The sequence below is a fragment of the Emydura macquarii genome, unplaced genomic scaffold (genome assembly GCF_026122565.2).
Source record: "Emydura macquarii macquarii isolate MOO-44397 ecotype Brisbane River unplaced genomic scaffold, CSIRO-AGI_Emac_v2 contig_1483, whole genome shotgun sequence".
In the NCBI taxonomy this organism is placed as follows: domain Eukaryota; kingdom Metazoa; phylum Chordata; order Testudines; family Chelidae; genus Emydura; species Emydura macquarii.
The window spans coordinates 2,455,015-2,518,671 of NW_027131620.1; the positions used below are offsets into that span (position 1 = coordinate 2,455,015).

Below are 63,657 nucleotides of genomic sequence, written 5' to 3' on the forward strand. Positions count from 1 at the left end.
CTCAAGCTAAAGCCACCTGTTCTCCCACCGTTATCAAATGGTTCGCTCCCTGCCTCCCTTGCCACGCATGGCTGTGGGCTCGCCGCTTTGAGTCCCTTCCATCCCGGCTAGCCCATCACTCCTGGGTCTGTCTTGAACATCTACTCACCCTGCTTCTGGCTCAGCTGCGGGAGCAGCAGGATGAGGGGCTGGGGCTGCATTAATGTGGATGTAAATATGATCTGCACGTTTTACAGCCTCATAATAGCTGCAGAGCAGCTGTTGGGGTAATGCAGGAGGCCAGCAAGCCCTTTGCTCCGCTCGCTGGCTCAGCTGAGGCATGTGCTAATCCGTGCATGCAAAATGTGTTGGGTAAGTGGGGGGGCATTTACCACAGCAAGCCTCTTGGGGGTTATCAGTCCGGGGCACTGGACACCGTCCCGCTGGTCTCTAGAAAGCAGCCAGCAGGCGTAAGGCTTAGCAGGCCGCTGAGCTGTGAATCGGAGCCGCTGCGAATCGTAGAAAGGCGTCGGGCGAAATGCAGCTGCTGCTTGGCTCTCAGCTGTCATAGAATCCGAGGCCAGAAAGGCCCATCTAGGCTGAGCTCCTGCATAACCCAGGCCATTCGGCTTCCCCCAGCCCAGCCCGACTCTGCCGGCTTGGCTAAAGCGGCTCCCAGGAAAGGCCGCCAGTCTGGATGGGGTTGTGAGAGATGGAGAAGCCACCACTTCCCGGGGGAGGTCGTTCCAACGGTGAATCACCTGCTCTGTGACCGGCCTGGGCTTGGTTTCTAACTGGGCTTCTGTTCTGCCTCTCTCTGCTAGGCAAGGGTTTCTCCCAGCGGAGACACTTACACACCGTAGTCCAGTCACCTCTCGGTCTCTCCGATCAGCTAAACGGAAGGAGCTCGGTCAGTCTCCAGCTCGCCCATCATTTCTGTGGTTCTTTTCTGTCCCCTCTCCCAGGGCGGCAGGACCAGGGACGGGAGGGGGGCGGTGGGGGCTGGCATCCCAGCAATGGAAACATGACAAGGGCTGATCTATGCTTCCACCCCTGCATCTTTGTTTCAGCCCCAGTTGCTGCTCCCCCAGGGCTGATGGTTTGGGAGCTGAGAGCCAAGCAGTTTCTGACCAGGCAGCCCCAGCAGTGGGAGGGGGCAGAGCACACCTCGGCCAATGTGGAGGCGGTCACTGAGCTCACATATTTGGGGGTGAAGGCCAGAGTGGGGCCCGGAACAGCTGCCATGGTGCCTCAGATCCGATCGGGGAGCAGATGCGCCTCGCCTGGGTGCCGTTTGGTCTAGGTGCAGCCCTGTGCATCAGGGCCTGGCTGGAGAGGTGCTGGGGTTTGCTTGGGGACTGGAGGAAGGACATCGGATGGGTAAGGCAAGGAGGCCCGAGTGCTTTTTGCAGAGGGTGATGGGAGGGGTTTTTGGCGCGTTGGCTCTGGCGGAGCTCTGTGCAGCCTCTGGCGGGAGCTGACTCCTGGATCCTGGAGCAGGAAGCGCTCTCAGTGTCCTGGGGTAGGTCGGTGAGGAAGGAGTTAATAAGAGAGGCAGGAGCTGTACACATCCTGTCTGGGCCTGAGCGGGGAAGGGAATGTGACTGCCCTGGCCTCACCTGCCCCACGTGATGTAACCCGGCGGACGAGGCCGTGCATGCCCCATGTGCGGTGCCAGCAGAAGAGCAGGGCGTCTAATTGGCTCCCGGTATTTATCCGGGAATCTCACACCTCCTGGCATTCCAGCCTGGCCTGTAAGCAGGTGGCAATTTCCTCCCAACCCCAGAGCATTCGCCGAGGGCCCTCTGCTGGCAAACCCGGCTCTGCTGCGCGAGCGTTTGTGATTCTGAATCTGAAATTCACATTGGGCGAATATTCGAGGGCAGCTGCTTCAAACCAGCTGGCCCCAGGAGTGTGCCAGCCGTTCGCGGAAACCCTAGTGAGACGCGGCCGCAGCAGGGGCTCGGAACCGGTGCAGCTAATTGGCTAGAACATTTGAAGCACGGTTCCTGTGACCCGGCCTGCAGCATCAGCAGCTTGGCTTATGGCCTGTAGGGAGAGCTGTAACCCTTACGTATTTTTAGAAGGTCCCCTGGCTTTTCCGGCCTTATTGAGACTTGATCATGAATGAAACCACACAGCGGTATTGATGCATAGACTGGGCTGGGAGGAGTCTGCACTGCGCTTTGTAGCTAGAGATGGCCTGAGAGCTGCATCCATTCAGCCAAATGCCCCGTTGTTTGAGCCGTAGTTTAGGGACATGGGCCAGAACCATCCCTGGGGCTTGGTGTGCGTGTGCGTGTGTGTTATTTTTTTTGCAAAACTGACATGCACCCAATGAGATTTTCAAAGCCCCAAACTAGCCACGATGTTGCCGGTTCCTGAACGTTGGGGTGATGACATGCCTCAGCGTCCCAAATCCTCACAAGCTGAGATTCAGCCCTGCCCTGGAGTCTCATGGAATTCAGAAGCCAAAGCGGGAGAAATCCCTTTCAGCCTTCACCCCGGGATGAGACCACTGCCCATCACGCAGTTCACAACAGCGTCAGTGTCACCTGGCGATCCCTTGTCTGTCTGGCTATCCACCCTGGTTGCCTCATGTCTCATACTTAGATGTAAACCCTTACGGGCAGAGACTGTCTTTTGGTGTCTGGGTGCGTACAGCACCAGGCACAATGGGACCCCGATTCCTGTGTGGAGCCCCTAGGTGCTACCACAATGCAAATAAATAATAATTGATACATTATCTGTAAACTCCGGTCGCTGAAACGTTCTGCTGGGCCTCGGGGGACCTCTAGTGGCAAGAGTTCAACCTTCACGTTTGTACCACACCAGTCTGAATGTGAGTCAGTGCGACACCGCTTTGATCCCGGGGGTCACTGGGTCGCTGTATCTGCTCAAAGGGGTACATCACACCTATGCTCTTTAGCACCAATGCTTCACGACCAGTGCAAAAGGGAGACACGTGCAATGCTTTTAACCAATTCACAATAATGTGGCGGGGCTGCCCCGCGCCTTGGAATTGAGGGGGATTTGAGGGGTAACATTCTGAAGGGGGGGGGTGGCAAATAGTTCACCTTGTGCAGAGCCCATGGTGAGCCGCACGTGTGACTGACAGCATAGCTTTCGTTAGCCACAGATCACAAGTAAATAACGGAGGGCTTTTCCGCAGTTGATGTGACGGGTAGATTCATTTTAAACAGGAATAGGATGGATTGCACTCCTGTGAATTTACTCCCTGGTTCTGGATGCTCTGAGATTCACAAGGGCTGTCCTAGGAGGGGAAAGTAAGCCACACGGTCCGACTCAGAGAGAGCAAACCAGAGCCGATGTTGCTAGATTTGGGAGTGAAAAGCTTGTATGTTTTATCAAATAGTTCTTCTGCACGTGCTGCTGCCAGCCGCTGCGCCAGGCATGGAAAGGGCCGGCTGCCCCTGCTGCTGTTCCAGACCAGGAGACGCTAGGATGGATTGGAAATGGTTTTGTCTGTCCTGGTTTAACCCATTCCTAGTCCCGAGCCAACAGTGCTTCAGATGGGCATCAAATCCAGGGAGCGAATTAAATGCCCTGGAGCCTCTCAGAGTCTGCAGCTGTCGAGCTGATGTGCGTGTGCATCCGTGTGAATATACGTGTGGACGGAGACGTACCCGTGCAGCACCGTGCACGACACGCACTTGCCTTGCTCTGGGCTGGTGGGGAGAACAGGGCGCTGGGAGAGGTGAGCTCTGTTTCAGATTCCACCACTGGCTGCCTGGGCGATCGTGCGCAAATCTGACCCTCTTGTCAAATGTGAGTAACAGAGCCACCTTTGTAAAGCCCTGGGAGCTCCTATTGGTGGTATTATGCTGCTTTTTTTGTAGGGTTCCCAATGTTTTGACTGGCATTAATCCATGAATCTACAGGTGGGTCGGTGCGTGTACAAACCCACGTGCGTGCGTGCGTGCGAGCAAGTGCTACAAATCTGCGGATATCCACTTTATTTGGATCCACTTCGTATGCACCGATACCGGCGGATGTGGATATCCGTGGACGATTTTTGCAGATCGTGGATCGGATGCAGATACACATTTTGTATCTGTGCTGGGCTCTTACACACACACAGAGCAAAAATGTTCTTACACCCCACAGCAACTCAGATTACTTTTTAATCTTTGACGGCAGTAAAACCAATTTGTGCCAGCAGAGGGCAACTTGGTCCATGCATTGCATGCAGCTGAAGCTCCACCACTGAGATCTGGGCTGGCAAAGGCAATCTGCCTCTGAGAACGAAGCCTGGGAAGCAGCTGGGTCTGCTGTGATGACTCCAGCCGTTGACAAGGCTCCTTCTGGGCGTTGCTGACATTAGATACAGGCTCCGCATGGACAGTGCGGGCTGTTCTCTTTGGCCCTGGGCCGTGGGATATTGTCACCCCCTCTTTGCATCCCTGCACTGGCTCCCTCTTCTCTGTTGTATCAAACATAAGCTTTTGCTCTTCCCTCTCCAGGCCCTTCACAGCCTCTCCCCATCTCCTCTCTCATTCAGTCCTGAAAGGTCGACTCCCGTTGCCGTGACGCCAGCCTCCATCGTCCGCTTGTTACATCTTCACCGTAGCCCCTTTGTGCTGTCTCCCAGGCTGCCCCCTGGCAGGTGCTCCCCACAAACCCCTGCAAAGCCCCACATCCACCTTCCAATCACCCTCTTAAAGCTCTCCTGCGCCACGATGCCCGCGCTGCGCTCACTGCCTGTCATGCCGACCAACCATGCCTCATTCGCTCCTTCTCCTCCCCCATCCACCTGTGTCCATCTGTTGGCTCTTGTTTTATACTTAGACTGGCAGCTTCCTGGGGCAGGGACTGTCTTGCTGTTCTGTATATGTACAGCACCGTGCACGGTGGGGTCCTGGTCTGTGCCGGGGGTTCCTAGGTGCAATGATCATACTAAACAATCAGAACATCCTGAGCTGAGCTCCTTTGTGTCCCTGTTTGAATTTCTGTGCCTGTGTCCTCAAGAAACCACTCCCGCGAACAAGCTAGCAAGAGTTCTTTCCTCGTGCACCCGAGAGTTTTCAGGACAGGAAGTCATCGGCAGTGGATTTAGCGAGCTCCTGTCCTGGCAAAACCAAGCGCGGACAATCCTTTGTCGCTCTCCCCCCTCTCCCGCCCCAGTGCACAAGGAAACATGCAGAGTAAGCGACCAGTCTGCTGAGCAATCACATTCACAGGAGCATGATGTGTGAAATGGGGCGAAAATGCCCCTGCACCAGGCTGGGCTGGCATTTCATAAGGTAAGTGGGGGTGGTTCATATTCTTTTCCAACAGGAGACTTGAAGACTTTTTTTCAGGTGCAACATTTCGCAAGGAACATTCTCAGGAAGGTCTGCAGGATACGTGTGAAGTGGACATTTAGAAGCTTCTTGCAGTTCCCCAGACTCTTGTGTCACGTGCTGTAGGACTGCACGGCATGTCAAACCAATGTTGTGGGGTGCTTTGAATCTGTGCTCTGATTCGCAGACGACCTTGTCCGAAGGTGCATCGAAAACATTCCTGCTGAACAAAGACTCGGGGTCATTTTCAGAGATGGTGGAAGATGATTCCTCAGGCTCAGATGTCTCAGCATGAAATCTTTTCCGTTTCATTCCTCTCTTCTCTGGCATTTGTGCCAGAATTCCCAGGCCTTCTGCTACGAGACATGCTTCCTGTAGAATTCGGGGCCACTGATCTCCAGGTTGTTTTATTTCGTCAGTAATCTCAGCAATGAGAGCGGCCTCGGATTCAAGAGAGATTCCCCTGGCTTGTAAAACCTTGTTTCTGTCCTCAATGCTTGAAAGAACTTTGTACCAGAAGCTAGCCATCGAAAGGCATAAAAATGAGCTAACGTGCCTTCTCAGAGCTTCTCCTTGTGACTGAGCTTCATGTGTCGCGTTTAATTCAAGAGCACATTCCAGTGCTTCCAGAATAGCTGGGAGATGCTTTGTGAATGGACGGACAGCATCAGCATCAGCACATGCACTCCAGCGTGTATCTGACTGAGCGGGGAGTGAGCAGTGTAGTGAATCTGTTAGCATCTTCCACCTCACGGGGCTAGCACCGAAAAACACAAAAAGTTGCTGAACACAACCAAAAACTGTTAATGTTTCAGTACAGGCTGCAGCGGCACTAACCCCTACCAGATTTAGTGAATGGGAACCACAAGGAGAATACACAGCAAGTTCATTTTTGGACATACTGCAGGACTGAACCCCTTTTATTTTCCCTGACATATTAGAGCCATTATCAAATCCTTGACCTCTCCAGTCATCCCGAGGAATGTTATGGTGCTTCAAGCTGCCAATGAGCATTTCAGCGATCTGTTCTCCTTTTTTAAAATCAACGCTGATAAACTCAAGAATCCTCTCTTTAATGTGAAATGTACCACTGTGTTTGTTGTGAACTCCAGATCGCAATATCAGCACACGTTGTTCATGGTGAGAGGCATCAGGAGTAGCATCACATACGATAGAATAATAAATGGCCTTTTCTCTCTCTGCAAGGACGGCCTTCTGCAGCCTCTTACCACATAATGCAATCAACTCATTCTGACTCTCCCATGAGAGATAATGAACCCGTCCTTCCATTGTTCTGCCCTCTGTTTGCTTCTGTTTGATGTTAGCCAAATGGTCACGAGTGGTGCTGTCATAAAGAGCTCTAATCTCAAAAGCTCCAGGAAAGTTACCATTGTGTGGGTCACCGATCAGATTATTATCTCCTTGGGATGCTAAACCTCATGAAGCAAGAAATAAGGTAACATCCAACAAACTTTCCAATATTTCTTTCCCTCTTGTAGCTTCTGTTAATATTTGTTTTTGAATCTCCCTGTCCACCTGACAGTGACGGCTGTAATTGCTTCCACTGGCAGTCGCAAGTTTTATGTTCTATGCCCTGTTCATGTTCAGGAGGGTTAGTATATAGTTTACCCCATTTTTTCACAATTGGTTTTTTTTGCCAGCATACTGCGTTGTTTAAGCCTCCCTTTCGGGAAACAGCCGACTTGGAAAACAATACAGTGCTTGGTTGGTAGCACTCCAGACAAGCCAGTCTCTTGGTATCTTTTCTGTCTTGTTGGAAGTCTTACGTTTGAGAAGAAATTCAGGAAAATGATGCCCATCGACATCTTTTGGCACTGACTTTGCTAGCTGCTGCATTTCTTCAGAAGTCAGGACACCAGCGAGAACAATGTTTTGACGGATAGAATCTGTGATGTTTTCAGGCCAAAAGCCTGGCTCTTCGAAAAGACAAGAATCAGATCGTGCAGCACTCCTCTCTCCTGCTTCTCGGAAACCTTCTGAATGTGCTGGTGCTAATGGTGATGCTACCTGACTATCTTTGAGCATTAGACTGGAGTCACAGTGGGCCCTGCTCACGGTTCGTAATAAAAACATGAGTCCTGTAGCACCTTAAAGACTAACAAATTCCTGCGGGCATAAGCTTTCGTGGGCTGCAACGCACTTTGTCAGATGCATGAAGTGTATACAGACTAACAGGGCTTCCCCTCTGGAACTGTTCACAGTGTTGCTTGAGACTGCGCTAACATTGCTTCTGATTGGCTCCAGCAAATCTCACAAGACCTGGACAATAGATACAGGGAAATAAGTTTCTATAAATATCCTCAGGTATGATCTACAATTTAGCCTCAATGTTTCCCTCATGGTAATGGGGGTTGCAGTGTACCCCTTTTCCCGCCCCCACACACACACAATGTGGGGGCTCTGAGTGTGGCTGTGTTACTACTGGAAGACCTGCAAGAGAGTCTCTCTCCCAGCATAAATACTGGCAGAATAAGGGGCCAGCAGTCACAAGAAATTTACTACCTGAAATTTACGACCAACTGAAAGAGGCCAGAGGGACCAAAGCCTGGAGTGCTCTGGGGTTAGACCCTGCGTGCATGGGAGACAGCTTCATCTTGGAACCCAGCCTCCAGAGTCACATGGGAGTGATTTTATGTTTCCTGGGAACTCCCTGTGCACTTCCCCCTGTGGACATCTGGCTGCTTTTCTTCTCTAACGAAAGGGATGGGGAACCCCCCTACACCCTGAAGCTGAGTTCAAATCAGGGTGGCTCTTTCGCTGGCATCTTCGTGCTGAGAATTTTTTTGAGCTGTGTCTTTGCATTGGGAAGGAAGCATTTGGCTGAGCAGAAACGGCATTGCACCTGTGAGGAGGGGGCCCGGCCCTCCTGCTTTTTGGTCCTGCTCGGTAGCAGGGTGGCTGGGGGAAGCTTCCCCCGTTTTCCAGGCTGTTCTGAGATCAAGCCGGCTGGGCCTCCAAAGTGAAAAGATCACTATCCAGAGCCTTCAGCCATCATGGGGGACTGGAAACAAGGGTCAATTGGGGCATATTATTTCTGTTAACACATCAAAAAGCACTAGCTGGCAAATAAAAACATTTGCAAGCAAAAGCAGCCAAAAGAGGCAGTGTGGGCTAGTGGTTAGTGCAGGCAGTTGGTGCCAGACCCGTGGGCAGCTCCCAGCTCTGCTATGGATTCACTCCGGGGTCGTGAAGTGAGTCCCTGGACCTGTCCAGTTTCTCCATCGGTGCAGCAGGGATGATGAAACCCCTCTCATTTTTCATGTGGTCTCTTTTTCAATCCCATTTCTTACTAAAGGATAGCACCTGTGCACAGAGCATATCTTAGCCATACACTGGGTATAGATCATCTGGGGACCTGAGCCTGCATGTGGGGTGTTTGTGGTTGAAAGGTGGGTTACTTGGTCCTTTTTGCTATTTCCAGCAGATTCTGCCTTGGTTTTTTGTCCTGGGAGTAATCCCAAACCATACAAGTCTTCTCCTGTGGCAGGGAGTATTGGGGAGTAGGGGTCTCTCCAAGGCTCTGCACCTTGAAAGCATTTTTGATATTAAGAGAAGAGGTTTGTTCAGACATGGAGAATAAAAAACTAAAAGGCTGATTATATAATGATCCATGTAGCCCATGGGACTGGGGTAGGCTGCAGTGAATTACAGACCAGTAAAGACACTGTATCTTGTTGTGACGTTGTGTGTTTGCTTATGCAACAACAAGGCCAGTGAGACACCGGGAAGGCAGATCCCGGTAGCGGATAGAAATGGGGCAGTATGCTTTTAGCTAGTCTGAGCGCCCAGCAGCAGCGCTCGCTGTGTTGCGTGTTTGCAAAGCCCCCAGAACCTAGCAGGATGCACCTAGCTAGCTCTGGATGTTTGTGTGGTGGGCTATTTGAATCCCATTGTGCTCACAGGGTAGCTTCATTTTATTATTGTTGGTGTGTAAAGAGCAGTCACCCCCTTGCAGGTTCAGTTTCAATATTATCCTCTTGGCAGGGGTGTAAGCAGGACAGCCCCTCAGTTCCCTATCAGAGGTGGGTCTGGTTCATGCAGGTGTCTGAGCATCTGGGGTGGAGTATCCCATCCTATGGCATTATTGACACTTGCCCTGTCCCCCTCACATCTGGTTGTCACACACACTTCCACGTAGTTTATCGCTTGTAAGCTGTTTGGAACCTGCTGCTTGTAGTCTGAGTGTACAGCACCTAGCACAACGGGGCTGAGGCCCAGGCCCAGCTGGGGTCTCTAGGCCCTACTGTAACACGAATGAAAACAATGAGCACATGGGGCTGACTGGTGCATGGAGCAATGCTGCGTCCGCTCTCACCTCCCTTTCCACTGAGGTCAGGCATGGATTTGCCGCCTTGCAAGAATCTGGTGTCGTTTCTGGTGACGGGAGGAAGGCTTTCCCTTCCTACTCTGAGCTCTGCAGTGGGACACGTCCCTCTGCTTCAACATTTCCCCTGGCCTACTGTTGCACACTCATTCTTCCCCAGGCTTCAAGTGCGCTTGTGTCTCTGCTGCAGTCCAGCTCTGGTTTACAGGCACCAACTCTGAGTGTGCAAGCTGTGCTGTAGTTTTACACAGCTAGTTGTGTATATATATATATATATGCAGCTCTCCCCGGTGAGCTCTGGGGTACGGTGTCTGCTAAGAGGATAACATTCTAGCTACAGACCCATAGCAATCTCCTTTACTATTGTTTCTGACCTCTCTTGGGGTGTGTGCGAGTAGGTGGTCCAGGGCTCTCTAAGAGAGGTGTGGCTAGAAGCTGCAGTTTTTTATAGTTAGGTGGCTAGGATGACCTTTGCCCCTAGGCCTGTGGCCTTCTGGGAGATGTAGTTTGGTAGGCAGGTGGCCATTTTGTTGCAGGCATTGTCCTAATTGGCTACAATTAACAAATGAGGTTTTCCTAAGGGAATTCTTGTATAAAAGATGGGGAAGTGACTGGATCTGTTTGCAGCATGAACCGGTTAAATGGACTTTTATTGTTAATTGAGAAGGAGATTTTAATTGGGGGGTGGGGGGCATTATGGGTAATTTCCTCCTCTTAAAAAGGCTGAACAGGAGGGTGGGTGGCTCCCTTGCAGCCCAGCTGAAGTTTTATTTGGGTGGGCCCCTTGTAACCCAGCTGAGGTTTTATTTGCAGTAGCATGGGTGCGTGGGGATGCTAGCAGCAGCCTCTACTCTAGAGGGTGGATTTTCCATGACCTTGTCATTTATACTAGTGCAAAGGGGGACATAAAATGCTTCCAAGGCAGAGCAGGGGCCTGGCACATTTTGTGCTCATGTTGCACTGGGGTAAACGGCTGCGAGGTGCAGGCTAATGAAGAGTTAGCCCTGAGGAGGAGATTCAGTGCTACTTGGGATGGGACATTAGACAAGAACCCTATAAAACCTTGTCTCTGGGTATTTAGTGTCATCGGCTTTGGTCACTCACTCGCCTTTTGCTTATTTAAGCAAGCAAAGCTGCTCTTAAACGCTCACTTGCATTGTGTGTATGATTGCCCCAGGGGCTGGCTGCTTGGGTAGCAGTTAACTAGGCTGGAATGAATGTGGCTCAAATCCATGCTGGCCGCTGTGTGGAAGTCTGAGTTCTAGGTGTAGCTCCTAGAGGGTGCAATGAAACCTTGCAGCCAGCTGTGTGGCTCTGTATGCTGTGTTCGGGGAGACTTTCAGGAACCGGATGGAGTGCTGAGCAAACCTGGGCCATATTTCAGGGACGGGGAAAGGATTTCAGGTTTTGGATGGAAACTTCATCCTGAAGCCAGTTTTTTTTGTCCTAAGGGGCAGCAGGATGGCTCTGCAATCAAGGCACACAGCTGGGAATCCGGTGTTCTGTTTCTGACTCTGCAACAGACTCACTGTGTGACCTTGAGCAGGTCACGCGATCCCTCTGTGCCTCAGTTTCCTTGTTTCTAAAACAGGGAACATACCCACCTCAGAGGGGTCTGTGAGCTGAAATTAAAGTGTGTGGTGCACGCTGGCATCCTCCACTGAAAGGCGCTTCAGTGCGGAGCTCTAATTCCTACTAAAGCAGACTAGCGAGATGCTCGTGGGACCGTGTTTCTGACCCAGCTTCCAAGGTGAAGTGAGGAATTCAAACAATAATGGGATACACTCAGCACATGGGTTTTTCTGGAACCGAGTGAAACTTGAACCTCAAAAAAAAGTGCATGCTCTTCTAAATCTAGAACCCGTGTGGTTTTTGAGGGGGCTTTCAATTTGGCAAGGCAAGTTCTCAAAAGGAGATTGTTTTTATCTGCAGAGCTGAAGGCGGGGAGGTGATATTTGACTGCGCCTCTAAATATGATGGACTAGCAGCCACTGGGTCAGCTGGCTTAGCATGTCTGAACTCTTTAGAGACTCTGCATGACTTTGGCATGGTTTCATGTCTCAAAATTTGGCCCTTTCTTACCAGACACCCTTAAATTCCCCGCCTCCCTTTGCCTCATCAGGCGGCCATGTCACTTGTGACTGTCCCACCTCAATCAGTTATCACCAGGGTGAGGAGGTCGGGTGTCCCGCTCCCACTGATTACTTCCCGTAGGTGGCAGGTGTTTGACTTCAAGGCTGAATCTAATGAGGGGGCAAGAGGAAGAAGGGTTAAAATGGGTCTCAGAATAACAGGACGGAGGGGTCAGAACATCCGCCTGCCAGTCTCCTGTCCATACCCTTTGACACTGACATGGAGAGAGCCCTGGGTGAGAATCTACCTGGGTGGGAGAAATCAAAGGGCGCTGTGCGAAGACCCAAGTAAGGAAATGTTTGCAGTGAGGGGCCGGAGAACAGAAATGCAAGGAGGGAAGAAATATTTGGAGGCAGAACGAGACCAAGACTCTCACATGCCGCTTTCTCCAAAGCCTTTGATTACACTCAGTTTATTTCTCTTTCTTGCTGCTGCAGGCCAGGGCTGAGGGTCTGTCCAAAGAGAAAGTCACTGAAGGAAACCTCCCTGGTTAATGTATCCATGATGAAGTGCTGCAAAACCCTGCGCTCTGGTCCCCTGGATTCTCCCCTCCCGAAGTTCAGACTCTGCATTGTACAATATTGTGTTTGGCTGGGCACCAGCCTGCCCTGAACATCCAGGCTCTGCCGCTCACTTCCCTGGAGCGCTTGGTCAGAACTAACAAAACAACCAGCTTCAGCATATTTTCAATGTTTGTCCCTCTCTGGCAGAACTTCTTTCTGCCTCCCCCCATCCCTGGCTCCCCCAGCGAAGTGCCTAGAGCCACAGTTTGAACAGTTTGTTATGCAAACTCCTCGTTAAATCCCCAAGTCTCCTCTGGGCTGTTGTAGGCAATGACGGGTGCAAGCTCCATCCAACACCAGTCAGAGATTCCCTTTCCCCCTCCCGCAACTCTCAGCCGCAGGGCTCTGGCTTGATGATTCTTTATGTCTCACTGGTTTAGGGGGTAAATGGAATCACTTGAGGGAGCCTCGGTCCTGGAGGGAAGGACGCCCTGGTCTCCCTGTCTCTGGCTTTGTTGCTCTGTTCGTCGGCCCCCTGTATAATGAGCCCACAAGGTTAATATCTCCCATGGGAGGGTCTGAGCAAGCATGGGGGAGGCTGGGGTACAGGGAGCACACTGCAAAGGCTTGGAAGATCAAACATGAAACCCAATGGAATGTCAAAGCCGAGGGTCCGCAGGCATTTTATGGGCCGAGGGCCTCTCTAGGGAAGACGAGACTTTGCAAAGCGCTGCAGATAACACGGTGATGTTGTTGTTGGGTGAAGTCTGCTCTGAACTGCCAGTGGGCAGAACCAGAACTGCTCTGACTCCCCCAGATGGACCAAAAGGGCAAGGGGAGATGTCAGAAATATTTCCATTGAAGGATCAGACTGTGCAGAGAACTGAGAGAGCTGCTTCATGTGACACCTACTGCTCCTGGTCTGCAAAGGGGAGAGGGGAGTACATCCAGATGTGGTTTTAGCTGCTGGAGCAGCAGAGACTTTAGTGGAACAATGGAATGAGCAGCCCTGGTGATGTGAATCTCCTCCATCAGGCCTGGATCAGTACAAGGACCGACGGGTCCAGAGCCTTAGCCTCCCAGAATAGGATGGGCTGCAGCAGCGTCTCCCCAAACACCCCAGCGTGACACTGGCTTAGTCTGGAGCAGCTGAACCTCTGTGGCCTCAAAGCCCCAACGTCTCTTGCTGAAAGTCTTTTGTCTTCCCGCCAGCCAAACCTGCCCTGGTGCTGCGGCGCTCGCTCACACAGGTGCCTCCTGGCTCTGCGGCCGTCTAGGTCACGCCCAGTTCTGAGGAAGAAGCATCCCTCTGCCGTGGCTGCATTTCAGCCGTAAGTGACCGCCCCCGTGCTGCTCCCGCTCCCCCAAGGGGGAGTCCCCTGCCAGGACGGGCAATCGGCGCTCGGGAAATACGGGCTGGAAAAGTTGTGTCCGTGTCCACAGCTCATCTCTGCTGCTGTGACACTGCCCGGCGCTGGACGGCTTGGAGTCTGGCTGGGGGGAGTGAAGACATCGGGGGGCTAGGAGCTCCCCAGGGCCGAATGGCCAGTGAGCCTAGTGCCGGCTGCCGAGTTTGTCCTCCCAGCTCTACCAGACTTCTCTCCCCAGAGAGCTGTGTGAGCCGAGGGGGCCAGACAGTGGCACGCAAGCGCAGAGGCCTGGGCAGAAAATGTGGCCCAAAGTGGAGATGCCTGGAGACCCTTCAAAAGACTGGAAGAAGTGGCCAAGCCAGCAAGGCCTCGCTGAGCTCTAAGCTTCCCACTAACCGCTGATAAACCTGCCCCCTCCGCCCTCTGGCTGTGGCGCTTGTGTGCGCCGGCTGGGCCGCCATCTCGTGATGCACACAAAGGGACTATGGAGGGTCCAGGGAGTGTGGGCTGGGCCCGTCTCCCTTCCCGTCTCTTCGTTATAGCCAAGCCTTCCCCTGGCTTCCGAATGCTGCGCTTGCCCTCCCCCATACGCTCAGCAGGTCCCAGGCTTTGAAGGAGTGCAGACAAAAGTAAAGCCAAGGGTCCTCTCCTCTCCCCGCCCTGCCCTGGGCTTGGGAGCGATGGCGCGGAGGCAGCAATAGGGTCGATCTGATTCCTTACAGCTGCTTGATTAGGCATGACGCTGCCTGAAAAGACGGACGCCAAAATAAAATAAACAGCCCTGATCATGTAATAGCTGTAACCTTTAAAACTCAATTAACCAAGGGGAGTGAGGGTGGGGTGGGGTGGAGGGGAAATGTCTTGATGGCTGAAATCAGCTTGAGGTGAAGGGGGAGGAGCAAACTTGCTGCCTTTATTCCGTGTTCAGCACTCCTGCTTGTGCTTGTTGGTTGCTGGTGCCAAGGTTTTTCTCCAGGAAGGACCCTGCTGCAGTGGCCCATTTCTCACCCTCTCTCACTCCCAGATTTCTTCTCTTCTGACAGGAGGAATAATCTGAAAAGTCAAGGGCCAAATTTTCCACTGCAATCGCTGGAGCTGGGGCTGCAGAAAACGTATCTGCAGCTGGTGTGAGCGCACGCTTCACGTTTGTTTGTGCAAATGGGAATTTGCTTAGGCAAATTGGGTAAATGTGTATAAGTCCCAATGTTTCCTGTGGCGTGACCCATGTTGCATGCCCAGTGGTGGGGTTGACAAGCACAGATAGGGGCAGGAGCATCTTTTGTGGGGGCGTCTTGGTCCCTGCGTTTGAACATCTCGGCCCAAGAGTGGGTTTTGCACACCTTTTGCGAGGGCAGTTTAAATGTCTGGCTTTGGAAAGTGTCTGGCTAACAGGTGGAAAAATGAAAGGACGTCCCCTAAAACAAACCCCGCAACTCCTCCGTAAAGCAGCCCAGTTCCCAGCCACTCTCCTCAAGACAGCGGAAGCAGGGGCGTCCCTCTGGGACTACGCTACCAATTTCCCATCTGCTTTAATGGGAATTAGCCATTCAGCTCTCTCAGGCTGGATGTTTTCCAAAGCTGCTCACAGGATGTGAGGCTTAGTCACCAGGTTAGCAAGAGACCTTCATGTGTTTCCAGGTTTTCCTTATTCCCACTTCACCCTTGGGACAGGCTCAGCCTTCCTTGGAGTAAGATGGGACCTACTCATTCAATACGAGGCGTCTTCGTATCGCTTCCCTGATCAGCCTGTAACTTTGTGCTTGGACCCGGATTCATCTGAGATGAGAGGCGGACTCCGTGCTCTTTTCCAGAGACCCGGTGGAGGAAATGGAACCTCACCTCCGCTCAGGAGGGATGGAGAATAAGGGCTGAGCACAGCTTGCACTGCTGCTGGAGACAACGCTTGGTAATTCACCCAAAGACGAGCAAGAGGAATGTTGATGGTTACCATAAAATCCTTTATGTGGCGTTCATACACACTATGTACATTAGAATCCCGAGGTAAACCACATCTCCACGTGCCTGGCAGCGCCACCCGCTCTCTGGGAGGCGGTGTTTAACACATCATCAGCCCTCAGAATAAATCAGAACCCTACACCGTGCGCTGGGCTTCGCCCAAACCTTCTTTTAATAATGTGTTGTGAGACGGGTTGTTGCAGAATCAAAGCTTGGCTATCCAACCCCAGGCCCGGTGTAATCAGAACTGGACACGCACAGACTGCCCTGCGAAGTGCTTGCTGAAATGGAAGAGCCACTCAGCCATAAGACTGGGATGCGGGACAGGTCTCAGATGTTAACAGTAGGGGAAACAGATCTGAACTCAGGGAACTCTGCTTGCCCACAGCAAGAAATCATGGGGAGGATTCATCCACCATGCAGTGGACAGGCCTCTATGCTGGCCTAACATTCAAGAGCAGTGCAGCTTTCTGGGTTTAACATGCCATGTGCAGAAAGCTTTTGGTGCTTGCTGAAGATCAAGATGCGTGCAAGGGGAGGGAAGGGTTTGGATCTGGGGCCCACTGAGTCTAACAGGGAAACGGCTTCTGGCTTTCAACTGGAAGAAGTTTCCCTGACGACAGAGGGGAACAAAATCCTAGCTCTGAACAGCCCCGAATGCTGACATTTGGATTTGACCCTGGCCCCTGTTTGATGGGCAAGCCCATCCATGCCTCAGATCTCCCACGGCGGAGTTTGCCTTCCCAGAAATGGAGCTCGCCATGGACACTGGTACAGATCTCGGTCCCGTTTTATCCAAACCACTACAGCTTGGGGCCAGGAGAGGGAGGACCCCTGGTTCCTGCGTGGGCCCCTCTGTACCAGAAAGGGGCAGGCCAGGTCACAGGTCTCCTGTAGTTGCTGGAGAAATAATCTAGGGGAACCTGCCCTCCCCGGCTCCCTGTTAGCTCTGCAGCAGCGTTGGGGGAGCTGAGGCTGAGCTACTGTAAGGAGATGCAGAGGCGACCCTGTTCCATGTTGCTGCTAATCCGTCCATGAGTGTGGGCATGTGGCTGGAGGGGGATCTTGTGATGGTTTGGGGGGGAAGGGCCTTCCTGCACTCTGCAGCCGTGGGGGAGGGAATGCCGGGGGAGCTGTCCGTCCTGGCGGCTGACTGTCCCAGCCTGACAGAAGCTCTGCCTCTCGCTCACACGGTGCAGCTTCTCAATTGCACGTTTGTTAACAGCAAAATGCAGCGTTTCCATTCTAAGCAGGGGTGACAGCTGCTTGTTAGTTGGGGTTAGCTCCCCCCTCCCCCTCCCGGGCAAGCCAATAGCAGTGCACAAGGAGGAGCACGGGCGAGGGTAATGAGAAGGGATGGGCAGTGTCCCATTGCGGACAGGCCTCTGGTGTGAAATCACACTGCAAGAATACTTGCTTCTAAACAACGTGACAGGCCCCATCGGCAAATCCTCCAAAGCCGCCATTAGCCCTGGACGTTGAGCAGGAGCGTGCCAGGTTTGACACGGCTGGAGAGCCGTGTGTTCAGGGCTCAGCGCTGGCCAGGAGGGCGGGGAACGGCCCTGCACAGGCAGCAGGCGCGATGCCTCAGGAGGGCTTTTCTGTCTCTGATTTGGGGATCGTCACGCTTTTCTGTCTGTTTCCCTTCTGCTGCATGAGCCCGCTCCGTACCCTGTCATATTCCAGCCAGCCCCGTGAGCATGCACCAGGTTTGACCTTGCGTCCCGTCCCCTCACACCCAGTAACGTGCTGAAACGAAAGAAAGGTCCTCAGGAAAGCGAAGCTCTTTTACCCACTGGAGCTAGTCAGGAAGTGGCAATTCTTCTTTCCCGCAAACACCTTGGAAGGAAACAAAACGACTTTTGTTTTGTTTAAAAATTTGTCATGGAAATTTTTTGATTTTGTTCATCCAAACAATGTTTTGTTTTGGTTTCTTTAAAGAAAAGCAGAAAAGGGGATTGGAGGGGGGGGGGGAACAATAAAAAGGAAAATGTTTTGTCTCAGTTCGGAACAGAACTCCTAATCTTCCCTGCACTCACCCCAGCCCCATCCGCTCCCTCAGCACTTGGACCATCATCCCTCAGGGCCATAACCTGGCTGTCATCTTCAACTCCCAGCTCTCGCTAGATCTTCACACGCAGGCCTGCTGATTTCTTTCTGCAGAGCATCTCTAAGATCTGGCCTTTCCTGGCCATTCGCACAGCTGCAACGCTCACCCAGGTTCTCAGCATTTCACGTTTCAGTCCCTGCAACGTCCTCCTCTCTGGGCTGGACAAATCCCACCTTGCCCCGCTCGGACCCGCTCGGAATGCTGCTGCAAGGATTGCTTTCCTAGTCCCTCGCTTTGCCCTGTCCTCTCTCTCTTTGAATCCCTCCCCCAGCTCTTCCTTCATTCTCTAGCGCGTCTGACATAAATTACTTGTCTTCACCGTCTCTCATGCACTCCTGAGATGGCTTCTGCTGCCATCCTCCATCGCACATTTGGTCCATTTTCAAACAAATCCCTTTGCGCTTTCTCCGACGCTGCCCCCTTGCAGAGGAGAAGCTCCTGTAACCACCCACACAGCTACCTCCTCCTCCTCCTCCTCCAAATCTCCCCTGAAACCCCTCTTCTGCCAGGGTGCCTACAAAAAACGAGACAGTGGTTAGGCTGCTAGTGTGCTGACACCACTGCCTGTCATGCCAACTATCATTGCCCTGTTGTTTCTTTGTACTCCCCCAGTTGTCTGTATCCATCTGTTGTCTTTTGTCCCTTACTTAAAATGTGAGCCCCTGGGGGCAGAGGCCATAATTTTGTCCTGTGTTTATACAGCACCTAGCACAAGGGGTCCTGGGCCATGACTAGGGCTCTAGGTGCCTGGCACCGTGAATAACAAATCCTACTCAGAATACGCTCCAATCAAATCAAACGGAATCGAAACCGACTTTGTTTTGATGAAAGAAATCAGAAAATGTCAGGCCAGGCACCAAATGTGCGAGCCAGTTGAGTAGCCTTCCAAAAGCCGTTTACAGAGGCCGAGCATCTCTGTGGATCACCCTCGGGAGGCCTGAATGGCCTGTCCCTCTGTGGATGTTGTAATAAGAACGCAAGGTGTCTGGAGGAAGGGGCAGATCTGAAACCCCGCTGGAAAGGGAGTCGATGGATGTGCTGCAATAAAGCCAGCTGGGTTAAGGGGACGGGCTTATCACCCCCTCAGGATAAAGCGTGGCAGGGAGCGCAGAGCAGCAGGGCCTTCTGAGGAGGCACTTGCACTGCTGCTCTGCAACGCTCACCTGAGCCTGTCCCAGCTCTGTACCGGGCGATGACCTGCTGATCTGCTCGCCTTGCAGTCAGGGGCTAGTCTACCCGGTGCATCCAACAGCGTCTCAATGGGCTGTGGGGCTGCCATTGTGCTATGGTCTCTGGGGTGCCTGATGCTCACGAAGGCTGTGTTAGATGGTTGCAAGGTTGCCATCTGGATGCCTCTGCGTGCCAGCTGCAGCAGGAAGGCATCAGGCTGAGCCTGTGAGGTGACGGCGATTGCACACCGCCGGGCGGGATGAAGCTGTGCGAGGGCGTGACAGTGGCCTGGGAGAAGCGTCTGATCCTGCACGTGTGAGCACGGGCTGAGAGGCAGGGCAGTGGAATGGGTCTGGCCTGCTGCCCAGGTAGTCCTGCCTTGAACTGGACCCGAGCCGAAGTGCTCCCCAGCGCGCGAGGACAGGCACGTGTCTCCCCAGCCGTGCCCATTCTCTGCCCGCCCTGCACCTTGTGCGCATGTGAGGTGGGGAGCAGGTGCCCGTGGGGAGAGCAGGGGGACTTCAGCCTTTCAGAAACGCCCAGCGCTAGCCCTGACTCCACTCGCTCGCACGCAGAAACCCGGCGCCCCAGGGAGCGCGCTGTGCGTGCGGGTGTCGAATGCGGAGGCTGCTCTTTCTAGACTGCGCCCTCTCAACGCACTTTACGGAGCTCATAAGCCGACGGCGTTCATCCTGTCCACGCAGGCCTCCTGCTCCGTGCACCGGGTGCCCCGCCCGCCCGCCCGCCCCGCGCAGGGCCCTCATGCTCCTCTCACGCAGATGGGTTTTGCACTGGGGTAGGGAGCTGGGGGGAAGCTGGCGCCTGGCAACAACTGAAACACAAGAGTGAGCCCACAGGCAAGTCCGTCTCGCCTCTCCCCTGCTGGCCTGATCCATAGCACAAGGCTCTGTGACCAGCCCGCTCCCGCTTCGGCAGACAAGAGCGTGTCTGTGGGAACCGGACGGCCATGTGGCTATTCAGAAGCCGGGGAAAGCGAGGCAGGAGAAGGGTGGGGTGTGTTTGCTATAAATCATGGAGGCACACGCTGCAGCCAATTAAAACCAGAACCCTTTTTGGAAGGGCCGTCTCAGCCCCCGGCCCTGGGCACAGGACGCTGCCTTTGTGCTCTGTACGAGTTCCCTGAAGATGCTGCGAAGTGGAAAATAATCACAGTGACGCCCTGTACTTGTAATTCACACCGACGGGGTGGTTTGGGTTTTAGATGTTTTTTTCCGACTCGTCTTTTCTTCTCCTCTTTGGAGGCCCAAGAGGCCAGGCCCAGAGCCAACAATCCTCTTAGCTCCAGGCCTTCCGCCTTTGCCTCGTGCTGGAGTGCCACGCGCTGGGGTACAAGAGCACTCGCTCCTGCTGGGATGTGTCACTGGTCCTTCGCCATTGGGGGCTGGTTTAATGTTCCTGCCAGTTCCGGATGGATGGTTGCTTGCCGGTCTGGAGGCCGGGAGCGTGGTTTGCCCTCTGCCCCACCCCTCCCTGGGGCGCTAGAAATCTGACGGTCTGATCATCATGCGCGTGCCTTTCAAAGAGTAGCTGGGCCCCTGGAAGTAGTGCCACCGGATCCCGTTGAGCTTCCGGATGTTGTGCTTGGCAGGATAATAGATGCCGTTTAGGTTCGAGAGACCACAGGCGTCGAACCACCAACCTGAGCGGGGAGACAGAGCGGGGAAAGGTTAGAGACATCGCCAGTTTGAGTCCAGACTGGGGGCAGAACTGGGCTCTGGGTTCAGTTTGGTTCTAGCCCACGGCCTGCTCCTGGGAGGATACGTGGTCGTTATTGCCCCAGTAGGCCTAGAAGCAAGGCGTGAATACACCACCGTGCACAAGCTGCCGTTGGGTTAGAAATACAGACCCCGGGGGAGTTTTAAATCTATCTGAAAGAACCTGGTGATTTTAGGAAAAAACGTTCCTTGACATTGGAAAGAGATTTAAAAAAGAAAATCAAAGCATGAGAAAGTGGGGAAAAAAGAACCCAGCCCGGAGCTCTCCGGCCTGCAGCAAAGCCAGCTTGCCATGCCTCGAACTTGGTGATCAGCGACTTGATTCTGCTACCCCTGGCTTCTACAGAGCAGGGTGAAGCCCCGTGGGCATGACAGTGGTGCCGAGAGACCGTGGCCGAGATCACGACGCCACTGAGTTAGGTGCCGGACACGCACACAGGGGCATGAACCATGCAAACACGAGAACCCCAGGCATCAGGAGATGCTGCAGAAAGTGCAAATCACAGCACTGAGAGGACAAAGTTGTCCTTGACAGTATCCTACCGCTGGCAGAAGCACAAAACTAGGGGTCCCCTGCCTGGAGGGCAGCGACTGGCACGAGGCAGATACTCGTCACATCGCTTACGGCCCCTCTGGCAGGTTCTCAGATACTGGGCCCAGCATCAGAACCTGAACAGTACAGTGTGTGACGACAATTCGACCCTTGGTTGTAGCAGGAGATCATACTCTGGACTCTGTGGATGGCTAGGAGAATTGGGGGGAGGTCTCACTCAGACGTCCGTATGTCCCTCTGTCTGTCTACATCCATCCATCCCTCCTCACTATGATGCATTTTTGAGGCATTAAAAAATGAGACTCAGTAAGAACGGAGCATTCCCAAGAACCCAGCCTCAGGTGCTCCATAGACTCCGCCTGCATCCGTCCGTTACAGTGGACAGAGCCCGTGGGGGAGGCTGGCCCCAGGCCCCTTTGCACCTAGGCCCTGCTCACCTCCAGACAGCATCTGGGCGCACTTGCAAAGGCAGTTGTCGTTATCCGAGTCGCGGGTGCTGAAGTTGGTTCCCTGGAGGACCATGCCGCTCTGCTGCCCGGCGGTGCCACTGTACCCCTTCAGGGTGATCCTTGCGCAGCGAAGCAGAGACAGGGCGAGTTAGGAGGCGGAACGGGGCAAGGAGCAAACGAGGCAGAGGACAAGAATTCCTTTGCAAACTCTGTCAACATTTCCTGGGATTTATTTCACCCCTTACCCCCCAGCCTCGCCAATAAACACAAGCACAGAGGCAGAAAAGGGAGCAATCCCCGTCGCAGAGTTCATCAGCAGAGCTGAGGGATCCAAGTGTTTGAAATCCCTGAAAACACACGGGCTGCACCAGCAGCCAGATCCGGGGGCGCTGCCAGTCCTCACAAGCTACGCAGGGCTGGGCTGGTTGGAAGGCGAGGGTGCTGGGTCTGCAGCAGGGCTCAGGATTTGGGACAGCCTTAGTGGGACCACGCACGTTCTAAAAGCGACCCATGTGTTTTAGTGTCCCTGCTGGGACAGGGTCAGAGGCTGGGTGCCTGGCAGAATTGAGGCCTAAAGATACTGGTCCTTTGAAGGGTGCTTTTAATTCTGGTTTCCTGGCTGAGTTTCAGCCTAGATTATTGTGCTCTGCCTTATAACTCCCAGCTGTGCATTGCTTGATCCTGTAAGGTGCTCCGAGCTCTTTGATTCCTGCTGCAGTCACTGGGAGTTTAAGATGCTCAGCACCTCGGAGGTGTGCTCAGCTCCGTGCAGAATTGAACTCTAAAACCCGACTGCGTGAGTAGTGACCACAATTGCACCTGGAAAAGTACACGTGCAAACGCACGCCCGCCTCAGGTCTCAGTTATGCACATGTGGCCATTTGCAAAAAAGCAAGAAAAAGACATTTTTTTTCCCGAATGCAATTTTATGCATTTTTTTTTCCTTCAAGAAAATTCATTTTGGTTTTCAAGAGGAGAAAAAGGACACTGTGTAGCGACGCTTCTGAAAATGCCCACAAAAATCACTGCAAAATTGCCACAAATTGGCAAAAGAACAGAGGATGCACAAAATGTCATCCTGCGGCCACTTCCGGTAACAGGGATGCTGAGCTGAACAGCTTTGTTTAGAGGGCAAAATGAAACATCTCTCCCGATTTACGGGTTCCTTCCCCAGCGGGCCCCACTAGCCCAGCTTCTTTCACTAACTGGGGCGGGGGAACCACCAACTGGGGCTGCGATTTTGGCTTGAGTAGGATTCACATCGATCCCTGAATTGCACAGGGGGAGTTTCCTTGTCTGGGTGGGGTTTGAAGAAGGACCCAAGAGAACGTTTCACTGGGCCAGGTCTATAACCCACCTGTAAAGATGACGCTCGTTGCCCAGCTGGAATGCCTCATAATGGGCATAGGCCTGGTTTCCTTCCCAGTCCAGGAGCTGCACCCTCAGCGAGTAGGGTGCCTGGCTTGTCAGGAGATGCACTGCTTCATTCCCCAGCCAGTGCTCCCCGGCAGGGTCTCCAAAGCCCTGCGGGAGAGGAGAGGCAAAGGGGGGAGAATTCAGACGAATGTCGCTGAGCTATGCAATGGCCAGGGGGTTTGTGGGCAGCAAAGGGAGGGGACCAAACTCCATCAGCTTTAGAAACACCGGAGCAAATTCAGCCCTTAGTGACAGCCCTGCTTCCCCCCACGAAGTCACAAGAATGGCACGGCAGGAACCGGCCCATTTAGCTGCCCCTGCCACAGCTGGGATGGAGCTGGCAGGGATGTTTCAAATTGCAGCTTTTGGATGACATTTCCAGATTGAGGGGGAAATGGGAAAACGTTGACATTTTTGCAGAATTCCCCTGTTTGTCATCCCGTCTAGAGCCGGAGCCTTCGCTCTCCTTTTACCCCAGCAGCCAGCTGTTAGCATTCACCTCTGCCCAACCCCCCAGGGGTCTGTGGTCCTTTCCTGTTATAACTCTATGGACTCCCAGACGGCAGATGCGTGAGACTTGACATTGGTCCTGGTTTTTAGCCCCCTGCAATTTGCAGGACGAGGCCTTACAACATCAGTCTCAACTACTAGCTTGTGCGCTCGCTTCTTGTGTATGCTCAGTCATGACGCCTCCTTCCCTGGGAGTCTGTTGCATCGCTTAACTGGTTACCTGGCTAGCTTTTCTTACCACTGCGGCTTTTCTTCCCTAAGCTGCAGGGAGCTTCTCTCATGCCACGCAATGCATGCCTGATGTACACGTGTTCTGTCACTGCACAGCACCCCAGAGGGCTCCTCTCTGCCCCCGGGGATTCCCCTTCCCTCAGGCGCGTCAGTGGGTCAGTGATTGAACCAATCCAGGGGGAGGGGGGGGAGCCAGGAGTGAGGTCAGACCTGTTTGTAGTCTTTCCACTTCCTCTGGAAGTTCACGCTGCCGTTGACGCGGCGCTGTATCACCGTCCACCCGCCTCCGTCTGTCTCCATGTCACAGAACACCTACAGAGGGTGCACACAGAGAAGGCTCCAGAGGAGGGATTCTGGGTTGCAGCTGCACAAGACAAGTTGCACTGTGCAGGGAGGAAACTCAGGTCAACATAGGTTTTGTGGCCAAGGCGTGGAAGCGAGCGCCCATAGGCAGCCGTGGGTTCAATTCCCAGCTCAGCCTGTGTGACCTCGCTCAAGGCATGCGCAGGTCGCCATATGTGAAACAGGATGTTAATACCTAAATGTAGGGGGGCTCTGAGGCTCGGTCCTCGAGGTGGAGAAAGCCCTCTGAGGTCCTTGTGAGAGCAAAGGGAAGGCTTGCTGTTGGTTTGTTTTCATTCAGAGGTGGGAAGGGCCCACCTCCGCGCTCTGGGCTGGAATCAGACCCTGCGGGCCGTCGCTGTATTAGCTAGTGCATTTGTTTCCCCTGGCCCATCGCTGCATTTAAGGGCATAAAGGGTCATTTGTTTGTGCAAATCAGGCAGTTGCACGCCCAAGCACCCATTTGCAGGGGAACTAAAAAAGGCCCACCTTTCCTGGTGTTGTGTGGGGATATTCTCTCGGCCACCAGACCTGACCCTAGCGAGCAAGGGGCTGACACGGATCAATGCCCAGTCCTTTCCCCACAGGACGAAGGTTAAATCAGTCTGGCCTAGGCACCTTCCAGCACAAGGACACGGCCGGACAGGCGTGTCTTGTGGATGCGAGGCTCCTGCCTGGCTCAGGCTCCATCCTTTTTACAGTGTTTGTGGTCAGTCTACAAAGCTAGAGGCTGCAGGAGTTTGCCTCCCCGTTCTTGTTCAGCTGAGACACACAGGAGCAGCCGGGTGGGTGCAAACTGGGGAGAGGATGATTATCTGGACGTGGACCCCCTGGGTAAAGTAGTCTGAAAACAGCGCAGGAGCCCAAGCCCCAGGGGCACCCTGTGAACACTCTTTCTATTGGACTAAGATCTAAAATTTACCAGCGTGTGTTAATCACAGCAGTACGGCAGCAGCCAGGCCGTTTGCAAGTCAGGACTGAGATGCATTGAGCAGCTTTTGTGAAGACCCAGAAGTGGCCTGGCTCTGGGCATTGCTGCTAGTCTGGGCTTTGGAGAGTCCACACGAGGGCTGGCATGGGAGAGGGCTCAGGGGCTCAGGGGCCATGGCCTGGCAGCAGGTAGGGAAGACCGCCAGACGTGCCTTCGCTAAGTGCCCGTCTCACTGGTTCTCGAGCACCAGCCTGCATGTCGGTGCAATGCCTCGGTCCTGCCTGGCACTCACCTTCCTGGGTTCCGTCACGTTGGCGATGTGGAGGCTGTAAACTCCGCTGGCGTTAAAGCCGGCTCGGCGGATCTGAGCGCAGTCCTGGAACACCCGCTCTTCCTTCTTCAGGGGAGCTGGGGAGGCAAACAAAAGCACCCGCGACTGAGCCGCAAGCATGTGTGTGGGGTTCTGATCTCCGGGGCTTAGGGCACGTAACACGCGAGAGAGATTCGCGGTCTCGTTCCTGGCCCAAGCACAGCCCGGGAGCCTGGAACACGCCCGCTTGTGCTTTGATTTTTAATGGTTTGTCATCAATAGTATCCAGTAATCAAAGCTTCCAGCACCCCTCACAACTCCAACCCACACCTTCTTAGTCACAACGCAGCTGCTACAAGAGTACAACACCTTTCAAAAGAGCCACGGGGCAAGATCCAATACGGGGGAAGGACAGGGGCTTGGAGGTGTGTGTATAATACATAAGGAGCCGATGGCCTCATTCTCAGCAACCTTGCACCCTGTGTAGCCATTTGCACTGGGTTAAAGATGCTGCCAATTCCCACTGGGGGCATTTTTCCTTTCACTGCACGTCTGTGCACATGGCGGCGCCAGGGGCAACGGCGGATCAAGCCTCAGCGAGGTGCAGACTAAAAACCAGCCACAGGAAGAGGAATTCCAAGGTGCTGTCCACAGGCAGGGAGGTCAAAGGTCAAGAGAACGACCCACCGCTCTGGGCTCCACTGCAGCTGAGGCGCTATCCTCTGCTGCCTTAAGACGCACCCTTGAGGTATGGACGGGCGGCATCTAAGCTCCAAGCACATGCTGCCTTCCTGGTGTGTGTCTCCGTGCTTGCAGCGGGCAGATGCCGAGCTGCGTTGCTCTGCTGCACTGACTCCCCAAAGCGAGGGCTGGAGTCCGACGTGGTTCACGCAGGGAGTTTGGAGCCAACCATCCCTCCCGTAGGAGCCGGGAGAACATGGAGCTGTTTAACGATGGGAAAATGGAAAGTGTGGCTTGACTGCCTGGCTCAATGTCAGCAAATGTCAGCGTGTCCAGCAATAAAGAGGATGAAATCTTAGCAGGCCTTTCCCCATAAAACCTCTTCTTTGCAAGGACGGCGTTAGCTGCTTGGCTGCGACTCTGTCGAAACACTGCAGCCCACTGGTGTAATCTTTACCGACTGGCCTCGAAGGGAGCAGGAGCTGCAAGCATCTCGGGGCTCGATTGATCCTGCAAGATGCAGTGTGTGCTCTCCGCTCCTGCTGTGTGCAACAGGCACTGAGGGCATGCGGGGCTTCTCACGGGGCTGAGTGTCGTGCAGGAGCAAGGTCCTTGGAGAGCAGGTAAAAAGTGCAGAAGCAAGCATGTTAGAAGGAGCGTTCATGGCCGTAAAGTGAGCGCGCCTACTTGAACGCCCCTTTGCACTGCCAGGGTTATGGAATTGGAGCCCTAACGTAAGTGAGAATCTGGGCCCTTGTGGCTTCTCGCACTGGGGATTCGCTCCGGTTGGGTCGTGCATCTTTGTTGCACTTTTCCTCTTGGGTTAGATGTTTGTGGGTCTGATGGATTATTTTTTCTTTCACGGTCTCTTTGTACATCAGTGTGAGCACAGTGTCTGCGCCCCCTCGGGGTCACAGATCCCCAGACGAAGCCCTGAGGATGTAATGTGGTTGGGGAAAGGGACCACACACCACAACGGGTGTTAGTGCTGAAACTTTTCTCCGTTGGAATCTTGGGCACTGGTTTGCTTGGTGCCACATGTGGCTGAATTTAAAGCAAACCCTGATGGTTCAGAGCAGTTTTCTATCTGTCTTCTAATCCCTTGATTGGTTGGTTGACATCTACGGCATTTTGAGTGTAACCCTAATACAGACTGAGCAGCAGCCGTTGTTAGAGAGGGATCTTATCTCCGGCGAAGTTGGGATCCAGATTCAGGTTTAAATCTGAACATCTCAGCTTGTTTGCCCTGCTGGCCTGGGATGAGCCAAAACCTTAGTCCCTCTGGATTTTCCATCAGCCTCTGCCTAAGGTGCATTGTCCCAAGACAAGGCAGAAGGTGGTGCTGGACAAACAGACGGTTGAGCAAGGCAGGAGCGGGGAGGGGACATCTCCCAGTTCTCTAGCCCAGCTTCTCTGAGCACCTACTGTCACTGAGCAGTGTGAATTGAGAGGCGTGGCTGTCATTTCTGCTGGCACCCGGGGCACTGCTGGGAGGAAGCTCTCACGCTGCTGAAGTCTCAGTTAGCACGACCAGCGCTCTGTTCAGAAGAACATCACCGTGCTGGGGTCCCAGCTAACAGAGGGCAGTAGTGGGGGAAGTTTGCCCTCCACGTTACAGCTCCGGCTAGCAGGGAACGGGGTCATTCTCAGCGGGGATTTCCACTCACCTTTGCCCTGCGAGAACAGCTGGACCAAGCTCTGGACTGACTCGAGGAGCTGCAGCTGCTGCCGCTGGAGCAGGCTGGTGTTGCTGTTGGCGGCACGGAGGGACTTCTCCAGGTCTTCGATCGTGTGGCTCTGGCGGCTCACCAGGTGCTGCAGCTTCTCCTTCTCTGTGCGGATCCCTTCCAGCTGTGTCAGGTGCTTGGTCTCCATCTCCAGCACCCGGGTCTCGAGGATACTGCAAAGGGACAGACAAAGAGAGGAAGGGTGAGGTGCCTGCCTGGGGGAATCTTCTTACCCTGGGGGACAGGAGCCATGCAGCACCAAGGTTAATAGTCAGATGGCTGCTAGGGCCTGAGACAAAGCCCACTGATGTTCCTAGGCGGCTTTTTATTGACTTCAACAAGTTCTCAGTGTGGTTTGTGTGGGCCCCAGAGGCTATGACAGTCTTTCACGAGCAGGACCGTGGGTGCTGCTTTATCCTGGGAGCTGGAGACAGTTCTTCAACCCAAGAAACCATTCCTGATCTCCCACTGAACTCACTCAAGTGCCTCCCTCTTCCTAGATATGAATCTGTAACCCAGCAGAGAGAGCGCGAGGCAGCATTCCCCTGAACTTGTGCTGCTGAAGAGAGCTCCCATTGGACACTGGATTAGCTGCTGGACTTTCTGCTAGCCAAGGCAAAAGCTCCAGTTTTGCATTTGTAAAATAGTGCATCCAGGAGTTAGTGCTCTGGCATCCCCAAAATATTTTGTGTATGCAAATAGACATTGGTAGATCAGTGTCCAGCAATCTAACAGGCCTGGATAAATGTCTACTTGCGTATGCGTTTTTTGCTGGCCATGTTAAAAATGTGTCTTTAATCCTTGCTCATTACCCAGTGCGGAGAAAGATCACATATCATCCTATATCGCAGCGTATAACCTGCCCGGCTCCGAAGTTAGAAAGGAGCAAAGGGGCAGCAGGAGGAAGTGAGCGGTCTTTAAAATACCATCAGAATGAAAGGGTTGATTGCTGCTGTATCCCCAAATCATGGTCTTTGTTCACAGAGCTCTTGCCCAGAATCTATGCCTCCTGCTTTGACAATGTAAATGTAGTACCCAGGAGCACAGGACAGACTATCTCACGTGTATTAACCAGTCTTGGTGACTAATGTCATTTATATCCGGATTAAAACTAGACAGATCAACCCGTCAGAGGTGATGAGCGTAGTAGACAAACCTGGACCGATAGGGTTTAAAGTGGATAGCAGTCCAGATGAGAGAGATGTAGAAAGAGCATGTGGCTTGTTTAATCACATGCACAGTGGATGTATTTAAAAAGTTCAGTCCAGTTTTAAAGAGATTCCTTATTCCAGTGATATTCGCTATATTTGAAGCTGAGAACACGGCTAGAACTGACAGCTCTGGAACTGGAACAAAATTGTAGGGAGGTTCTGTCCTTTGTCATCACTTACCCTGGCCTCACCCTGCCCACTCTGGGATAGCTCATCTGCTCGGGGCAGATTTCTGAAGGCTCTGATTGGAAGCAGCTGGGAAATGGGTGCCTAACTCCCACTTGTCTTGTCAATCTCTCTTCTAGTGATCTTGTTGGTGCCAAAAGCCCCCACTTCTCATCATCATTCATTGATGACTTGGGTTGGGGGGAAGAAATACCCACCCACGGCTCCAAGACAGGGATAAAGTCCTGACCGCAGCTGAGCCTTCCTCATAAGGAAAGGAGACAACAGTTGGTCAACTTGTCTGTCAGAGGAAACAAAGGAAACAAAGCAAAACCTCTGCTGGGCCGAGGCTGAGAACCATACTTATTCCTGTTCTGCAGCTTGTGAATTTCATTCGTCTGCATCAGCAGCTGCTTCTCCAGCTTGTTTGTGGACAGGGAATTCTCCAGCAGCTGAATCTCGAGTCGCGAGGTCTGGTTCAGAACCTGCCCAAGGAGCAGATGGGAAGAAAAATTAGTGGGATCCCTCGTCTATCTCCCAGACGCTCCTTCCTCACCTCCCATTTTAACCTCCCTTCATTGTTCAGCAGCGTTACCAGCCCCGGTACAATTTTCACCATTGATGCACTGCACCTGCTCCAAGGAAAACCAGTATAGCTGGAGCATCCATTCCAGCCAGTAGAATGTCATAGCATGTCTATCGGCTGCACTGGAGGAGAGCGTATCCTGGTCTTTCCAGGAAAAGTGGGCAACACAACAGGCCATAGGAGTAATAGGGACCAGAGGCTGATGGGTTGAATTATGTGATCTTCGCTGGTCCTTAAAAACTTGAATCACGTGGTCTATACTCCTTCTGCATGGACCACATCAACTCCAGGAGTGGGCTTGTCAAAGCCACATGGGGTGTTTTGGGTGTCCACTTCTCGTTAAATTTCATGGGAATTGAGCAGCCAACTCCCTTCAGAAATCCACCCGAGCCTTGAATTCTTTGTGATCTGCCCCACTTGGCCATATGAATCCTGCACGCTGCAGATGGGAGCCAGGCGAAGGTCACATGAGCATCACCACCCCCCTTTATCTAAGCAGCTCAAAGCTCTTTACAAATGTTAGCGACTTAAGCCTCGCAACTTCACACCCAATGAGGTGAACAGGCGGCAGGCTTAAAACAAACAAACGGAAGCATTTCTTTACACGGTGCACAGTCAACCTGTGGAACTCCTTGCCAGAGGATGTTGTGAAGGCCAAGACTATAACAGGGTTCAAAAAAGAACTAGCTAAGTTCATGGAGGATAGGTCCATCAATGGCTGTTAGACAGCTGGGCAGGGATTGCTGTTTGCCAGAAACTGGGAATGGGCGACGGGATGAGTCTCTTGATGATTACCTGTTCTGTTCATTCCTTCTCAAGCACCTGGCATTGGCCACTGTTGGAAAACCAAATACTGGGCTGGATGGACCATTGGTCTGACCCAGTATGGCAGTTATTAGGTTCTTATGTTCTAACTACTGCGGGAGATGGGAGAAATATCCCCCTTTATAGGTAGGGAAACTGAGGCAAGAGGCGACATGACCTGCCCAAGGACAGTCACGCAGGCAGTCAGTAGGAGATCAGGACTAGAACCCAGAGCTCCTGGCTCCCAGCCCTGGGTCCCTCTCAGAGCGGCCATATGCATATCTATGTTATAGGCCATTTCCCAGAATGCGCCCACTGTACCTGCGCCTCCACAACCGTCAGTTTCCTGGCCTGCTCCGCGGTTTGGTTCAAGAGGCTGGTGCCAATCTCCCGCATGGTGGCTGTTTGGTTCTGCACTACGTTCTGCTGGATCCAGGCCATCTCGGACTTCATGTTCATCTCAATGTAGCTCTCCAGCTGTGGTGCGGGGAGAGGGGGAAGCAGCCCGTTATTATTACTCAATATCCGAGATCTCGTTATCTGCAGCCCAGCCTGCCACCGACAGAGATGCCCCCCCCCCTTCATTCCATGGCAGCAACGTTTCCCTCCCTCTTTTTCCAAAACGTAATCTCCCTCTGTTGAAATCACTCCCAGCCCCGTCTCCGGTAAAACACCTTTGCCTCCCTCCTTTTCGCCTGGTGCTAAGCCAGGCCTGGTGCTACTCGGCAGGATGGTGGTTTGGGCGGGAGAGAACATGGGACCATTGAAAGCTTTTCACCCTGGCATAAACTCGCTTTGCCCTCTGATGTTTCTCGAGAGGACAGCGTGTACTGTCCGCAGCCTGGCCTGCTGGCATGAGCAGGTCCCCTTGGACAAATTAATCTCTCCAGCATTCTTTGGCTCGGGAATTGTTGGAGACTTGCGGTGTCCTTAAAATATCTTTCCTCCCCACGCCCCTCACTAATCTGAGCAATGAAGAAGGGCCCCTTCTCTGAGCTAATGAGGGACTGTGCGCTTGTGAACACAGATCTGTCCCCCCGTGCTCGCATGCTGTAATAGCCGGGGGACATGAAGGGAACGCTGGAAGTCTCTGCTCTTCCTTGGCTGTGGAAGATTGGTAACAGATTTCAATGGAGCCAGGACGGGAGGTGCTGAGCGTCTGTGGCTGTCATTGGCTTCGTCCGGCACTGTGGGCACTCAGCATGTTTGTAGATCAGGCCCCCACCAACGCCATGCCTGTGAAACTCACGCTATTCAAAACTCAAGGGGGCAGGCCCCTGGCGGCACAGCTCCACTGAAATTGACACAGCGACTCTCATTTACACTAGCGGAGGGCCCGGCCCAGTGGCAACAAGCCTGTGGCAAACTGGAAATGTGAAAGTTCTGGCATTCTCCAGGGGATCTCGGATTCCCTGTGCTCTGCCTTGCATGGCGTGATGGTGGTGCAAAGAGGCTTGTCTTTGCAAAGGCGACACAGCGGTGTTTAGTGCGAGCGCCCCAGTCTGTCCACCCAGGCTCTGACACTTCCTGCCGTGGACTGTCGCCGGCTGTGTAGACGTACTGAACGTGTCTCTGCTGCACCACCCAGACTGTCTGTCTTGTGTATAAATGTGAGCTCTTTGCGGGCAAGGACTTGTCTCCCCCTCTGTGAATGTACAGCGCCTGGCGTAGTGGGGCTCGGCTCTTGATTGGGGTGCCAGCCACTCCCATAATGCAAATGATGATAACAATAATTAATAATGGAGTGGGTCAGTGAGAAGCCAGCCAAAGGGATCACTGTGGCTAAAGTTGAAGCCAAGGGCCTCGATGAGCATTGCGGAAACATGGCGCATGGAAGGCGCGTGGAAGAGACATGCTTACTAAAGACATTGACTTTTGCACCCAGCCAGGGCTCTGCTCCCTGGATCACCACTGTTTAAATTACTAGCAAACCAGCCAGTTCCAGACACACATTTTATTTATTTTTACATTATTTGGGGTGAGGCGGGAGGAGGTTGGTATATTTTATTTTTGATTTACTGCCAACGGAGCTCGGGAGATTGTGTTTATATTGCTTGTTCTCCTCCACTGATGATCTGAGAACAAGAGAAGACAATTGTACAGCTGGAGTGATGAGATGCAGTTCAAACCGCTCTCTCCTTTCACCCTTTCATTTCCAGTTTTAGCTGCAGTGCTGGATTTTGCCTGACATTCCCAAGAGATCTTGGGGTTTGTTTTTTTTTCAAGGAGATTCTCTGTAGGCATTTGGAGGTGAGAGATAGCCACCCATCTGGGCCACCTATTTTGGAAGACTGTGAGAAATTGCTTTGACCCTCGGCTTTCCCATCTTCATGGTGCAATGTACCAGCCACCTCTTGATGTAAACCTCCCCTGACCACTATGCCCTGGGTGATGAAGAAGAACTAGAAATAAGAAAAGGAGATCTATAAAATCAACATCCTGGGAGTTGAACTGAGGGGCAGGGGACGGTAGCATTTCTCCCGATCGCCTGTTTAGTGATTCTTGGCACGTAGATAGCTGTGACGGGGTGGTGTTGGCAGCTGTACATAGAACCCCTTGGGGATCCTGCAGCCCGGTCACACGCAGAGCGCTGGGCCTGCTTAGAGCTGCGGGGAGTTAGGCAGTCTGTGTGTGGCTTTCGAAGGTTAGTGAGGCTCACATGCACCGGTAGGGAGTGTGATGAGTTAATGAGGTAATCAGCTCCCCAGCGGGACGGGACAGCTTGGAGGAGACAGAAAGCAAGCAATACAAAAGGCCGAGCCGGGGAGCAGATGGGAGGCCCCTGGTAACTGCTGCAGCCTTGTCTTGCACTTGGATCATGTGGCAGGAGATGATAATAAAGAAACTTGGCGAAGGTACCGTGGTGGAGTGTGTGGAGTTAAAACTCCAGGCGGGCTCCCCAGCCAGGGCGAGGGGTACCACACCGCACCGCACCGCTGGGTGCATTAGAAATGCCTGTCACTGGGGTTTTTAAAGGAGTCTAAGGGCATTAGGTACCCACCTTCCATTGAAATTCAATGAGATTTGGGGACCCAACTCCCTTGGGTTCCTTTTAAAATCTCCCTTATGTCGACACAGCAGAGGTGGGCGGTCAATCAATAATACCCCGTATATTGGCAGCTGTTCATCAAGCGCCATCGCTATTGGTTATTGTGTTACGGTAGCAACTGGGGGTCCTCCGTCAGGGATCAGGGCCCCATTTTGCTGGCTGCTGTTAAATCTAAAGCGGAGAGCCAGGCAAACACACAGAGACGGGCCGACAGAAATAATCCAGTGTCAGCTGTGCAACCTCCTGATCGGGAGAAGCTGCCAGTTACTTTTCTCCGGCCGCTCGTCTTCCCCCTCCTCCCGCAGCATGTGCCCCTGTAGGCCATTCGCCCTGCCCCCCTCAGGCTAGAGGTTTTCTGTCCTCGCCTCCCCACCGGCCGTGGATGCAGCGTGGCACTCGGGTACAGTGACGCTCCACAGGGAGCTCGGCTGCCCTGAGTCGCAAATTGCTTCGCTGTTTTGCACCGTGCAGGCTGCAGCCCTGGTTACAGTGCAGTGCAGACCGGTGACGCTCTCTCGGAGGAGTGCCGCTGGGCTTTCATCTCCCTGGGGACTGATCTATTTGGGGGAAATAAAACAAACCGAATCGCTCTGGGAACAGCTGGGAAATGTCTTTTTTCAGCCCCTCAAGGTCAGGTGACACCAGCCCAGCAGGCACTGGATGGTCTTTGCCAGCGTAAAGTAAATCCGTCGGTTCTCTAAAGTGACCCCTGGGTAGAAGAAACTAACCACTTGTAGTGAAATCCTGCCCCCCCCCCAAAGTCGATGGCAAAACCCTCATTGAGTCAATGGGGCCAGGGTTTCCCCCGGGACATTTTGCTTTGTTTCTCAGGGCGGTGGGGGCAGGGGCAGGTAGTGAGCTTGATGGGTTTCAATGCTGACCAGGGACTGGGAGGAGCCGGAACACGGAAGGCAGGAAAAGTCCTGAGAGGGCCCGTGTCAGTAAAGCTGACTCTTAATCTGGGCCCCTGGAGCCTTGAATCTTCACCAAAAAATGGCAGCTGGACAGACAGAAACCTGAGTGTTGGGGAACCCGAGCGCTAGACTAGGCTCTGCTACAGACTTCCCGTGTGACCCTAAGCCGGTCACTTAGCCATTCTGGAGAACCACTGATGTGAAAGAAAGGCAGGTTAGTTTATTATCTGCATGTGCAAATCAAGCAGCTGGCCACCTCCCACCCCACTGTAGAAACACAACCTTAGGGATGTTCTGTCCGCTATCCCCCACTGGACCATTTCAACCCTTGGAGCCTGACATGCTGCCTGCACATGGGTGTCATCCCGTGGACACATGAAGTATACACATCCCCGGGCGTGTTTTATGCGTGTCCGTACACGTTCAGCTCCATGTGAGTTTCGGAGTCATTCCCAGCTCTGTAGCTGGCAAAAGGCCGAGGAAGGAAGGGTGGAAAGTTCAAATGCTGAATATTTGACCTGCCGGCTGCCTGCTGGCCAACACTGTCCCGGAGATCTTAATCTCCGTATAAAGAAGCTCGTTTACACAGACTGGATCAAGTACACTGAACATCTATACAGGATCCAGCCGCGAACGAGGGTGCAGCCGCGTATCGGATGCTTGTGAGGCTGTTTCAAAGCTGGGAAGAAGCATGGAGTTTGTGCTACAAATAAAACTCAGATGTTGCTTCCTCCTTCTCAATCCATCGGGGAAATGCCTCTCTCCAGCGCTTTCTATTTATAGGAGGGTTTTACATGAGGTTTCCATTCAAATGAATTCCAGGGTGCAAATTTCCAAGCAGGGACTTGATCAAAAAGGACGCATCAAACACAAAGTCACTAGGCAGAAGAGAAGGCGAAACCTGAAATACATTCGACCCCACTGTGGTCCCAGAGCTGGGAATTCTACCTTGGTTTGGAAGGAATCACCGCTCATGAAGTAGGCAATGGGCATTCTCTCGGGAAAGAACCAGGTTTGTAAAGTCGCACAGACAGGATGGCCTGGGGGACTAGCTGGCTAAGGGCACGGGGGCAGGAATCTCCCATTGTTTCCGCAGAGCAGAGCAGAGCAGTCGAGGGCAGTCACGGCTCTGAAGGTGGGCTGACCCTTTAAGTATCCTGAGCCCAGTCCCGGGATGGCTTTGAAAATCAGCCCCAAGAACTGATGCTTTCAAGCCAAGTGGCACAACGTTGCAGTAACTCAGCCTGGCGGTAATGAACATGCGTATGACTGAGACCCGGTCATCATCCCATTGGCTCTCCACGCATGGCAGAAAGCGCCTGGCAGCCAGTGCGAGGTGTGAGTCCTGAGTCCCTGGGCTGCAGTTTTCTTTGAAAACTTGGGAACGGATGGCCTAGGCGGGAGGAGATCTGGTGGCAGCAAACTCTTCTAAATATTTCCCTCTGCCTCTTCGCATAAACCGCCATCTTGCTTGGGTTTAGCTTCATCCACCTTGTCCTCATCAATGTGGTGATGTCCACTGGCCACTGGGAAAGCAGCGTGATGGTGGATCAGTCCCGTTCATGCTTCCAGTGGCCAGCTGGGGCTCATATTGGATCAGATCAATGGCAGATATAAATCAAGGGGGAGGGGGGGATGTTCAAAGGGCCCAACTCCCATTGTAAGCCGATGGGATTTACTTAGATTGTCAGCTCTGTGGGGCAGGGACCAGCTTTTTGTCCTGTGTTTGTACAGCTCCTAGCGCAATGGGTCCCTGGTCCGTGCTGGGGGGTTCTGAGCACTACGGCTGTGATCACAATAAAGAATAATAATCATGAGCGTTAGGTGCCAAACTCCCATTTGTGCTTTAGAAAATGTCCCCTGCAGTAATTGAATGGGAGTTTCCAATTAGGGTTTCATTGCTCAGATCTTAAGAGGCCCGGGGACTAGCCAGAGCTTGTTTCTCAGCCGGCCTGGGGTGTTGCATTTCGATGGGTGAAGCTCAATATGTTTGGCCCACGGGCTCTGCAGTGCAGTCAGCAGCCCCTTCCCCTCTTGTGGAGTCTGGGCCAGGTTTTAAATCCGCTTCTACCTGGTGACTCTAGGAGGCAGCGGCTCTGTTAATTAACTTTTGAGTTGGAGCTAGGAAAAATGACATAGGGCATCCTAACCAAGGGCGGTCCTCGGGTGAGCCGCCCTGCACCGTGGCCAGAAATACGCCAAGAGAGGTTCCTTGCTCACAGGATTGCAACGCTTCTGCCTCCTGTCCTGAAATCACAAAGGCTCTGAACAACGTAATAGAAGGTGGTTTCTAGTTCAGGTCTGGAAATGGTTGAAAGCTGGGTGGGGGAAGATGGGCATCTTATTCTTCTGGAACCAGCCTTCCTGCCCATACCTCTGACTCCTTCTCTGATCTCCTGTCCCTGTGTACCCAGCTGGAGCAGTGAAGGAGACCAGGCTCATGCTAGCATTTGAACTCTGTTCTGCTGGGGAAGGGTTACCCCCAATAACTAGATGGGACTGATATCGAGATGGGAGCAGGCGCTAGGCTGGTGCTTGCTTGAATGGAGAGGGGGACGTTACTGTGTTTTGAGCCTCTCTGCACTTGTTTTTACGTGATGAAATATTGCTGGCAGCCACCCGCACTCTCTGGGTTGAAATATCGTCCCTCTGCGGATATCCATTGCAGGGGGCTTTGGAATCACAAAGTGGGGGACGCTTGGGGATATGAGCAAAGGGGTATTTTTGTTTTTGCAGAGGCTGTTAAAATCCAGAGCTATGTTAACCTGGGCCACTGAGATGCCGCCTCGGACCACTGCTTTCGGAAATGCTGCATACGTGCTAAGGGGGAAGAAGCTTTTTGTAGCCAGGAAGCAAAGAGGAGCTTGAGAGCCATGTCTGGAAAACATTGAATGGAGCTGAATGATTTCTGCACAGATTCCCTTCAACCGCATCGTTAATCTTGTTGCTTCACAGGGCAAGGGATTTTTTTGGTTTGGTTTTGTTTTTTAAATAAACAGCTCTCTTAGCTGGAGTCCAAGAAGTACACACGGAAAAAGTCAGCTGGGCAGAGACCCTGGCCAGTTTCAGAGTGGGGAGTTGGGGAGACACTTTGCTTCTGCCCCCGGTGAGATTTTGGGGGAGATGGCAGCACATCTACTGGTTAGTGTCTATTTCAGGAATCTGGGGAATATCCACTCAGTCAGTGACGGGCCAGCAGCCCCGAGGGATAAACTCTGACCCTGGGCACAGCTTGAAGCTTCACTCCAGGCAGGGGCTGGGGAACCAGCAATGGATGCGTGCCCCCCCTCCCCGGCCCTAGGTACGAATGGCGAATTGCAGAACCAGCTCAGGTGTTTTTGCAGAGGGTGGAATGACTCCTTGCTCTGCGCAGGCAGCTGTAGTAGGAACCTGCCAGCCCCGTGCGAGGCGTGACTCAGTCTCACTCGGCTGGGGGTCAGCTGCAGGTTTCTCCGGACAAAGAAATCTTGAGTAAAAGCGAGGAAGCAAAACGTTCCTGCCTGCTCGCTCTTCAGGGCTGAGTGCAGCTGGCAGGGGTGCTGGGGCGGATGGTTTTCGGGAATTGCATGTGGTGTTGCATTAAAAGGCTCTTCCATGCATGTGCTGGAGGTCAGAAGACAGTGGAGAAGCTGAGCATGGAGTGAATTTCCACCCCCCCCCTCGCAGGCAGTGGTAATCCCTGCCTTTGAAAGCAGCTGGGGCACACTGGCGGGAAAAGGGGCCGCACACTGAAGGTCAAGATTGTAGGGCGAATTCCTGTCTCCCCCCGTTGGGGATGGTAGGCCCTTTAGCTCAGGGCTGAGGTCTGCTGGTGAGACGGGGTTCAGGGAGCTCCTCGGTGACCGGTAAGAACTCTCTGCCTGCTTTGTCAGTCATGCTGAATCAATCATTACAAACACGACACCGGCAAGGGGCCACTGCTCCCTGGTTAGCACGGTAGCCAAGCGACCAGAGCAATTTCTGTAAAGCAGTCCCCCACGGAAGCAGGAAAACGAGAGAGAACCTGGAACAGCGGCATGAACCTAGGGGCTTCGCATCACTTTCTCAGCATGAACCTGGACTCTGACCCAGTTGGCTTTCCGGTGCAGTGTAATTCTGTCCTGCAAGAGACGCATGTCTGCCCTGAAGCACCACAGGGCCATTTCCCAAGCATGAAATGCTCAGCTGCATCCGAATTTCAGACCCTCTCACTGATTTACAGCTGGCTGGAGAGATGCCCGGGAGAGTGCAAAAGTGCAGGACCCCTTTATCGAAACATCACTGGAGACTTTGTACACTCCAGCCAAAAAGATCGACTGTACTTTGCCTCTTGGTGCTGAGCTGGGTCGGAGAGACACAAATCCCTTCGTATCATGCTGTCTGCTAACTGTGTAACTGCCTAACCATTAAGAAGCAAGGCACTGGCACAGGAATTGATTTCAAAGGAACTTCTTGTAGAGGAAGGCGAAAGGCAGGGTACGAGGAGCAAGATCTGCCCTGTAGCTGGTATTGCACCAATTCTGTTGGTCTTGGAAGAGGCCAGATGATGCATGTGTGTATTGTCTGTGACTGGTTGGCTACATTTCTATCACTCTCTGCTCTAGGATAAGAAACAATGTGTGGCCGCTAAGATCCTTAATGGTAGCAGAACAATCCAATTACAAAAGCAGATTATAATGCACCTCTGCATCTCTCCAAATGGTTGGATTTAGCCTGTCTGCATATATCCCATCGACCGGGAAAGCCTGTCTGAAACACACACACATCCCAACCGGCCCAATGGAGTTTGTGTTCCTAGTACACAAGGGTCATCTAGTCTAACCCTCTGATTGCACCAAAGCCTTGCCTTCTCTTCTCTTCTCTTCTCTTCTCTTCTCTTTCGTCTGCTCCAGTTTGACTTTGTTTAGGCGGCAGTGATTTTCCACGCTGTGTCAGTGCCAGTCAAAGCTGGCTGAGGTAGAAGGGCACTAGCTGAAGAGCGCAGATAAGTCTCACAAAGAGAAGCCTCTGTCTCTCCTCAGCAAGCTGCTCTGAAATGAGTAGTGGCAGCGGCGCTGGTCCCCAGAGCTCCATGTAGCACGGGTCCTGGTGCAGAGGGAATATTTCTTTCACTTTCCATAGATTCCCTGTAAGAGAATCTTTCATGGAAATTCCTCTCTTCCTATAAACAGCTTCTGTCCGTCCTGCTAACACAACACAGATGGACATGTCAAACTGCTTTCCCTCTGCATGTGAGACGGGTCACAGGCACTAAGTGACCAAGGGACCAGCGGTGAAGGAAAAAGGGAAAATAGCGAGTGAACACAAGAGTCTCAGGTGCGGGAAAGCAGGATCTCTGTGTCCAAGGTCATCTGCTCCTACTGAGACTCCCCCGGGGAGGTCATCACAGATGGTGCTGGTCAGAATAATTTTGATAACACAAGTCTGGGGTTGTGACTGTCAGACCTCAAGCAGATTCTAGGACATTCCTCACCTGGTAAAAGAGTAGAGCAAAGGGGAAGAGGACTGACGTGTGCAGAAGAAAGCGGCTTGTGCAGCAAACAGCATCGACTGGGCAGGGAAGTTGCATGCCAGACAAGCTTCACGGCCTAGCTGCCTCTGATACAAGAACAGGGGTGGTGGCCTCATTCCAGGCTGTTTTTTACCCTGTGTTACCGCAGGGACTCAGCACAGAATTTGATACGTCAGGTCTGGGATTTTCCCAGGGGCAGCTCCCTTGTGCCCTCTGTAAATCTCCTCCTCCTCCTCCTCCTCGATTAGACAGTAGATGATGGAGAGATGATGAGGGGTCAGACCCCAGCAGCAGCTGAACACGGCACAGCACGGCCGCAGGGGCTGGCTGCAGGTCGTTGTAAACCGCCTTTCCTCTCCCTCAATCTTGCTGCTCCCTGGGGATCATTTTGGCCCTCCAGTGATATTGAGAGCAGCTGGAGGTTGTGAATTACTCCTGTGGGAATAGCTTGCTAGGGAGACCTCTGGCAGCCAATGACCTCCACAGCGCATAGGCCTCCACCCTGCACGCCCTCAGACCTTCTCCCCACCCCTGGCGCTGAATTTGGGTGTAGTGCTTGGGTGCGTTAGGCGTGCCCGTTGTCTGCTGCGCACAGCGTCTGGCACAGTGGGGCCCGGGGCCCGGCCCTCTGGGAGCCCACTGGCCCCTACCACCACAATCTAAAAACGAAACACGCTAATCACGATACGTTAGAAAAGCCAAAGGATGGAGCCCAAAGCGCTAAGACGGGCAGAAAGCAGGTCTGAGCGTTGTGATTCCCTAGGGTTTATGGTGCAATGTGAACAACACAGAGAGAAGGCAGTGGGGCGGGGGATCACCCGGCCTAGGAAGGCTTCACAAAGGAAGGGGTCTTGCAGGTGTGGGGTGGAAGGGGAGCGAAGATGGGAAGGGGAAGTTAGAGAAAACTGGCTTTTGATGATCTTGATTAGTACTCATCAATGCTACGAATTAGATCAGTTCCTGGAGGGTAGGTCCGTCATTGTCTATTAGCTGAAATGGTCAGGGACGCAACCTGCTCTGGGTGTCCCTAAGCCTCCAAACGCCTGCAGCTGGTACTGGATGACAGGGGGACGGATCACTTGAAATTGTCCTGGTCTGTTCGTTCCTGGCCTTGGCTAGGCAGACCATTGATCTGACCAGTGTGGCTGTGCTGACATTTTCATGGTCTTGGGAATGTGCTTGGTGCTTAATTTTCCGGATTGCAACTCAGACAGCGACTTCGGAAGTTGTGCCCAGAGCACCCAAAGGGTTGCGGGAGCGGGATGCAGGCAGCTGAAAGAAACAATCCGCACCAGGAGAAGACAGTGACTCAGAGCTGCATGCTGGCAGGTTGCTGTGTGTGTACCGAGTTGTTGTTTACTCCGTTGAGAGCTTGGATTGGCGCCACAGTTGCTGAGCTTGAGCTACTGGTTCCACTGGCCCTTCTTATGTAAATCCGGAGTAACTCTGCCCGAAGCGAAGTCAGCACAGCTCCAGGGGCCTCCATGACACCAGAATCTGCCCTTAGGGTTGAGGGTTGGGCTGCAGTCAAGGCAGACATCGGAGTCCAAGCACAAGCTCTGCCAAGATTCAGAACCTCAGAGAGAATCGCTGCCGGCTGGCCAAGAGGACAAGAAAAAGAAAACAGACACGAAGCTGGAAAGGCCTGGAGGGAATGTGGGACAATGAAGTTCTCCACCAGGATCCAGCCGAGCGAAAAGGGCTGAGACAGCTCCAAGGTCAGGGAAAGAGCACTGCAAACTGGAAAGGCACAAACGCTGCAAAGACGGGACAGGCTGACGCTGAGTGAGTTCCCGGGCGTGGTAGTCATTGGGCTCCGAGCAGAGAACTGGGAGCGGTTTGTCTTTCTCTTGCCTCGAAGCAGCAAACCGGGCTGAGATGTGTCTGTCCCTTTGCTGACATGCCGCTTGCTCATTATTGACGGCGGTCGATAACTTAGTGACTGGACCCCAGGGGAGCAGGACGCGTCCCTGCCTCCAGGGTGGAATGACGTTCTAGCTGTATTGGCACGAAGGAGCCCACGACTGAAGGGCTGACTGTGAGACAGAGGGGACGGGAGGTCGGCGGTGGCTAGGGCAGATCACACAGTGTTGTTGTCCGGACTGGCTCTGGACTTGGGGCTGGCCCCAGGACAGGTGTATTCGAGGGGGGCGGAAAGGGACCCTTCTGCACTGATGAAAAGAGCTGTGGTAGGAAGAGGGAAGGAGGTGCTGGGGATCCCTGGCTTCCTGATTGTTAAAAGAGACTGTCCCCTCCCCGCGCTTCCGTTCCCTGTGCTCTTTCTCCCAGGCTGTTGGAGAAATGGAAGCGGCAGGTTGCTACCCTCGCATTTGAGTTTTTACGGACATGAAGATCTGAAGCTGATTTTTTTTTTATTGACACAGTAAACTTTTTACTGACATCACTAAAAATATCATAAACAATCCACTGGTGTCACACACGTGTGTAGTCCCCCGCGATATTCTGCGCACAGGAATTCGGGATGACGCCATTGCTTTAGCTGCAGTTAGTTGATCAAGTGGGTTCTTTGGGTGTGTGCGATAATAGAAAACAGGACATGGATAAAATCCTGGGCAGTGTCGTTTTATGACACAAAAAGTGATCCTGAACAACGACGATCAATGGCAAGATACAACGTGTTTTATTTGTACCCAGTTTTAGGGACATTTTCATTTATTTGTGGATTTACAGACAGTGTTAAAATTCTACATTTTTGTACTGACAATCCGTGAATTTGCAGACAGTTGGCAACCCAAGGGGCTCATTTAATACCCCTGGCAGGACTGAGCCGGAGCGGTGCACAGAGGGTGAAAAGCTACATAGGATCACCAGTGTGTGCTCCATCGGGCAGGCAGGAGGATTTTCTGCTTTCCTTTCATTTAAATGACCTTTACACAGTAGCAGTTTCTCTGTGTCCTCTAAGAAGCAGCTGGAAATAAAGCCCCGTGCCAAGTCCGGTCTGCGAAAACACCCGATGTGCCTGTTCCCTCAGGGCACCGGGCTTTAGCCCACAGGCTGCGAGGATCCCCGCTGTGGTCAGATACAGCCGCTCACATGGCAAGTGCAGCCACCCGATGGAGGGGGGGGGAGTAGGCGTCTGGCCACCAAGGGACAGATGCAACAAGTGGTGACAGCGGTGGGAGCGGCTCCTCCGTGCTGTTCCCAGAAGGGGAGGAAATGGGAAGATAAGCACAGCTGAGCCAGGCCCAGTCAGCTCAGTGGTGCCTCTGGCCAGCGCATGGCGGGCTCTGCTGAGGGCACGAGACGGCCCGACACGGGCCAGGAAGTGACACCTACCAGCCAGGACACGGCTTCTCTGGGCTGGGAGCTTTGCTTCTGAGTGTTGTTCCAAGTCCCTCGCTTTGGGCCGGGGGCCAACGTCGCGCCCCGTGTCTGACAGCTGCAAGCCTGCTCTGCTCATCCTGCTGCTGGCCACGGAGCCCTGCTAGTCAGACTCCGGAGAGGGGACCTGGGAGCTCATTCTGGCAGAGCCCCCTTCCTGCTCCTCTCCCATCCAGCCTGGCTGATGGACGCAGGGTCGGACCTGCATGCACGCAAGCTGCAGGCTTTTCTCCGTCTTTGTGCAGCGCCCCGCTGGGGAGCGCACCCCAAGCCCCCACCCCTCCCACTCACGGCTCTCCCAGGCTTCCCTCAGTGTTTGTGTTTGAACTCAAATTCATTCCTCCCGCGACGAAAACAGCCCGGTGGGAAGCAGGGCCCGGCTGCTCCAATTGCAGAGAAAGCAAGAATAACCAATCCCGCACGGCCAGCGCCGCTGAGAGAGCAGCGCCGTGTCAGGCATTCCTGGGGACCGGCGAAGTGGACCTTGCGAGACATGGTGCAGTTGTTCAAAAGAGACGCCGTAGCTAAAAGCCGAAGAAGAAGAAGGATGCAGAAGCCTGAATGAGGCGACTGTGTCTGCCTCTGTGGACTCCAGGGATCTGGGGCTTGATCAGAAAAAGAGAACAAGGGAGAAAATAAACCCAGCGGTGGAAGAGAGGAAGGGGGACAGGCCTGATTTCAGCCACGTCCAGCACCTCTTTCTCCTCTGCCATGTTCGTGTTTCTTCCTACTTCCCCTTCTCTTGGATGCCTGCACCATCCGGTTAGTAGCAGCCGCCGGCTCTGACCGCTTTCAGGGGTGACCAGAAATGCCGGGTGCATTTAGCAAACCCCGTTTCGGGAGATTCCCGGGCCACCACTTCGGACAGAAATTGCGTCGCTGCGCTCTAGGGCTCTGCGCAGGGCATCTGACGGAAGGAGGGCACTCAGTCAACTGCGATGCGGTCAAGGGTCAAAGGGCAGGTGACACCCCGACAAGAGCTCTCTTTATCAGCCAGCTCATTTCTAGGTCTGCTTAGTTCCCCAGGACTCTGCTTCCAACACAGGCAGACCAAAGTCCATGTTGTTTTTGAACTAGGATACACTCAGCCCTTTATCCTTCCAAAGCAGATGAGTCCTATGGTGTTTTTGTCTTGAAAATTGAGATCTTGAAGATCCCATGGGGCACTCTTTGTAAGAGGTGAGATTTGCCCCAGGGTCCTTTTGCCAAAATGTCCTTTTTCCGTGCTGTGAGCTGGCTGGCAATCTCCACCCCAGACACATGTCACTTAGGCATCAATGTAAAAAGGCCAGTAAAGATTATCAAAAATATTAGGCTGCCGGGTCCTTATTTAGGCACTAAATAGGTGCGCTGATTTCCAAGAGCGCTGTGCACCCAGGAGCTCCGCCATGCTCAGCACCTATGAAAACCATGCCCCAGTTTGGATATAGGGACATAACTTCAGACACTTATTTTTGAAAATCTTGCTCAAAACTTGAGGCATACACTACATACCAAGGCAGAGATCTGCAAAGCTGACTAGAGGATTTAGTCACATAAAACCCATTCATTGCAATGGGAGCTGTATGGCTAAAACTCCTAGTCAGTTTTGAAAATCTCAGCGTTGTTCCTTATGTGTAACTGCTGTACTTGTGCACTCAGTCAGGAAGTCACACACACACACACGGTTAATTAGGCATATTTTCGTGTGCAATTCCCCAGTTGGTGCATACGGTCACAGTAACTGTGCACGTGCAAATTAGGTCGTGTGCATGCATTTTGCACCTGCAAGTGCATTAAAGTTTTTGAGAATCTACACTTAAAACACACACAGCTCTGAAAGCTCATTTTGCCTCTAGAAAATGTTGTGTCTTTTTCTTTTTACACAACAAGAACACCACAAAGGTACCCCCAAGGGATCCAAAGAACTGTGTGTGACTAAATACACACAACACACAAAGCTCAGCTGCATAGACACGCTGCTGCTCTAGCTGGTCTCTGGAATGCAGAACGTAGTGAGCGCCACCAGAGGGTTCACGCACTATTTAAAAGAACACAGCTCTATTCCTATGCACTGTAAAAACCAATACATAAGTAAAGTGGTCCTTCTCCCCCCTCGGTGCACAGTGGGAAGTGCCTCGGATTTCACAGTCTGGACACCACACTAAGTGTATCCTTTGCACACCCGCTTCAAGTGCCGAATGCCAGATTCCCCCTCCTGAGTATTGCGCCTTGATGATGACAGCTGAGTGACGGGATCCAGAGAAGGGACCTACGAGCCAGAGCGCGGTATCAACTTTCTGATAACTGGCAGACGCAGTTCGTGTTTTGTTTTCAATTCTTTCAGAAACCCAGTGCCGCCTTCTACCCGAGGTTGTTTATTCAGGCCCTGAACCCAATCAAAACAGGTTCCACTGAAAGTAGAGGGGAAAAAAGAAAAACCGACCAAAAAAACCAACCCCTCTCTGGGAATAGCTGTGCTGGGAGATGAGGTTACAGGGGCTCCGCCCTTGGGCTGACTCCCTCCCTGATCTTTAAAAAAGGAGGCCGGGATTTGAACGCCACTTTCCCTCTACAGCCTCTGTTGCTGGGCCATTTCTGCAAAGTGTCCCGGGAGGTCACCGAGACCTGCAGGCACCAGCCCTCTGCCTCGTTACAATTCATTGTTCTTAGCATTACCGTAGCAGCTGGAGCCCCCGGCAAAGACCAAGGCCCACTGGGCTAGACAATGCGCAGCCAGGTAATAGGAGAGCATCCCCTGCCCCGAAGGCCTGATCTCCACCTGGGGTACTGAGGCACGGAGGGCTTTCACCACAGCTCATCGCTCTCCTCACACGGGGCTGGGCAGCCTCCCAGCCAGCCTCAGTTAAAGCCTCAGAAGGAGGGGGAGGTGAAGGGAAGGGTCTTTCCCTTTCTCCTGTTGGCTTGGTGCCCACCCCCCTTAACACAAGGTTAGACCCCGCATGCTCACCTTACCAGCCATGGCATCGGGGCTCTCAGATGGGGGGGTGCTTCCCTGCTGCCCAACAACTGCCCAGATGTGTAGCTGCATCCCTGCCCCCCTCTGCTACAGAGTCCTCACCAGGGCTAATATTTTTGCCCCACTCGTTGGCCCCATTCCAGCCGCATTGGCCCCCACGCTCCCCACTGCCCTGAGTTCTCCTCAGCCAGAAAGGGGGTCCTGGCCCTTCAGTCTGAGTTCTGCTGGATGGCGCCCTGGCTGATCTGCTCACGCCCTGTCAAGTAGGTGAAACGTGCGGGCAGCAATCCATGGCCAGGCATGGGGCTGTGACTCCAACGGGAAGACGGGGCATTACGACCAGTTGCAGGGCATGTTATACAGCCCAGCGTGCGGAAAGCCCCGGGAGATGGAGCAGTGGCTGGGCCATTCAGTGACTCACGTCCTAAAGGAGAATCGGAGAATGGGGTGTGTACATTGTACCCATACGGGCCTTATAAACGTCATCCTCCACGAGCACGGCTGTCAGCAAGGCTTGAGATGTGGCCAGCTGTGTGTATGCAGGACGAGCAGGACTAGGAAGAAGGGGAGAGGCATGCCTGCCTGCATCTCTCCAGAGGAAGAGAGGATTGCAAAGGGGGGGGAAGTTGCAGCAGGATGAAGTTGCAGGGAGTGCAAGGTGGGAGGGGAGGCAGAAACTGGTTCCCAGATTCCAGCGTTCAGAATAGCTCAGGTTCAAACCACAGCTGGGAGACCCAAGTGCCAATATCTGGGATGCCTCCAGGCCTGGGAATTTGGTTTGGCTCAGCCGAGAGCCAGGGGTCAGAGGCGATGCTTGGCTTGTGGTGAGAGAAGAACAGCGTGACGGCACAGGAGCTGGGCCGTGCTCACAAAGCAGCTGCAGGGACCCCTGTGGCATGTGTCCTGAGTATCAAAGCACTGTGATAACCCATCACAGGGCATGTCAGCATCCTCAGTGCCACAGCTGTTTGCTAAAGGATCAGCCGGACCTGACCTACCCGCTTGCTGCAGGCCCCTCTGCCTCTATCAGCAGGAAACTTTCATTAGCTAGAAATCCTCCGGCAAGGGTTGAAACTCAGAGGCAAACCACTGCCTGAAATATGCCGAGGCATCACAGCTGGCCGGCCGGCCTTTCAGTCCTCTTGGGCTCCTATAGCCAATGTCCTGGTGAGGCCCCTTCACGATCAATAGAGAGTGGCGTCGTGTTCGGCTCCAGGAGAGAAGGTGTAGGCAAGAGAAAGCGGGGCACTCGGCACCTGGGAACCAGGATCTCGGTAAGAACTGAACACAACCTCGCCGGCGTGCTTCAGCGTGTGCTTTGCCTGCAGCAAAGATGACTCTGTGGGAATAAGAACTCCCAAAGAATGCCAGCCGTCTCGCCTCCCCGGCGATGGGTGAACACCATGCGGCGCCAGTGTAAACGGGAAAGAAAGAGGCCGTCTCTGCTCCTTACCAACCTCCCTTTCGAGCTAGTAATGTGCCAGGATGCTCTGTGTCCTGAGAGCCTCTGACCCTGCGCAGGGCGGCCTGCCAGGGGGAAGGAAAAGTCTGAGAAAGTCTGTAATGACACAACTTTCAGGAATAGCACTTCCTAATTTCCCTGGATGTGGCATGGTGTTAGGACTCCAGTTCCAAAGTATCGGGTAGCGGTCAGAGCTGGGGCCTGGGATCCAGGACCCCTGGGTTCCATCCCTGCTTCAGCATCACTCCAAGGGCAGGAGCACGTTGCTTAACTTCTGTCTGACTCAGGGGTCAGGGGGCGCTGGCAGGATTGGCTAAGCGACAGGAAAAGGGCTTTCAAATGGAGGGGGTTGGACTATGACCATATTAACTCAGCCAGTCCTCCCAGTACCTCTTGAGGTTCCTTCCAACCCTGCTTTTCTATGATTCTACGAAATGCAGCGCTGGGAAGAGCTGGAGAAAGGCCAGACAGGGGATACCTCTATTCAGCTACTGCTTTTCCTCCGGAGGGTCCCTCCAGTGCCTCCGAGCCATACGTAGCCGGTGTGTGTGCACAGTCCCTTTGCCACTGCAATGCAGACACCTCTGGGGCCAGACGGGAATGGCGCCGCTCAGCATGTTGCACAAGAGCATGTCGGGAAGAATTCCTGGCAAAGCCGCAGGACTCACCATCCCTGCTGCACCGCACCACGCTAGAAGGAGCCGGCCCCGCTGAGAAGCCAGGTATTTTTCAAAGCTCCAGACGCTGTGGCTTGCATGTACGCTGCACCAGTCTTTTCAACGAACGTATGTGTGCGTGTTGGGCTGTGGGGGGCTGCTGGTCGATCGCCCACGTATTTCCACTTCAACATCTCATGTGTCTAAAATCTCTTCCCTTTGGAAGCCGGAAGGAATTTCACATGTGGTTGGAGGGACATTTAGGAACAGCCCCCTCTGCCCGACGCCTGAGGTGGGTGGGTGCTATTGAAACCTCAACACTCATCACCCCAGGTCTCTTCCTAGCTTGTGCACAGAACAGAAGCCCCGGTCCCAGGACCACGCTTCCTGCACAGCAGCAAAAGTAGAATTCCTCCTGGCTCCCATCGCACAGTGGTTCTCCAAAGCTTTTCCTTTGCCTGAGATGACAGTATTGTATACACAGGGCTAACGCCCACCTCAGTTACTTAGATACTAAATATAAAGAATGCCTTGGGAATACTGGAAGTGCTGAGGTATGGAGACCTAGTCACCTACCGACATGCTTGAAAGAGATCACCAGCCAGCGTGCATGTAGCATTTGACCATCTCGCCCCAAGTGTCCAGTGATCATTGCTTCAGGGCGTGGAGTGTCCCTCATCCGCTTCCAGAATTTTGAATCCATTGCACAAGGGAGAAATTCCTACAAAATAGCACCACATGCATCCTCCACTGGCTAGTGCCAAGCCTGAATCACATCCACACACCCACGAATGCTGGGAAATTTCAGACACGGGTCCAAGCAAATGCTAAGCAAAGGAATCGTTCCACTGAGGGTGCATCTTATTTAACACTCAGGGAGTATTGTCTGTGCCCCGGGTTCTTAGAATCCATCCCATAGTTTTGTCTGGACTGGCTAATTGCTTGGGAAACGTCTTCCAGGAAAATAAGAAAAGAAATGTGCCACATCTTGAGAGATGCTCCCCAGTTCAGCAAGTTGCATAAGCAAATGGATCACGTGGGGCGCGATATTTCAGACGAAAATCTTTTTCTTTTTTTCTTCCAGAAAAAAATGATTAATAACTTTCCAAACCAGCAAGCCTTTCTGGGATGAAGAACCGTCTTTGCTGCTCAGTGGGCTCACTTGAATGGGGGTGGGAGGGTGAGCGAAGATTGGGAACTTTGGTTTTAGGACCAGGGGAGGAATTTTGTGAACGGCCTTAAAATGTTAGAAGATCAAAGCTCCAGGTGTGTTGTCTGGACGCAGAAATTTCCCTCTAACTGTGCAGCCTGACAGAGGCAATTGCAGAGGCTGTATTGTTATTGAACCTGGCTTGGGCGCTCTGGGTAGCCATTTCAGATTTGGCTGGAGAAGAGTTCTGGACCTTCTCTCTGAGGAGGGGCACAGAGACAGCCTGCATCCCCCCCCCTTCCTTTTCTCACCAGAAGAAACCCCACTTTGTTTGTTGTTCCCTTGCTGCAGCTCAATATTTACAGCTGTTTAGGGACCCTGCTTCCCTCCCCCCACGCTCCCCCTTCCCAGCCAAGAAGGGCTGGAGCTATTTCTGTGTCTGACGCAGGCAGCTGCTTGCCTTGCTGACAGATGTAGGGTCAAAAGGCACTTTGGAGAAACCTCTGAAAGTCTCTTCCTTGCTGGACTGCTCTTTCCTGTCTCACTTTGCAGTCACGGTGGGGCCTGAGCTGCAAAGTTCAGATTCACGCACAGATTTCAAACCCCTCCCCAGCCGTCAGGGCTGTCTGGAGTGGAGATTTTGGTTTGACCCATGATAGGCACCAGTCTTGAAATTCATCTGTGGAAGCATCCGAGGCTGGGTTCTGATGCCCCCAGCCAGAGTCCGAGGGTGTCCAGATCTGGGGGTTTGGTGCAGCTGTGGGGAGGAGGGGCTGTAATTTAATCTTTGGGGGCACAGTTCCTATCTCCCCCTCTCATTCTCTCCTTCCAGCCACACGCTCCTGTACCTACTGCACCCAGAATTGCATCGAAATGCCAGAGGCAGTTTCAATGGCGAGCAGTGCTACAGGATGGGAACTCAAGGGAGACCAGGGCCTGATCTCCCCTGCACCCATGTGGACCTAGAGTAGCAAAGCAGTCGCAACGCACGGGAGAGGAGAATCACATTTGAGGGGCATTCCGCTAGCTGGGCAGAGGCTTCCCCCCTACTGCCGAAATCTCATCAGCTACATAAGAGCGGCCATGCTGGGGCAGACCATGGTGCATCTAGCCAGATAACCCGTCTTCCACCAGGGGCCGATGCTTCAGAGGGAATGAACAGAACAGGGCAGTTATCGAGTGATCCATCCCCTGTCCAGTCCCAGCTTCTGGCAGTCAGAGGCTTAGGGACACCCGGAGCACGGGGTTGCATCCCTGGCCAATTTGGCTAATAGCCATTGATGGACCTATCCTCCATGAACGTATCTAGTTCTTCTTTTAATCCTGTTGTAGTCTTGGCCTTCACAACATCCCCTGGCAATAAATTCCACAGATGGACTGTGTTGTGTGAAGTGCTTCCTTTTGCTTGTTTTAAAGCTGCTGCCTATTAATTTCACGGGGTGACCTCTGAGTATTGTGTTATGTGAAGGGCAAATATCACTGACTTATTCACTTACTCCACACCATTCGTGATGTTATAGACTTCCATCATCTCCCCCTTGGTCATCTCTTTTCTGAACAGTCCCAGGCTTTTTAATCTTTCCTGGTATGGAAGCTGTTCCATCCCCTAATCAGTTCTGTTGCCTTTCTCTGTACCTTTTCCAATCCAATAGATCTTTGGTGAGATGAGGTGACTAGAACTACACACACTATTCCAGGTGTGGACACAGCATAGATTTCTGTACTGGCATTCTGATAGTTTCTGTCTTATTATCTGTCCCTTTCCAAATGGTGCCTAACGTTCTGTTAGCATTTTTGACTGCCGCTGCACAGTGAGAAGAGATTTCCAGAGAACCATCCATAAGGACTCCAATATCTCTTCCTTGAGTGGTAACAGCTAGTTTAGACCCCATCATTTTGGATGTATCATTGGGATTACGTTTTCCACTGTGGTTACTTTGATCAACATTGAATTTCATCTGGCATTTTGACATCCCGTTTAGTGAGATCTCTTTGCAGTCAGCCTTGGACTTAACTACCTTAAGAAATGTTGTACCTGTAAATTTTGCCACTTTACTGTTCACCCCTTTTATTCACCCAGATAATTTATGACTATGTTGAACAGCACAGTCCCAGTATAGCTCCATGGGGGACCTCACACTTCTCTTCACTGTGAAAAATGACCATTTATTCCTACCCTTTGTTTCCTGTCTTTTAACCAGATCCATGCGAGGAGCTTTCCTCTTATCCCATGACTACTTACTTTGTTTAAGAGCCTTTGATGAAGGACCTTCTGAAAGTCCAAAAACACTATATCCACTGGATCACCCTTCTTTACCCTTATTCAGCTGGAATCCAGGATGCCCAGAGGAGTGTCCCGTCAGCGGGACGAGGGCGCGCGTCTCCGTGGACATGCCCACGCTCGGTCTCTTCTTTACCCTGCCTGCTTGCGAGCACGTGCATGCCGTGGTGCAGAGACGAAGCCTCCAATTTAGCTTTATTCCTGTCGCTGCCGCGTGCCTTTCTAGCAGGGCCCCCCACGCTCGCGCCCCCGATACAGCCACACTGCACAGAGCTGCACTTCCTGCATTTGTGCCGGAGCGGGAGCGTTCCCCATCCTGCCCGTCTCCCGTCACGCTGCTCCCACGCTCGCCAGTTTCCACTTTGCGGCACGCTCTCAGCTCGTCCCCCAGTGGCTGCCTGGGCTGTGACAGCTGTCGGTCAGTCACAGGTTCGTGAGGAAGTGAAGACCTAACCTGAGAAGAGGAGCACTTTGTCCCCTGGAATCAGAACCGTGTTTATTACTCCTATGAGCGAAGAGCTGGTGAGCAGGGTGGTGGATCTCATTTTACCAAAATATGACACCCCCCCTCCAAATACCAGTGGGTTCGAGAGAGCTGGAAAGAGCTCCAAACTCTTGAGGTTTGGGTGGAAATTTGGTGTCCACGTCTGGCTTTGAAAACCCCCAGACTTTACTATTTGCCTAGAGTCACCATATTTCCCAAAGGAAACACGGGGCACCAGGCGGGGATCGCCTGAGCCCCCCACCTCCCCGTGTGGGGCTGGTCCAAATTACTCGCCCCAGGCCCCCTGCATGGGGCTGACTCACGCCGTCTGGCATTGCTACATACCCAAGCCCCGCCACGCAGGACTGGTGATGCCGCTCGCCCCCCACCTCTGAAAGTTCCTCCGCGCCCCACGAGGGGGACACGCCCCACTTTTTTTGGCAAAAAAAGATCCCGTTTGCTCTCGCCAGCTATAAGAGCAAATGGGACAAATGCCCAGTTTTGCCAAAAAAGTCAGGACGTCCAGGGCAGGGCTTAAAAAGGGGATTGTCCTGGGCGAAACAGGAGATATGGTCACCCCACGTTTGCCTGGCCCAAGCGTCTGTTTGGTTAGACGCACGTTTATTTCAAGGGCTGTTCCCACAAAATGCAGAAGGTGTTCAAAGCGTCACCAAGCTCCAGAAAGTTTTGCCAAGCCCTAAGTTTAAAAAATGAATGCTAGAGGTCTGCCCCAGCCCCTGCCCCTTGGCCTCCCAGCCCGGGCAGGCTGCCAGAATATCCCCAGGTGCTTTACAATAAACCAGACACAGACTCAGTGCCACATCCTGCGTGAAATCAACAGGCGGCCCTGCAACATGGGCAGAGCAGGGCCCCGAGTGACTGAAATCATCGGAGATTAGAGCAACAATTAACACCAAGATAAAGCATTTAAACAAGTACGAAAGACCTTCTGGAATCAAGGGGGCCCAGTTCTGCTCTACCCCAGGAGACCCCACTGCACTCAGCGGCGTTGCACGAGGGATGAACCTGGCCCCGTGGGGTGGCAGAGGGCAGAGGCCAGCGCAGAATTCAACCCAGTGTTTGAAACCTGCTCCGAAAGGAGCTAACTTTGGGTCAAACGAGTCGCTGCTCCAGATCTCTGGTGGTGCGGAGGAGCCGGTCTCCTTCCCAGCCAGGACAATCCTATCCCTCCAAACGGCAGGGACTGGGGTCAAATCCCTGGGGGCAGAAACTCAGGAAGGTGCTCGGGACCCAGACCGTGAAAGGTCTTGGAAGAGAGAAGCAAACCTGTGCCCACAGTGGTGCCCAGTGCAGGTAGGAACGCGCTCTGCCTACCACCCCTCCATTCATCCGTCCACTCCATGCCCACCCCAGCCTGCCAGAGCGCCTGCCCTGCCGATAATGGAGGGAAGCGGGGTGGCAGGGGTGGCGAGAACCTTCTCCCCAGCGCGTCCCCTCTACCCCGCGAGCCAGGTGCGTCCCTTACCTTCAGCAGCCACTGGGTGTTGTTCTCCAGGCCCCGCTCCAGGCGCTGCAGGCGCTGTGCGGACCAGTTGTGGGTCTGCAGCGTGGTGGCGGGCGAGTCCTGCTGCAGCGTGTTGGCGCCGACGGGGGCCCTCGGCGGCGGGCAGGGCTGCGGGTCGGCGGCGGGCAGGACGAAGGTGTAACTGCACTGCCCCTGCTGGACCCGGTGGTACCGCCGCCTGCTCCCACCGTCTGTCGCCCTCCGCTGGCCACCGTCCGCCCAGAAAGCCACCGTCACGCAGGCAAAGGCGACGAACTTGAGGTGTGCAAGGAGCATGCTGCTCGGAGACGTCAGCCGCCCCGGGACGCTGCCCTTCCGCTCCAGCTGCTCCGCACGACGCCCCGGCGGAAGAACGATCAGCTCGAGACCCCCCGCGCGCCCTGGACGAGATTCAGCGGCAGAAGGGGAGGGGACATGGCTTTCCCCCGGCTGGCGCTTTCAAGCCGCTGTGTGCACAGAACAAGTTAGCGGGCGCTTTGAACGGAGTCTAAATTATGGAATTTTGGCACTTCCTCCCTCTGCCCCCGTCCTCTCCCGCCTCCCAGCCCTTCGCTCGCTGTCCTGGCTTCGCAGCGGCCCAGGCCCCCTGGCGAAAAGAAAAATAGGAAAAAAAAGGAAGTGTTTAAAAACAACGAGTTTCGATCTTTTTTTTCCTCTCCTCCCTCGCTCGCTGCAGGGAGCTCGAGTTTCACATGTGATCGTAAACGTTCTCACACACACACACAACCTCTCTCCGTCCCCTGGGCTGCCTCCCCCCTGGTTTCCCCTTTGCCCGGACGCTGGCTCTTGGCCCGCTGCCCCGTGGCCGCGTGGAGGGACCCCAGAGAGAAACGGGATGAGAAGCTCCCCAGTCCTGCAGGCAGGGATGAGGTCTCTGCTCAGCTCCAGCCCCAAATCCCCCCTCCCCCCCGTTTAGATTCCCCCCCAGGGTCCCAGCATAGCCACATTTCCCAGTCAGTCCCTCCCTGATCAGCACCAGCTGTGACCCTACAGGGTGTAGGAAAGTGACACTGAGGCAAATACAATTCCCTGCCCATTTCTATTTATAATATTTGAGCAGGCCCGGGCCTGTATTTAACTGAATCGGCTGCAGGGAACACGGCCCAGCCGGAGCTCTGCCTACGGCTTAGAGGAACAGGCACTCCAGCGAGGGTCCTTTACGAGAAATTCAGGCTCCCTTAGAGATGTCGTCTGGGTTATCCCCAGGGCTGCCAAATCCTCTTTAGAAGCAAAACCCCTGTCCCAGAGAAACCAGTGAGAAAAGAGCCACTCTCTCGCCCTCTGGCATGAGCAAGAGAAGCCAGAACGGTCAACCGTGCGATTCAGGCAGGGCCGCACATTTCAGGAGCCTGGGGCAAAATCTGAACTTGGGGGCATCACCCCCCATCCTTTCACAAAAATGACCTGTGAGGGCATGTCCCAGGGGCTGAGGGCGTTGGAGAGTGAGCCTGCCCTGGACTCATCCTGCAGTGGGGGTCCTATCCCTGCTCCGAGCATTGCGCCCTGGTGCACAGGGTCACACCACCACTCAGGAGGGGCAGCCAGGACCAAGCTGAGCGGCGTTGCAAGCCCATGTGGCCCTGGATTCAGGTGGCCAAAGATTCCTCCTAGAAGCAGTTCTAGAGTGACCTAGTCCTGCCAGCTGTCTCCCCAGGGAATGACTCTGCTCATTGGTGTGGGGCTGCGGTTGGATCCCTCCATTTGATATTGGTTTCCTCCTCTTGCTCTGGGGGCTTGAAGGGCAATTTTTAATCCAGGATGTTTAGAAGAATTTCTGCTTTATCTCAGCTGGGAGCGAGGGGAAGGAGGGTGCTGAATTCTTGTCCTAACCACGCCAGCCTGCGTGCATGGTCTTGAACTCAACACCCATTGTCAGGGCCAGGTCTAGGTGGTTTGCTGCCCAGGGCAGAATAATGTTTGCAGTGCACACTCCCTCCCTCCGCTGAGCAGCAGCTGAGTCATTTGCCTCCCCCCAGTCTTGATTTGGCATCCCTAGAAGGGTGACCTCCCTGTTCGGCCACCCCTGAGGCTGACCCTGGCCATAGTCAGGGTTCATTTATGGTGACACTGGGCGTTTGCAGGGGATGGACAGCCTTTTTTTTTAGCTTGCAATCCTGTGGCAAGCTCTCTGGGCCTCGATTCCCCATCTGTGAAATGGGGAGAGCAACGCTTCCTTTCTCTGTCTTCTCTCTTCAGACTGCCAGTTCTTTTGGGCAGGGGGCTTCCCCCCCTGTCCCCTGCCCCGGGTGTGCCCACACCCAGCACTGCCCTGGCACTATGTGCATCGTCAACAGAGAGAATGACCTTACCAGTGATGGCTGGTAATGTCCCCTGCAGGGCATCCTTGGTCCAGGTCACGAGGGATTCTCCTTTGCACCCGGGGAGGTCTCACTGCCGGGCCCACATGGGCAGCCTTCTCACTTGCATGGAGGAACGCCACCCTCAGGGTCCCTGGCACCCCGACTGTTCCTTTCCCACCAGCAGGAGGGGGTGCATTCATCTCCTTCGGTCTTTCCTTTCAACGCCCTGGGGCCAGCTTTGCAGCACGGTGAGCCATGCAGAAATGTATGCGAGTGCCTGGCTGGTTTTGCGTGTGCTATCTCTGCGCCTTTGCACAGAAATCAGGGAGTGCAGCGAGGTGGGCAGCTCCAGCAATTTGCACACACCCTGACTCAGTTTGCGTGTGCAGCACTGTGCGCCTAACTTGCATCAGGCCCCCAGTTTCCTGGCCCAACTGGCGTTGCCCTCTGGCCACAGGACCCTGCACAATGCTGGTGACAGGGATGGGGGAGAGGTCCAACTGAAAAACCAGTCTGATTTCTCAGCACTTTGTTCTCACTGTGCGCCTGATCTGCCTTTTCTCAGGCAAAACTTCCACTTAGGTCATTGGACCAAATGAATCCCCATTGACGTTCCCCAGGGGATGAACTGGGACCAGCGACTTCAAATGGGAATTTTGTCAGAGTAAGGAGTGCAGGACTGGGCCCTCGTCAGCCCAGACTTTCTCGTTATGCCTGGCCTACTTCTGGACCCTTCCCTAAATAACTTATTCTCTCTCTGGTCTGTTGGAATGTACGGACCTTGGGCCCCTCGGAACACCCTGTGTTAAGACGCTACCAGACTCTCTGCAATCAGTGTCTGTCTCACAAGCTCATGTGCACGACCGCACGGCAATAGGGGCACCCGATGCATGCAAAACCGCCCTAACTGCGTAAACGGGCGTGAAAACCCAGGATGCGTCTGCAGCCGTGGCGGTAATTGATACGAGTGTCTAGCAAGTGCGGAACGGACGACGTTATCTGATGTGATCAGAACTGGTGCTATGGCAAACCCAGGGACGTAGACGGATTTTACTGGCTGCGGATAGGCAGCGAATTGGCGTGTGCATAAAACCATCCGTCCCCAGATTAAACCGGGCCAGGCAAGCAATCCATGCTGTCATCCGAAACGTGCTGGCTGTACAGCTCCCAGCAGATCAGTCAGATGGGCTGAGCCCTGAAACGCACCGCGTGGCCGGCTGCCTCCAACTCCCGTTTCAGTCAGCCGCGAAATGCCCATCGGAGAGTCGCCTGGGGACCTGCCCTGGATCGGACAGGGCCAACACCAGAGAAGGCAGGTGCATTCGGTGAAAGGAAGCACAGCAGAGATTAGGGTTATTCTGAGCAAACGTGTCTCAAAGCAGCGCCCTGCAGGGCCGTCGGGTCTGATCACCCGCCTGTGCTTGGCATCATACACTGAACTCCAGTGGGACTATTCACGTGCGTGGCTCTTTGCAAGACTGTGGCTCTAGAGATGACGGGCACCAAGCGATGAATTTGAGTTGAGCTCCCTTCCACCCTTGCAGTGTGTAACGGGCGGGGTGCAACAAGTGCTCGAGGGGGACTGTCTTTGAGACGGTCAGGCTCCGCACACAGGGCTCAGAGGGCTGCGGGGACGCTCTCGTGTGGGAGTTTTCTGTGGACTTATTCGACTTTCTTCTCCTGAAAATGAGCCCTGGCCTTCAAAAGGGAGGGGACATTTGGAAAGATCAAGGGCAGAAAAAGCTTTTAACAGCTGCTCCGGTTTGGACACATTGAGCCGAATGCTGCATCACCCCCCCCGGACTTCGATTCTTCTCCCAACTGCACCTGAACTCACCCGGGGGCTTCAGCGAGGCTGTGTGGGAAAGAGAGCAGACTTGGCTCCAGGCACCTAATCTGTCAGCAGAGATTGCAACAGAAGGGAGAAAAAATGCTGGAGCCAGAGCTTTCCCGTTCACTCGCAGGGCTTTGCTCAGGCTCTGTATTCGAAGCAGGGGTTCTTCGTGGCTCGAACGCTACCAGGAATATTTCCGGAAATGTCTCAAGAAAAGACACTGCCTGCTCCGTCCTGTCAGCCTGGCAGAGTCCAGCTGGTTAGCAGAGCCTCCCCGCCAGCTTCCTTCACATGCCATGTGGGGGATAGCTGGGTTGGCTGCCCCGCTCAGTTCCGTGTTGGGAGCTGCAGGAGGAGAAAACTCCCTTGCTTTCTGCAGCAAATTCGCTAGGAAAGCACATGGAAACCAGCCGGAAGGAATCTGCTGGGTTATCGTAGCCGATGGGAATTTGAAGGAAGGATCTGCACTCAGAGTTCAGGCCCACAAGGGTCAGTTAGGATGTTTTAGAAGCTGCACACGCTCGCACAGAGCTTTTCAGAGGTTGGGCTTTTCTTAACTGAAACGGGGATAAAATGCAAAGGGATGCAATATGGGGGAAGTCTCATTTGCACGTTACTATACGAGCGTGAAGTATTTCAGCTTCATCTGCAGCAAGGGAGACGTTGGGGAGCTCTGAGGAAAATCTTTCTTGCTCTAAGGGGAGTGACGGTCTGGAACAGGCTTCCACGGGCGGCTGTGGAATCCCCACCACTGCAGGGTTATCAGAACGGGTTGGACAAACCCTTTCAGGGGTGGTCGAGGTTTGCTTGGTCCTGGGGGAAGGCCTACATGACCTTTTGAGGGCCCTTCCAGCCCCACATTTCTAGGACTCGATCTCCCAGCAAACAGCCCCAGGCCACAGAGCGGTTTCGGTTCCACAAGTGCGAAGCCAGCAGGGCTGCAGGCATGTGACTGAGCGTCGTCTGGGGGCCCCCTGGGACTTACCTGCTGGCCAGGAGGCAGGGCTTTCTGACCAATTCCAACGTGCTTCCAGATCCTGGGATCGAGCCCAGCACAAAGGAGGAGGGGGATGAAGATTATTATTGCTCTTACACCTCTCTTGTCCTTTCCCTTTGGATGCCCTGGAAGCTTCCTGGGTCAAATTCCTAGTGGTGTAAACTCCATGGAAGTTAGCTGAAGACATTTACTCCAGCAACATTTGACCTGTGTTGTGTGAATTCCCTGGACCTTTGGGCAGGTCTGGGTGAATGCCCAGACGGGCGATTCCTTTCCCAGAGCTCATGGATTCCTTCCCGTGGTTCCACTGAATGCAGTTATGCTTTATTCTTGTTCTAGGTTAACCGCTGCCCCTGCTCTCACCCCAGAGGCCAGATTAGTAGGCTGGCCCGGGAGAGATGGAAGGGCTCCATGAAGCATAAAAGCAAAGCAGACATAATCCTTTTCCACCACTCCATGGGGCCCATTCATCCAGGATGCTGACGGTGCAACCTTCCTACTTCCCTGGCTATTGCTAGTCAGACCTGAGCACCCTCCTCCCAGCCTTCCTCGTGCTCTGAATTTAGTCTGCATATCAAGAAGGGAGAATGTCTCTATTTACCTTAATGAAACTTCCCAGGCAGGAAAGACCACAAAGGAAAATGTAGGCATGAAGAATATTCTTAAATCAGTGACGCTTCCAACAGCCAGGGCCCCCCTGACTGGGGCACAGGGAGACGTTCAAGCTTCTCTTCCTTAGCCTCACGTAAGCACCTTGCCTTAATCGCTGTTTATTTCCTTCTCGGGCCACCCGAAGCCCCGCCCCACCCCCGTGGCACCCAGAATACTGACTGGTACAGGGGAGTCCCACAGTCCATGGAGGGACATGAGTCACACCCCCAGCTCAGGGGCTGCCCCTCGAAAGCAATAAAGCACCCACTGTATTGGCCGAGATGCACTTATGCAGGCTGACCCCAGAGCTGCATTTAGTCCGAAGGGGCCGGCTGTCAAACATGGATGGCGAAATAGGGTGTCCAGCTCAGACACATGCCTGCAATTAAGGTCATTGATCTGTGTAGCATCTTCCAGCCAAGGATCACACTTTAGTGTCATTAGTAAACTCAGCTTGACAGCCCCTCTGCGAGAGTCCCGGATTTAGCAGCAGGCCTAACGGGAGGTGGATGGAAATCTCTTCCACTAACTTAGCTTTCCTTCAGCAGGAGGCGCAATGGATCGCTTTTTGCAGTTGTTGAAAGCTGGGCTTTTCCCCACGTGCTAAACGCCTGGCCTGCAGGCTGCATTGAGCCCGCTCAGGATATTCAGCCAGCCCTCGGGACAGACTCAAACTCAGCACAATGCACGCTCTCCTTACGTTTCTAGCCCGGGCAACTGCAAAGAAAACCTTTCCAGAGTGACCAGCGAAGAACTTCCTTAGCCTGAAAGAACAGCTCTTCGTCTCAGTGGGATGTTGACTCTGAAGCCTAATGACCACTTCAAGAACCTGATGGTCAAATAGTATACAACAGCTCGCCTAATTTGCATTAAAGCTATACTCTGCCCTAGGAAAAGTGCCCTAACAGATGCCTCTTGGCTCTCTCTCTTTCTCCTGGAGTTCCTGATGGAAATGAGGAGACAGTTTCAGAGCTGCTCAGATACTCTGGTCTCTTTCCCCCACAAGAGTTGCAATAATTATAATAACCACAGTAGTGATCCCTATTGCCATAGAATTAATTACCAGGCCTACAGCTGGCCTGCGTTACAATATTTTTGCTAGCCAGTTGCCATTCCATCCCGCCCTCTGCGCAGCGCTTTGTCTCTGTCACCTCTTCTATCTTGACTTTTTGGTAGTAAGCGCTTTGGGGTCAGGCCTGCCACTGGCTGCATTTCTGCAGCATCTAGCCGGGGCTGTACCTCAGTGTACGTGTTCACTATTCTTACAGGAAGAAATATGAACGCTGCCCTTTTCGTGCAATGGTCTCACATCATTTTATGCAGGAACATTTTAGGTAGGAACATTACGTAGGACCTGTTATATACACTGCTGTCAACTCGTATGATTTTATTGCTAGTCCCGTGATAGATCCTTAGGTCCCCTGGCCAGAAGGGACCATTGGGATCATCTAGTCTGAGCTCCTGCCTAACACAAGCCTGAGAACTGCCCTGCAAAAATCCCCAGAGCAGAGCTTTTAGATAAACCTCCAGGCTGGATTTAAAAATTGCTGGTGCTGGAGAATCCACCATGACTGCTGGAAAATTGTGTTTGTTGTTTTTCTGAAAACCCCTACTCCTAGAATCAGGTGATCCTGCGAGAATCTCAGCCTGCTTTTTGTTCCTTTTTTAAGTGTCTAGCCCAGTGGACACCAAACTTTTTACGTCGCGCCTCCATTTTACCCCTGTCCACAACCCCCCTTTCCTCCCCCAGGAGCCGGGGCCGGAGCTGGGGCAGGACCGGAGGAGAGCTAGGGGCAGAGCGGGGCTGGGTGGCGTTCCCTCCCTGTCCCCTGTGGGGGCTGGTCGGGGGCCTGCTGCATCCTGCTCCTGACTATTCCTCTGTGCCCCCTTAGAGGGCCATGCCCCACATTTTGGGGATCTCTGCAGAGAAGAATGTGAGAATTAAGGCTGAGAAGCCACGAGGCAAATGAAAAGGATCCAAAATGTGTATATATATATTTTTAAAAATCCTGATTTTTGAAGCCATGCTGGTGACTTTTGAAAGTTTGGGGTTGGGAAACCGTGTATAATTTGGCCAAGCAAGTTAGCGGCAGAGCCTCTCTGCTCACCCCCGACCCCCTGCCCTTGGCCCCACTTCCCCGGGAGGGAACGGGAGGCTCTGCAGCTGGGATGTTAAGCAGACCCCCTGCAACATAACAATGGATTTTTCAAGTCCTGCCCAGTGGCAGCGAGCGAAGACACAAGGTACAGGCTTGAGGCTTTAATATATTTATTGAGTAGTAAACAAACCAGCCAGCTGCCCTTTTGGATGCAACACAGGGTGATACATAAACTCAAGCGATCAGAATCCGTGATGCCTTTGGATGTTGCTTCCTCGTGGGAAAGTAACAGTTAAATCTCAGGACTATATCTGTATTGATAAGTAGGCAGGAAATAGATCTAGACATTCCTTACAGGACAGTGACGCCTTGTGGTCCCTGGTTAAACGACACACAAGGCCCTTCCCCTTGGCCTTATTTAGCTCACTTTTCCACCACAAAAAACTAGCAGCGCTTTGCCAGTGCCCTAAACATGAGGCTGTGCAACCCCCTCACCGCCAAAGTCCGTATCACAGATTGTCAGGCACAATACTTTTATTGAAAACCCAAATGCTTTTTAAAACTAGCACAAGAAATATAGAGAGAGAGTGAAAGACATTTTAAATACATTGGTTTCCTAGCAATAAATTTATATATTTCATATATATATAAGATATTTATTTATACAGACAATAAAACCTTGTTTGCCAGAATCACAGAAGTGAGTTAGGGGGATAGAAGGCGTCTGATCCTGCTAGCAGAAGTTTAGGGCGTGGGCATGAAGTAGAGAAGGACCTAAGGTACAAAGCTTCCAGTGCTGACCTTTTCCAGAGTGCCAGGGGGTGGCTTACATCTGGCTTTGGTTTGCTCTTAGCTCTAGCTTGTTGGTAGAGGGGGTATTGCTGAGATGTTATAACGTCTCCCATCTAATGTCCCTTTCCCACCCTAGGGAGTCCGGAACTCTGCCCCTCCCGGAGTTTAATCCAGTAGCTATTTCGCTGTGACGTGAGGGACTCTCAGGAAAGTCTGCTTTGAAACCTGCTGAGATCTCACTCCTAAACTAGCCCTCCTGTTGGCGAAGGGTCTGGGGAGGTCGGGAGCGGGAAAGCAAGAGCTGCTGAGCACACCACCATGGCAGGGTGCCTAGGTACCCGCGGGGCATGTTCTGGGCGAGGGCTGGATTAGCCACTAAAGGGGCAGAGTTTGCCTTTCGTGCAGTGAAGTCACCAGCAGCTCAGATCCGTCTCCGGCACACGGATAAACCCTCCAAGGTGGGGTGGGCTGGGAATCTTGTGAGAAAGGGCTGTCTAGCCCTGGTGGTTACTCCTGCTTGCCTCTGCATGGCAATAGGACAAGAGATTCCCTTACAGGCTTTCAACTCTCCGGATTTTCAGGCCAGTATTTCAGCAAAGTTTGAGGCCCACTCTGCAACCGGGCGACAGTTCAGGGCTGTTGAGGGCAGCCGAATTCGACTGCTGCCTGGTCGGGGGATGAGGTACCCCCAGCCCTTACTCAGGCAATGGGAGTGCTGCCTGAGTAAGGCCTGCGGGATTGGATGCTGGGGCTCTGTCTCCAGAGCCAGGGCCTGTGCTGTGCTGGGCGCCAGGCGTGGGTTGCAACGGCAGCTGAGGGCACTCGCCACCCGACAGGATCACAGCCCTGAGGCGGAAGATGGAGCCTGGCCAAGGCCGGGTGTAAATCTCGTTCCTCTAGACTGAGGTTTTTCAGCCAAGGGAATGCCCCCTTGTTCAGTCACTCGGCTCTGCCCCGCTTTTAAGGTCACAGACTCTTTCATTTCTAACGTGCACGAGGCAGACACAGAGCCAGAGCCATGTGAAAGCCTCCCCCGCCCTCACAACCGAGCAGAGGCCCGCGGGAGCGGAAAGAAATGGAAGGGGGAGGGGGGAGAGTTGGCATGGGGGCAGCTCAGGCCGTCCCGTGGTCTGAACGGGCTGGGCACCCA

The 63,657-nt window shown here is 53.3% G+C and overlaps 1 protein-coding gene and 1 long non-coding RNA gene across 2 annotated transcripts; one reads left to right on the forward strand and one right to left on the reverse strand.

Annotated features, from left to right (window-relative positions):
- The first annotated feature begins 10,692 nt into the window (after nucleotides 1-10,692).
- On the forward strand, nucleotides 10,693-12,328 carry LOC137157293 (uncharacterized). Its single transcript, XR_010921050.1, has 2 exons — nucleotides 10,693-11,377; nucleotides 12,198-12,328. It is a non-coding gene; the product is annotated as an uncharacterized lncRNA (long non-coding RNA).
- A 7,308-nt stretch (nucleotides 12,329-19,636) lies between these two features.
- On the reverse strand, nucleotides 19,637-54,290 carry ANGPT4 (angiopoietin 4). Its single transcript, XM_067554585.1, has 9 exons — nucleotides 53,796-54,290; nucleotides 30,843-30,998; nucleotides 29,495-29,616; nucleotides 27,696-27,928; nucleotides 25,330-25,445; nucleotides 23,975-24,076; nucleotides 22,965-23,131; nucleotides 21,596-21,726; nucleotides 19,637-20,529 (listed from the first exon to the last, which is right to left on the reverse strand). The coding sequence occupies exons 1-9, from the start codon at nucleotides 54,108-54,110 to the stop codon at nucleotides 20,369-20,371; spliced, it is 1,503 nt and encodes a 500-aa protein (XP_067410686.1). The 5' UTR covers nucleotides 54,111-54,290; the 3' UTR covers nucleotides 19,637-20,368.
- Between the last annotated feature and the right edge of the window lie 9,367 nt (nucleotides 54,291-63,657).

Excerpts from the sequence above, each read along its gene's own strand:
- ANGPT4 (XM_067554585.1), bottom strand. The coding sequence starts at position 54,110 with ATGCTCCTTGCACACCTCAAGTTCGTCGCCTTTGCCTGCGTGACGGTG. Across the intron at positions 27,929-29,494 it reads AAGCTGCAGAACAGGAATAA|TATCCTCGAGACCCGGGTGC; the intron begins GTATGGTTCTCA and ends GTCCCTTTGCAG. Across the intron at positions 20,530-21,595 it reads CGCCCAGATGCTGTCTGGAG|GTTGGTGGTTCGACGCCTGT; the intron begins GTGAGCAGGGCC and ends CTCCCCGCTCAG.